This window comes from Cupressus sempervirens, chromosome 6 (genome assembly GCF_028749045.1).
Source record: "Cupressus sempervirens isolate cs-2001-9-10 chromosome 6, ASM2874904v1, whole genome shotgun sequence".
NCBI lineage: Eukaryota > Viridiplantae > Streptophyta > Pinopsida > Cupressales > Cupressaceae > Cupressus > Cupressus sempervirens.
Window position 1 is genome coordinate 48003201 of NC_143123.1, and position 72089 is coordinate 48075289.

The following is a 72089-nucleotide window of genomic DNA, read 5'->3' on the forward strand; positions in this document are numbered from 1 at the left end:
ATTTTTTAATAGTTTTTAAGTTTGATTTTAATTATTTTTTTTCATAAACATCTCAAAGTAAAAGATTTTTTACAAACTCATTTTTAAGGACATTGAATGTCTGTCAAAATACTTTTTCATTTGTATACAATGGATACAATCGTGTGTTAGATGTTTCCCAAACAACCAAACAACCCTCCTTCGGACTCCCAAGACAGGAACTCAAGCTCATACAAAGCTCTTGTTTATTGATAAATTGAATAAAACGTCTCCGTTCCATTTTGAAATGTTATTAGAATCAAAAAATCAACTTTTGTTATTTAGGTGTTTTCAATAAGTTGACAAATCGAATAAAACATCTTTAAAACTAGTTCCATGGGCTTCATTAACAAGAGTACAAGCTTAACAGCGAGTTTACAGGTCACATTGATTTGTACACGTTCACTCTTCTATTCTTACTCGGCTTTATAGGTCTCAAATACTTCACGTGTTTGAATTAGTTATAGATACATTTCATGTGTAATTTTCCTATTATTTTGTCTATAATTTCTTAAATTCAAACAGATTTTCATTTCTCAAATATTTTGAGCTCTAGATGCATTTAAGGTCTCGAGATCCCTACAATCTCGAAGGTGAAATAGCGGAAACAAAATCTAGGCGCAGCCAAGTATCGTAAATTTGCTACATGTTCTATCAGCGCGTCTGCTTCTTTTAATAGCTTGTACTTCTGTTAGTGAAGGCCATGTAACTAGTTTTAAAGATGTTTTATTAGATTTGAATAACAAAAGTTGATTTTGGATACGAAGGAAAATTCAAAACGGATTGAAAATGTTTTCATTCAATTTGTCAATTTATTCAAAATGGCTAAATAAGAAACGCAAATTTTGGACACTAAAAATCTCAGAAAGGATAAGATTAGGAAAAATTATGATTTGATAGAACTCGAACCTTGAAGTGTGGCGAGGCGGTTCCAGCTTGTACAACACTGTTTCAAATGTGGCCTGTAACTACACAGTTTTTAAAGCCCGAAAATAAAATTAGGAGAAAGCTCACATAATTTATGATGCTTAGGCCATCAATTTTCCATCTTGAAACGTTAAAAAGAAAAAAATATATATATACATACACGCAATTTATGATGCTCAGGCCATCAATTTTCCATCTTGAAATGGCAATATATATATATATATGGGGACAGCTATTACAGGGAAAGAAAAGTTGATAGTTGCTCAATTGAGGATGGGGTCACATTATCTCAGGTGTGAAATTGGGAAATGGAAGATACCCAAAGAAAAGTGGGCACAACGAACATGCAGGGAACAGTTCAAACAGAATAGCACTTCACCATGTAATGTAAAGCTTATAAGGATATTCGTCTACAAAGAGGCATTAAGATTGACAACATGCACCAGCTATTCAAGGAAGAGAAGAATATCCAAACAGCTAGATTCCTTAGACATCATTAACAGCAGGAGGTTGGATATGGAAAAGAGCATGAAGACGAATTATGGGGGTTATGTTCTGTGTCCCATAGACTGTTTGTTCTCAAGGACGTCATTAGAATCTTTCATTTCATTATCATTATTGTCTACTAAGTTATGAAAGCAAGCGGAGATCATAAGCAATAGAGAAGTGTCGATCATAAGAAATAGCGAAGTGTCTCCTCTATGGGTGATGTATTTGCTAATTCTGGCGAGCATTTCACCTCCCTGCCCCAATTCGTAATCTTGCTTTGTTGAATAACCCTGAGCAAAAAAACTTGAAATTGACGATATAAATTCACATGCAAGTGTTTTGTTCAGTCTTGATTACATAATTCATTTTCTAAATTGAAATAGAAATGTCTGTAGTTAAGTACACTATCATTTCTATCTGATCCCACTGGATAGCAATAATATTTCGCCTTCTACAAATCAATGAAAATAGCTACATTTGCAGGCACTAATACCAAATATAGACATCACGTCAACCTCTCTTGTACTGTCAACCTGTCTTAAGAGATGATTTCTCCCATTGGTTTCAAGTTTTCCCCTGTACACTTATTGAGATTACCAAGGTCAAAACTCCTTTTGGTGTTTCAGAGCCCTACTTTGCAATGCCCTTCCGGACTATTCTTAAGACATTAATGTGCACTTTTTAACTTCTAATCAACACAATAAAATAAGAATGTGAATCCATATACCTGAATTAGTTTATAGTTTTTATATTTTTCAGGCATCAGCCTTCATTAGCTTAATTAGTTTATAGTTTTTATATCTTACATGATCTAACCCTGAACCCTTATGGTTCTAAACCATCAACATAATTTGATTTATATGCAATATAAATGACTAAATATTAGTGTAGCGAAAACTTGTATGAACAAAAGGCATTGATTTTAGACATAAACACTGGCACCAATATGCATGAACCCATCAAATCAAGGATCCCAATCTTGTACGACCATCTTGTCACGACAAACAATCTGTATTTAAAAGATATATATAGCATATATAATTTCTCAAAATGTGATATTGCTATCAAGATTCAACTGTGTAGTTTTTCAGTCAAACTCATTGATCCATGTTTAATGAGTAGTGGTTTACAATAACCCATCTTTCATGCGAATGAAGAGAAACAATTAGCACTCATTGCATCTAGGTGATGCTAACAGAGGTAAGCAACAGGACTTCCCAGGAGGTCACCCATCCCAGTACTACTCCAACTCAAGCATACTTAACCACAAAGCATGAGAGACGGGTTCTTGTGAACATGGGTCGAAGAGTTTGACTCAAAAACTACATAACGCATAGGAAACTCCATGGTTGAGTAGTACTGGGATGGGTGACCTCCCAAGAAGTCCAGATGCTTCACCTTTGTGAGCATCATCTAAATGCAAAGTGTTCAATTCATTTTCCTGATAGATGGGTTATTGTGACTCAAAAATTACAGAGTTGAATCCTGATAGCAATATCACAATATTGCCAACTTATCAATTTCTCAAATTGCACATCTGAGGCCTAAAAAAAAAAATTATTGAGACTTTGAGCATTCAAAACCACCCATTTACCAACTCCCACAGAGAGCAGACTCTGAGTCCTGCCAAGCAATCAACATTAGCGTGGAGTGCTCCAACTTGCTGGAAGGTCACACCCCAACAGACTACTTAAAAACACCCTTTTAACACATGAATACAAATCTTCCAGATCTTGTAAAACACTACGTAGTTTGAAATAGGTACAGCACTTATGTATAATTAACTGGGAAAAAACAAGGACGTGTCATTACAATTGAGACACAATTTATCGAAGTGTACCAAAATAACCTAAAGCCTTCATCCATCATAGCACACCCAATTTCATGCAAGTTCCATTCATAAATACAAAGGTAAGGTCATTTAGGAATCCTGAGAACTTGCTCAGGCTAGACACAAATTCAACAGTCAGACGCCATGTGGTGCAAGCATAAGGTAGTCTAGAGCATGCAAGAACCCATGCTGTCAAGCCATGGTGAAAATTCTGCCATAAAATATGTTCTTGCCAAGGAAACCAAAAATTGATTTCTGTTTAATATGCTACGACATTAGAGGTCAGCCCTGCCTATATCCCAAGGAGATTGTTGTGTCAAAGTTGAAAAAACATACTGCTAGAAATCCTGATATCAGCTTATAATGATAAAAAGCCTTCTGAAGAAAAGTAGACTTGCAGGGCTATAACGATGGGGGCAAATAATACTACAAACTTACATGTAAAGTAATACAGTTGGTTCCAAAACAATCAAGTTTGACCTTGCCATTTGTTTCCAAATAAATTTTATTTCTGTGGGGGAATCTTTGTATTCAGCATATCTTTCATGCCTTGTAATTTTTGGGCTCCAGTCAAAACCTTCAAACTGTCATTTTTATGACTCCATAACAACAGCAAGAATGACACCAATAAACTTGTCAGCAAGAATGACACCAATAAACTTGTCCTTGTACACATAAAAATAATTAAATTTAGAATGTATAACATTCAAAAAAAGAAAACCCCGGAAAGAGCTGGAAATAAGATGATCAATCATCAATCAATTGAACTGCAGCCGAAATTCTCAAAGGCTCATCCTGGACAATATCTTTTGCCGTCAACTGCATTCCAACTGAGTTCCTTGAGTCACCTCGTAGGCCAGTTCCAGTGACTCGCCACAATCCTGTAGCTGTTTTAAGGTGTAGCCTTGCCATGAACCGTACCTTCTTCCTAGTATCAGAATAAGGGTACCCGTCAAAAACAATTTTCCTGCTCTGACAATGCACTCCAAATTGCCAGCTATTATCCAGTTCATATGTGACAGCAATTGTCCACAGTGAACCAGCATAGAAAAGACTTTTATACTTAGGATCTAAACTCCATTTTTTGTCCTTCCAAATATATTCCACCCCAAATCTGAAAGGAGGAAAATCTTTTAGCCGCATTCCTATATCTGGCTTGGCTGCCCATGTGAAGCCACTTGTTGTCTTCTTTCTCTTTGATTCCACTGACTCAGGACTATCTAACTCTAAGCATGAGAAGCAAACCAGTGAACAGCTTTCAACCCGTAATCTCTTGGGTGATTCAGTATTCACTGCATTCCTTGAACTTGAATCATCAGAATCTCGATCGCTCGATTCTTCCTCTTCATCATAATCAACCTCATCTTCATCTTCATCCTCATCATCTTCATCATCATCCTCATCATCATCGTCCTCGTCATCATCCATTTCTAGGTCATCGTCATCAGATGAATTACCACGAGTGTGACTTTCACCCAGCCTAGCCAAGTATTTATTTAACAATGCATTTTGCCATATACTGTCATTTATAGCATCGGAAGGCAGATTTGCATCTTCGAGTTCCTTCTTCACTGAAAACAGCTCATCTACCTCCATGTGTGCATATATGATTCCATTCCCACTAAATAAATCGATACACATGTCAAAATCATCCGGGGATCCATATGAAGAATCTGCAGCATTTTCTTCCCACAGCCGTTTCAGCTTTTGGAGATCAGTTTCTGAGTCAACTTCCTTCTCTTGGGGTGACAAAATCTCATTTGAGCAAACAGGAGAGCCTTTTCTCTTGGTTCCTCTACTAATCTTTGAATTAAGTTTATTACACCGCAAACTCCTACTCCTTACTGATTTATGAGCTGATGTGAACTTTAACTTGTGTCTTTTTGAGGCAGCTGAATCTGTAGGAGTATTGGCCACCTTCACTCGAGCAAGCTTCCAATCAATAAGAACCTGTTTTGCAAGTTTATGCCTTTCTAATTCATTTGGAACCCAAATCTCATCAGACTTGAGAAGCCGACAGAGAACCTGCACGAAGATAGCAATCATGAGACTTAATATAAATGGACATAAAGTATTAACATAAAGATATTCCCAGCAAAATATGTTTTTACAAAGCACACAAGAAAGTAAATGTCAAATACAAATCAGATACTACCAATCTCATCTAAAAATGTCTCGTAAACAAATTTTGTATTCAACTTTGAATAGAAATAGCAAATATCTGCATGATGCTTTTACAGAATCTAAAAGATGCAAATAAATTATCAACATGTAGTAGTAGAACCTTAAATGGGATTCATGTTTCAGAGAATGGGATATTATATTGGATTCCTAAGCCACCATCAAGTTAAAAGATGTGAGCAGTGCATAAAAAATCCAAGCAGATGAATACAAAAACGATCAAAAAGCATTCTTCAGTGAAAGTGTAATAAGAAGTTGGAAAAGGTCATAATAGGAAACAAATATGAAGAATTAAGGCTGCATATGTGCTAAGGTATGCATGTCTGTGAGGCATTTGGTGCACCCCAACCTTTTGGCACAGAACGCAGGTGTGTAAGAATTATAGTAAGTTGGCTGTGTCACACGGGGAGTTCAGGAGGGGTTAATCTTGTTGCAGAGAGATCAATCACAAAGGAAGATTGACGCAACCTTATCTGTGATCACCCATATCTACTGAGTGGAGGCCTGTGCTGCAGGAACATGGATACTGGAATGTGACCACTTCTGGAGAAGAGAAGAGAAAGGTAGTATATATGATGTTGCTCTATCCAGCTAAGTACAAGTGATCTTCAGAGTAAAGGCCGTGATCACCATTCATTAAGATAAAATTAAACCTATTTTTCTTTTACCAGAAATAAATTTCCCATTTCTTCCCAGGGCTACCACTTGATTGGGAAAACCAACAAAAGGTGCTCAAAAATATGACTTAGAGGCCACACCAAAAGGAATTGATCATGCCACACAGTATGCACTTTGAAATTAGCACCTACAGGATACATAAAACGGGTAAAATAGAAATTAAAATCAACTGGGTAAACAAAAAAGCCAACAGAGAAAACAAAAGTAAAGTTGAATCAAAGAGCCTACCTCTGCTTCACACTAGACTTGTGCAAAATATTTAGGTTTCATTTTAGGGTTTAAATTTGTATTCTTGAAAATGTTAAGCCTCGGATATGGCACAGTCAATTAAATCACTGAATCCAGGCAAATCTGGTGCAGCTCCAAGTTTGTTTAGACTTTGGTTAAAGGCAGCAATCCTAGCCATATTTACCTATTTGCATACTGGTTATGCCAGTACATGTACTAGGAAGGGGTGTGGCATATCCAGTATCTGCCATATCATGTGCATGAAAAATCTTAAATAGCAGGAATCTGCAATGTTGGTCACGAAAAAATTGAGAACCACCAACGAGATTAAAGGAACTTTACCTGAAGCCATGAATTAAGTCTAATAGGATCTTGAATTCAATTGCATTAGTTTCGTGATCTGGAAAAAACTCTACCAAGGAAATTTACTGCCAGAGAATTTGATATTCTCGCAAATGAGAGGCAAAGCAAAGGGGATCCTCATCCTAATACAGATAGGACTCCCTTTTAGATAAAAAAGGAAGTAGGATCTAATTTGTATCTGCTCCAACAAAAAAAACACAAAATAAAACATGTCTTCCAGAGAAAAAGGCACAAAATATAAAGTAAGGTGAAATTAAGAACAATCAAGAGAATTTTAAGGAACCAATTATGACCTCCAAACGCACAAAGGACAAGAGAACATGGAAGCACAATAACAATGCTTACTAACGCATAAAGCACATGGCACAGATCCAAGAGATAACTAGATAAGACATGTACAATCTCCAAGTCAAAGATGAAAGATGTTAAAAATGAGGAAATCTTAAAATTCTCAGAAAGCCCTCAGATATAAGGAGAAATAATAGAACACAGAACCGCAACCAGGATATAATTGGTATAATAATTTATCCCTATCTGCTAGCAGGACGTGTTTCTGGTATGGGTGTACTTTTGGGCCAGTTTTTAGAGGACAGCAGGGGCAGCTTTTAAAAAATAGGGAAACTTTATAACATACAGAGAAATTTTAAATATGAAAGGTTGTGACAACAAAGCAGAAACTCAGTGTTCCCCACCACCAAAGCAGTGACCCATATTTTTAGCCTCTATGACCAAACCACAATTTTATCCTTGCACCAATTTCTTGATGAATTCAACAATTTCCAAAATTTCTATCAATGATATTTTATTATACAAAGGTAGTGTTATGGCAAGCTGAAGGTGACTTCTTCGAGGCATCTTGGAATTTTCCTCTAGCGAGGGCAGTATGCCATCATCTTCTTCCCTCCCAACTTGACCACCTCTACAATGTAGTTTAATTTTTGGAGCTGAACTAAAAGGCTCAATTCCTGCTCAATTAACTTATTTCAAACCATCTAATTTGAAATAAACTCATTTATCAAGAGCTTCACGGTGAGGACAATTCCTGATTTTGGTGGTCCAGTATTTCTACAAATCACGGATTCCCACAAATGATTCAAGCAAAACTCATTTTGGGAAATCTTGAGATTTCGCTCAGGCTCATAAGTATCACTTTTGGGAACAATTTTCGGAAGTGCATAATTTTTGTATACTCATTGGTGCACACTGGTTTATCCCATTCTGTAATAAAATTGTAGTTCAACTCAATGGCCAATTTTCGGCATTTCCAAATATTACGATAATAGATATACATCTATTATTAGTTAATTGTAATCTATTGTAAATATTAGAATGTTTCTAATATTTAGTTACCTGCAGTTATCGGTTAGCTTTTTTAGCTTTCTTTTAGCTAGAATAGAATGTTTCTATTCTTTACGATCGTTTCCTAAGACAACATCACTTTATTCTTTTGTATTTATAGACCTCTCGGGCTCTGTTAATAATAAGGAAGTATTTTACCAATTACTTTGTAATATGGTATCAGAGCCGATACTTCAAATTTTTTTCAAAAAATTTATAATTTCTTTCAAAATTATTTGCTCAAATTTTTCAAATTTATTTCTAATATTTTCTCTATAACTCGTCTAGGGTTTCCATTTTTATGAGAAATTCAAAGCTAATCCAATTGCAAATTGTTTTTCTATACAACCGACTAGGGTTTTTTCAAAGAGACGTCTGCACTCCAAATCACAACTTCTAAAAATGCGTTTGCTATTGCGCGCGTTTTTTGCTTGATGGGGGGCTCAGTTTAGCTACAAATCGCGATTTTTTGCTGATCACAGCTCCTCTTCTCATGGCCAGACATCAACAAAAATCGTGTTTGTTTGAGTGACGTTTTTTTGCTGAAACATGCATTGTCTTTTGCAGACGATTTTCTGCATTCTTCTCTCCAAACGCGCGCCTGCTACACCATTCTCTGGTGTCAATTCTGCCCTCTTCAACAACGTTTGTCCATGCACATCCATTCTTGAAAAGAAAAACCGACATTCTTTTTACCAGAAAATGACATTTTTCTACAAATTTGACCTTCAATGGCTAGCAATTAGGGTTTTTTTCGAAACCCTAATTTTTGAGCTTGAAAACATTTTGATTCCAAATTCTTGATGGGCTTTTCTAGAGCTCAATTGGGTTGTCATCAAACTTTTCTAGGGGCCTCAATTTTTGTGCCTCAATTTCCGAGCCAACAGATCCAAAAATCGACAATATTTTCTTTTTGGTTTTTTGAGCTCTCTTCTCAATCATCCTTCAAATTTTTTGGGTCTTCCATTTTTTGCCTCGAAGAATGCGCCTTTACATGTTTTCATGTTTTTTCATTGAAAAAAGTGCCATGGCATCTCTCACAAACATTTTGCTCGAGCACAACTCCAAATTCAGTGGTCGAAATTATGGCACGTGGAAGCAGCGGATCATAGCAATATTTGAATATCAGAATACCAATCAAATTGTTAAAGGTGTTACGAAGCATCCAACTGCTCCTGGTACTGATCAGGATACATGGGATCTGAATAATCGAGAGGTGGTGATGCTTCTCAAATTATCCGTGGCTTATGATCGGCTCTCTCAAATTCCATCCGACAAGACAGCTGCCAAGATATGGACACATCTCAAAGGTCTTCATGAGACTTCTGACAAAAGCAGAGCTTTCTTTTTGAAGAACACTCTATTTTCTATTATCATTGATGAGCGAACCTCGCTCCAAGCACACCTAAATAGGATTCAAGAAATCTATGATCAGTTGCTTGCCATCGGTCGCAAGATGGAAGAAGAGGATATTGTGGCTATCACTCTTCGGAGTTTACCAAAGTCCTATGAGCATTTTATCGAGACTCTCAACATCATGTCTTCTAGTGTTGATTTGAAGTTCACTGATCTCTGCACACTTCTGCTTTAGGAATATCAATGGAAACAACAATTCAGTAGCAGTTCTAGCTCCACCTCCACAAAGCAAGACTTTGTTGCTAAACCCTTCCAAAAGAATAAAAGCAAGCTTCAGCAATCGTCTCAACAGAAGTCTTCTGGTCCAGCTTCACACGACTCCCAGAAGAACATTCAATGCCAACTATTGCCACCAGTTTGGTCACATGAAGGTTGAATGTCGGAAACGCTAAGCTGCACAATCTAAGCAATCAGGTTCGCAGCTCGAATTTAAGAGTGCAGAGCACACTGAGCATACGAAATCTGCCTTTTACATCTTCATAGCTAAAAGACCGGCAAATCATGTGAAGTCGTCTACCTAGTACATTGATTTAGGTGCCTCGTCACTTCACTCACCGCAGAGACTAGTTTATTGACTACTAGCCTTATTCAAATTCTGTTATTTTTGGTGGTGGAGAAGAGTACACCGTTGTTGGCAAAGGCAACATTCAGATTCAATCTACTAGGAGGAATCTCATTTTCCTTGATGTGTACTATGTTCCAAGGATGGAACTAAATCTACTCTATCATTCAGTTGCTGCGATATTCTCTACAATTGGATGTCATTCAGTTCACATCAGTGTACCATCAATGATAAGGCGACTCAAGTTGCAGGACTTACTGATTCTAGTGATTCTTGGGACTTAGTTATGGCTGCTCGGCGGTCTTCTGTTAGCACACTTTGGCATTAGCGATATGGGCACTTAAATGTGCATTATTTCTCTCAGCTTGCTCGAGATGAGCTTGTCCTTGGATTGCCAGAGACTCAAATTCAGCAGTTTGGAGTTGCGATGCATGCCAAGCTGGGAAGCAACATCGCACACCTTTTACAAGTGGTGATTCATGGCGCGCTTCTCAGGTACTTCAAGTTGTTCATGCCGATATCTGCGGCCCTATGGCCACTCCTTCTGTTCTTGGGTCCAAGTATTTTTTGTTGTTTAGTGGGTGTATTTCCTTACAAAGAAATCAGATGCATTTCTTCTATTTCAGAAGTTTAAACCTTTAGTTGAAAAAGAGTCTGGGAAATTTATTATTACTTTTAGGTCAGACAATGGGAGGGAATTTTGTTCTAATGATTTCTCTAGCTTCTTGGATACTCATGGCATCAAACACCAGTTAACCACACCCCGCACACCACAACAAAACAGTGTAGTTCAACAATGGAACAAAACAATCACTGAGATGGCTCGATCCATGCTCGAACATAGATATGTTCCGAAGAAGTTATGGGCAGAAGCAGTTAACACTGCAATTTATCTGTTGAACTGGTCACCCACAATGGTGGTCAAAGGTAAAACCCCGGAAGAGGCCTGGTCAGGTTGCAAGCCCAAAATCAGTCATTCAAAGGTTTTTGGCTCCCTTGCTTTTAATTAAATCCCTGATGCATCACGCACCAAATTGGATGCCAAGAGTCAGAAACTTATGCTTGTTGGATACAATAGTCTTCACAAAGCCTACTACTTGATCGACACTGAAACATCTCGTCTCCTGTACAGTCGTGATGTAGTCTTTGATGAAGTGAGGACCATTCATGCATGTTTCTCCTGTTCCTAATCCAATAGACCAGCCTATGAAGGCTCATGATTTGGGAGTTAGGCTTCCATTAGATTCACCTGATGGGAGGGATCCAGTAGCTCCTCGAGCTCCAGTTATATCAGTGATCCCTGTACAGACACCTCCTGCTTCTCCTGCAAGATCACCTCGATTTGTAGATTCTTCACCTGAATATGATCCAGATTCTTCTAATGAGGAATCTGATCACCAAGCATCTCCTGATACTAATGTTGGTCATTCTCCTCTCCAGCCTAAGTGGTGGGCTAAGACACTTGTTGATCTTCGTGATGATGAGTTCATTGATGGGAGAACTGCTTGAAAAAAGAGCAAACCTACAGAATTTGTTAACTTTTCTCTTATGTCCAACATTCATAGTTTGTTTGAACCTCAAACATATTTCAAGGCTAAAGGAATTCCAAAGTGGGAACAGGCCATGACATCTGAACACCAGAGCCTACTGAAGAATAACACTTGGGTCCTTTTTGATCTTCCACTAGGGAAGAAACCCACTAGCTGCGAATGGACTTACAAATTCAAATACAAATCCAATGGTACTTTGGATAAGAACAAAGTTTGTTTAGTTGCGAAGGGTTTTTCTTAGCGTTAGGGCATTGATTATGAGGAGACTTTGGCTCCTACTGCAAAGATGAGCGCAATTAGATTAGTCCTAGCCATGGCAACATAGTTTGGCTAGAAGGTCCATCAAATGGACATCAAGAGTGATTTCCTGAATGATGATCTCCATGAAGAGGTCTACTTGACGCAGCCTCCTGCTTTCGAGGTTGCTAGTAAAGACCCTCATGTTCTCAATTTGGTAAAAGCTCTCTATGGCTTGAAGCAGGCCCCTTGGGCATGGTACATAAAATTGATAAGTACCTCAATTATCAAGGCTTCAAGAGGAGTTCTTCAGACTCAAATTTGTACATCAAGACTACTGACAGTGACATCATCCCTCTAGTTATTTATGTGGATGATTTGATCATCACTAACAGTTCAACATCTTTGATTCAGGGAATCAAATAGAATTTATGCCAGTTTTTGGATATGACTGAACTTGGGCTCATACATCATTGCCTAGTTGTTGAGGTTTGGCAATAGTCTTCTGGTATATTCGTCTCTCAGTCCAAATATGTCAAGGCTCTATTAGAAAAATTACATATGCAGGATTGCAAGCCTGCATCTACACCCATGGAGAAAGGTCTCATGTTATCAACCAAGTCTGATTCTCCTCCCGTTGATGACACTACATACAAGCAACTAGTAGGTGGCCTCATCTACCTCTCTGCTACTAGGCCTGACATTAGCTTCGCAGTTAGCTACATCTCACGCTTTCAAACGACTCCTAAGGTCGATCATTGGATGGCAGCAAAGCATGTGCTTCATTATGTGAAGGGCACTTCAAAGTATGGAATTCTTTACTCTCGAAGTTCTAATCCTAAACTTAGTGGATTCACAAATTCAGAATGGGCAGGCTCTATTGATGATAAAAAGTCAACTTTTGAGTATGTGTCCAGCTTGGGATCCGGTGCTGTCACATGGACCAGTAAGAAACAGCAAGAAGTTTCTCTCTTCTCTATATAGGCCGTATACAGAGGGATTGTTAAGGAAGGATGTGAAGTTGCTTGGCTTCGTCAGATGCTTGGGGATATGCAGATGTCACCAGCAGAAGCAACTACTCTATTTGTCGATAATGAAGGCGTTATCAAGTTAGCATGAAATCCAGTCTTCCATTAACGAACCAAGCATGTGGATGTTCACTGTCACTACATATGATAGCTAGTTGAAGATGGGACAATAGACTTGTAGTATGTTCCTACCATAGATCAAACTGTAGACATTCTCACCAAGCCTCTTGGTCCTGATAAGTTTGTCAAATTCAAAGGACAACTTGGTGTTGTGGATAGATTAACCATTAAGGGAGGGTATTACTATAATAGATAAACATCTATTATTAGTTAATGGTGATCTATTGTAAATATTAGAATGTTTCTAATATTTAGTTAGTTGTAGTTATCTATTAGCTTTTTTAGCCTTCTTTTAGCGTAAATAGAATGTTTCTATTATTTACGATTGTTTCCTAAGGAAACATCGTTTTATTCTTTTGTATATATAGACCTCTCGGTCTCTGTTAATAAAAAGGAAGTATTTTACCAATTACTTCGTAATAGTAAATAACTAAATTCAAGAACACATTGCGGTTATTCAAGTGGCAACTTTAATCATACTAAGCCTAAGGTGCCATCATCATAATTTACTACAAGGTCCCCAGCTTGTGCAAATTTCAAGAGATGATCATTTGATTGTTCATTTGCTTTTGTTGGTTTCATATTTGCATAATCTTGGGGGAGATAATCATATTTCTTGCTCTCCTCTCCATTTGAGTATTTTGTAAACCTTCCGCATCATGTAAGATCAAATAAAGTTATCGTCAAAAGAAAAATCATGATAAAAATGAAAGTTTTCTGAAACAATCTGATTAACTAAAACTTCTTTAGAATAATGATAATCACATAAATTTAATTTGTCAAATTCTTCTATTCCAAAACAAATATATCAATCATTCAGACTCAGACATCTTGTGTTATCATATCATTTAGGGATAAGTAGTGTAGTTAGATGTGATGCAGGAGTATCTTGGGGAAGGCAGCAATCATGCATGGTGAAGTTGTTGGACCTTGGAGTTAGAGAACTTGGTCGTAAAAGAACTGGTGCTCAATCATTATTGGATAGTTCTTAGGTGTGTGTTGGCCGAGGAACTCAGTCGTTGTAGGTTTGCTCGACATCTACACTGTTGTTGGGCACTCACTACAGTGTTCGACGTGTGTTGGTTGTTCAACACCTATGGAACTCAGCAATGCTTGTGAAAGCTTGGCAATGTGGCTTGTGGGATGGAGTTCTTGCGGATTTGCTCGGCTGATTTAGTGCATTTAATGCATGTGATCATGATGTGGATTGATCGTAGGGATGTATGGATTTATTTGGGCCTTAGATCTTTATCTTAGGTGCATTTAATGAGTGTTGTAAGCCAGCTAAAGCATTTGGTATTTAAAATCTGTTGTAGGTCAACTTGTAGCTTAATTATGCATTTAATGTAAGGGTTTATTTAATTTGTAACTTGCTAGGCCGACTTCTGGCTTAGTTGGGCATAAGTAGAGGGTCTTGTGGAGTCTTAAATCATAATTCATTCAACATGGAGAAGAGGGAGTAGCTAAGAGGAGCAAATTTGTGGGCAGAGCTAGTAGTTGTGGCTTGCGAAACAAGGAGATTGCTTGGTAGCTTGCAAGCACGAGGTTAGATATCGTTGGAGGTTTCTACCAGAGTGTTGTTGTGTTACAAATCTAGACTAGCTAGGGTTTGGGTTGAATCTTGAAGGATCTTGCAGAACTATTACTTGCTTTGTATTTGGTCATAACCAGGAAGGCCTTACAACCCAACACATTGCATGTATCAGTTAATTTATGAATAAAGAGTTGAGTTTTGTATCAGATCTTGTATCTTGTAATGTGTTTCTACGATGTGGTTAATTGTTGGGAACTAGATCACCTCCAATGGGGGTTAATTCGGTTTTGCACTGCATCAAGTGGTATTAGAGCCAAGGTTTGATCTGGTTGGAGATTTGTTGCTTATGGCTTGCGAAAATCTTGGAAGATGCCTACGAGAAGATTAGACCCTAGGGCTATTGAAGATCTCTGTGATGTTGTGGAAGCAAGGATTTCAAAGAAGGTTAAAATAGATTTCAGATTTGAGATGAAACTAATGAAAAATGAGATCATGAGGGCTATTGTTGGTGTACCTAGGAATGTGGGTACTGAAGATGGTTATGAGGAAGTCACTAAAGATTTTGAAGTTGTTGGATCTAATGGCGAAGACAAAACTGATCGTATGGAGAGAGGAAAGATAGGATTGGTCAGTTGGGTAGATCTGGATCTCAATTGAAGCTGAAGCATAAGATGGATGTTTCCAATTTTTCAAGTAAATTGAACCCTGAAGACCTGATTGATTGGATTGGTGAGATGGAAGACTACTTTGATGTGGAGGATATTAGAGATCCACTCAGAGTGAGGTTGGCACAAACTAAGTTCAAAAGACATGTTGCTCTTTGGTGGAAAGAATTGCAAAGAGATAGAGAAGAAGAGGGTGAAATAAAGATCACTCGTTGGAGATTGATGGTGACAAAATTGAAGGCTAAGTTCATCCCTGTTGATTATGAACTTGAGTTGTTTAAGAGGTTGCAGAATCTGAAACAAAAGGATATTTCTATGAAAGATTATACTGGGGAGTTCTAAAAGCTGACTATTCAGTCTGGACATAGAGAACTGTCTAAGGAAAAGGTGGCTCGGTATATTAATGGTTTGAGATTCAATATTCAGGATGAGGTTGGTATGTTGAAGATTGGCTCGGTTGAGGATGCTTATCAGTATGCTCTGAAGGCAAAAAATAAGTTGAAGAGGAGACATCCAAGACCACTCAGCAAAGGATAAACAGATTGTTGAAGATGAACTAAAACCTGTCGAGTAGAAGAAAAGGACAGATAGAGGTGCATTTAAGGGTGCTTGCTACAGATGTGGTGAAGGTCACAGATCTTTTGACTATTCACAGAAGGCTGGTGATATGAGAGTTGCTATGGTGAAAGAAGTTGAAGACCGTGTCAATGAACCTGAGAAGGAAGGGGAGAATCTGTTGGCTCGGCAAGTACTGTTTAGTAAGAAGGCATTGGAACCTTGTCAAGGGAATAATTTGTTCAAGACTCATTGTAAGTCTGGTGGTAAAACTTGGAATGTGATTGTGGATGGTGATAGTACGGATAACCTTGTTGTTGAGGAGATGGTTCAGAAACTTGGTTTGAAGAGAGTGAGACATCCTTGTCCTTATAGAATTGGTTGGTTACAAGATGAACATGCCTTGGAAGTGAGGAAGCAATGTCTTGTTGATTTTCAGATTGGACTGTATAAGGATCAAGTGTCATGCGATATTATGGACATGAGTAGTTATCACATATTGCTTAGTAGACCTTGGCAGTATGATTGTAGGGTTATGCATGATTGTGTCAAGAATTTGATTACTGTTGAGAAAGGTGGCAGGAAGCATTCCCTGATTCCTTTGCAAAATGAACTTGATAGGAGGAACCTGAGCTTTGGTAGTCGAGTTGAGTTGAACGATTCTAAGAGGGTTAGAGATCAGCGTGGAAAACAGACCTGTGGAACACCAAAGGATGGATGTGAAGAAGTAGAGAAAACAGTTGTCTATTGATAGAAAGGATTGGCAGAAGTAGAACAAGGGAAAGAGTGTACAAGTTGATAACTTGGAGGATATGTATGTAAAGAACCAGTTTGGGATTTATATGTTGAATCCCAGAAGATGTTCTTCCAACTACTAAGAACATCTTTTCACACCTAGGGTGTCTAATGCAAGAGCATCTTGGGGAAGTTGGCAATCCTGCATAGTGAAGTGGTTGGACCTTGGAGTTGGAGAACTCGGTCGTAGGAGGACTCATGCTTAGTCATTATTGAGCAATTCTGATGCAAGAGCATCTTGGGGAAGTTGGCAATCCTACATAGTGAAGTGGTTGGACCTTGGAGTTGGAGAACTCGATCGTAGGAGGACTCATGCTCGGTCATTATTGGGCAATTCTTGGGTGTAGTATTGGCCGAGGAGCTCGGTCGCTATAGGTTTGATTGGCATCTACATTGTTACTCGATCACTATGTTCCTCGACATGTGTTGGTTGTTTGACACATGTAGAACTCGGCAATACTTATGGAAGCTCGGCAATGCTTGTGGTTTTTGCTGACGCTTGACAGCATGGCTTGCAGGATGGAGTTCTTGTGGATTTGCTCGGCTGACTTGGCGTATTAATGCGTGTGATCGTGATGTAGACCGATTGTAGGGATGTATGGATTTATTTGGGCCTTGGATTTTTATCTTAGGTGCATTTAATAGGTGTTGTAAGCCGACTAAGGCATTTGGTATTTAATAATTGTTGTAAGCCAACTTGTGGCTTAATTATGCATTTAATGTAAGGGTTTATTTAATTTGTAACTTACTTGGCCGACTTGTGGCTTAGTTGGGTATAAGTAGAGGGTCTTGTGGAGTCTTGAATCATAATTCATCCAACATGGAGAAGAGGGAGTAGCTGAGAGGAGCGAATTTGTGAGCAAAGCTAGTAGTTGTGGCTTGGGAAACAAGGAGATTGCTTAGTGGCTTGCGAGCACAAGTTTAGATCTCGTTGGAAGTTTCTACCAAAGTGTTGTTGTGTTGCAAATCTAGACTAGCTAGGGTTTGGGTTGGATCTTGCAGAACTCTTACTTGCTTCGTATTTGGTCGTAACCAGGAAGGCCTTACAACCCGGCACATTGCAAGTAATCAATTGATTTATGAATAAAGAGTTGAGTTTGGTATCAAATCTTGTATCTTGTGTTGTGTTTCCGTTGTGCGGTTAATTTTTGGGAATTGGATCACCTCCATTGGGGGTTCATTCGGTTCTGCACTGCATCAAGATGACATGCATTAAGATATCATCTCCATTGCCTATTGCTTCTTCAAGGTTTAATGTTGTTGCATCCATGGCTTGCAATGATTCTTAATTTATTCGTTTAAGGATCAAATTCAGCATCTTTTAGATATAGCTACTTTGTATGAGTACTTGATAGACAATACAAATTTGTTTTGAGTACCATCTTTCAAACATGGAGAACACAATTGAGGGCATACATCACCTCTCTAATGACCGCTCCTATGGAGTTGCATATTCATCTTCTTTGGACATCATGAGGGCACATTCAGCCCCTCTTGTTTCTTCTTTGCTCTGCTCTCATCTACTTCAATATTGACACTTTCTGCAAGAGTGCCATATTTTTTTCTGTCTAGTTGTCTTACATATGGTGAGCACAAAATATCAATGGTTACCAAACTTGAACCTTGCATGGTACATGGTACCTTATTCATCTTATCAACATATGACACAGTTTGGTAGTTGCTTGGAGATCCTTAGGCATTTAGAGGATGTGTTCATATTTAAATATTGTTCTAGATCCATTTTCACAAGTTTCATTTTCGCACATATTTTGTTTGGCCTAAGCCACTTGATTTGATTGTGACAATTCTCAGCACCAATGTGACAACACATATGTAGCTTCTAGAGAAATGCTCTATTCTGAGTTTTATTCTCTAATTCCTTCAGGATTAGGATAATATCCTACATTCCTCATGGGTCTTATTTCTTTCCAAGGAGAGGAATATTGTTCGACAATCATGGACTATATGCTTGAAAAGGAAGTGTGTGGACTCTCTCTCACCTCTCTTGCGAGACTTCAGTCTTATGTGTTTTCTCCTGCCTATCTTCCAAGGGCTATCATCATTGTACATGGGTACATAATTAAGACTGGTAGTCAGGACTTATTTTATATTTCACCTTTCCCCTTGCACTGAAGGGGGGTGTTGACACAATTATTACTCAGTAGAGTAGGATAACTGAGTACATGTCAATTCCTTCTCTCATGGGATCATATTTTTCGTCTTACCTTCTCAGATTTGGAAACTTTATAAACACAATCTTTTTGTTGTTTGGTTTTTTGCCTTTCTCATCCTTGTTGAAATTGAGATCTTGGAGCTATAATTGTAGCTCCTTTCTTCCATTCAATAAGCAGTTCTAAGATCAGTCTCGTATGTTTATTATTCAAATTACAGTTTTGTGATTACCTACTAAATATTTGATCTTGGGTAGAATTCTTGTTTATGTGAAATACTAAAAAGATTTTCATAATACCCATAATTTCAGAAAATTGTATACCATAACAAACATTTTCCTACAAGAAACATCAAAATTAGAAAAACTGTTATAATAACAAGCATATTTTCAGGGAATTGCACAACGTAAGTAAAATAGGCCTACAAGAAATGTCACTATTACATGAAAATATCTCGAGTGTGGCCTTCACCCTTGTTTTGTGACAAAAACTGAGCTCTAAAGCTTGCCACGAATCCAGTCTTCCACAAGTGTTCCGAACATAGTCATTTCATTTGACAACTTGAAGAAGATCACTGATGTTGCAGTATTATCCAAGTGAGGATCAAATAGCAGATTCTTACCAAAGGCCTTGAGTCCTAAAAAAATTGTAAAATTCTGACATGAACTTGGTATGCTTAGTAGATTGACTATATAAGGAAAGCATTAAAGTACTGCCGTAATATTTAGTTTATAATGTTCAATTAAGTCTTAAGGACAGACTGTACAGATATCATTTTACTGTTTTAGATGAGCTCTGATCCTTTGCTTTCTTCATTGTCAATCTTATCCTTTACAGATAGATCTTTTGCATCTCTTACCTAAAGAGACTTCCCATTAAATTTTCCAAATAGTTTGGTAATCATTCTGTGTCTTCTTTTTTTGTGACAATTGAACCATAAAAAAGACAGAATCCTTGAGAAATATTTCCAAAACAAAATCTAATAATAATTACATCTAAAAAGAATAACAACCTTACTTGACGGAGTGGTATCACTATTAGAATATTGTAATATTTGTTTAATGGTCATCTTTCTTAGTCTTTACTTGGTAATATTTTTGTTCCTTGTTACTCTCTTGCATCATAACGATGGATCATGTCACGTGTTCCGAAAAGTTGATGGAAAAAATACTACACAATTAAATTCAGAAACTATATATCAAATTCAAATGGATTGTGGAAATCTGATAGCTTTGTTAGATAGTTTCTATTTGTCTTTAGTTTACTATGGTTTCTTTTATTAACATCATTTTTGTAAATCTATATTAGGAGCTTTCATCTCCTTTATTTAATACAACTACAACAAAATCAATTTACCATAACATAGTATCAGAGCTGGTCAGTGGGATTTCATAAAAATTGGCGAATTTTCCTAAAAATTTTGAGCCGCTTTTGATGTGGAATTTATTCCAAAATTTTATTTTTTTACTTTTGAAATAAAAATCATTAGAGTATTTTACAAAATTTGTGATTTGTCATCAAAGATTTTTGCTGAAAATCACAAGCCTGGTTGAGGGTTTTCATTGCTCAATTTCTTGGTTTGGGCAAAAGTTTCTGATTTTTTAAGGTTGCATACATTTGCATGTAGGTTGATTGTCTTTACAAGTCGCTTGTATATGCATTTTGTTGCTTGCATGTGCTGTTTTACCATGTGTAGTCTTGTATTTTGCTTCATGAAGATTTTTCTGATGGGTTTTCATAATTTTTCCCTTTAAAAAAATCTCTTTGCGTTTATAATCTTTTCCTCAAAAATTATCTGATGAAATTTCATATATTTTTCCCTCAATAAGATTAGGATTCTATAAATTACAAAGTTGTGTGTGATTCCTTTGTGGGGTTAAAATATTTTCCTCATAAATTATATGTTGGGTTAAATTGTTTTTCTAAAAAAATGAAGCTTTGTATTTCTGATTTGTATCTTTGATTCTGTTGTTTGGTTTTGATCGATTTTCACCTCAAAAAATGTGTTTGATTGATTTTTCTCCTTAAAAAGTCATGGCTTTTTGCAAATTGTTTTGGGGCATCATGCTCATCTGCAAAGTTTAAATAGTTTGTCAATTTTTTCTCAAAATCGTTCTAGTTGTTCTCAGTGTTTGTCTCTGTCTCTAGGGAAGAGCAACTTCGTCATCCAACATTAGGTTAGATGTTTTGTGGTCATTTTTGCTCAAATGCTTTGTTGATTCCAAGAGGGTTAGTAGCAGAGTCAATGGCACACTCTTGTCTTTTTTGGCAAAGCTTTTGGAAGAAGGGGGCACCCTTCTCTATTCTTTTTCGGATGGATCTTTGCTTCTTGGTCATTAAAATTTCACAGATCCAGGGAGGGTCTCAGCAACAGAATGTTTTGCGAAATTTGTGACCAAAAGACAGCAGTTAAACAATGACAATTAAGAGAGGGTATTAAAATATTGTAATGCTTCTTTGATGGTCATCTTACTTAGTCTTAATTTTATTAGGTAGTTTAAATTTCTGTCTTTAGTTCACAACTGTTTCTTTTAGAAACATTGTCTTTGTAAATCTATATAAGGAGTTCTCATCTACTTTGTTTAATACAACTACAACTACAACAACATCAATTTACCATAAAAGTCACAATTACGAATTAAAAAACTCTTGAAAACTTACTAGTTAGACATTAACAAATAGGATGAATTCAAATGATTAACTCCGTGAAATACATATGTAATATGTGCAAAGATTTTAATATTTAAAGGAAAATTCTCACTTTAAATTTTGTTTATATGCCCAAATGTAGAAAGAACCACATTCATTTCTGGTTACATTCTTTGGTATACAATTGTTGAATGCCTAAACCGAAAAACTATAAAAACCAATTCTGTGAATAGTCTAAACCAAACAGACAAGGCCAGGTACATGTCTAGACTGGAGTCAATTCGGTAAAGAACTGCCCCAAGAAACCCAATAATTAAACTTTGTCAAATCTGATGAACTTGAATAGTAAGTCCCGATGACTCACATAGTTGCAACATGAGTTCAAATACCCACGAGACATGTTGCATGCTAAAATTTACAAATGATAATGTTTAAACAGACAATCTACCATACTCTGTATAGGACAGCTAGGCAAACTAAAACCCAAACGGGGAAACAACCACATCCAATTCTTGGTGTAGAGTATCTAAACCAGAGTAACGAGAATCGCGGTGAAATCGCGTGAATCGCCGATTCAGCGATCAGATTCATGCACCCCGATTTTTTTGGAGTCGGAAATCGTGATCGGTGATTTCATCGGGTGAATCACTTGAATCGCATGTATCGGCAATTCACTCAAAAAATCGCCTGAATCGCCATTAGAAATCGCCAAAAATCGGCTGGCAACAGCATGCATGTTTAGTTGGAAATAATAAAAAAATCACTTATGTTTTTTGCTTTCTTTTTTACCTTTCCTCTTTGTTATAACCCTAAAGGGCCTTCTAATTGTTAAGCATGACTAGAAGAGAGGAGAAGAGAAAAGAAGAACCATAGGTTATAAAAAAAAAAAAAATGACAACAAATAAAAAATGTTTAGAATGCATAACGGATGATGCCCAAGGGAAGGGAAAGACATAATCAGGTAGCAAAACATCAGCGGTTCCCAGAAAGAGTGTGGGATCAGAAGAAAATCACAAAAACACTGTGTTCCATATAGTTTTGTGTGGATTTCAGAGTGCAAATTTGGTTTTGGCGACGGGGGCGCTGCCCCTCGACCCCACCCTGTATCGCGACAGGGAGCGCGCCCGGGGCGCTGCCCCTCGACCCCGCTGGGGGCGTTGCCCCCTAGACCCCCAGTCGCTGCGGTTATCAGTCGTGGGAAGTCTCACCAATTGATGAGACCTGAAGCTGTTGCAGGCATTGAGTGTCTGTGGTGGAGAGAACAATAGAGCAAGCCTTTCGAGAGGGGTGATATGCTTTGAAGCACTTGGAGTAGGTGTTGGATGTGAAGCTGTCTTATAAAAACTCTTTACCCCATGTGGCAAACACAAACTTCCATGTTTATATATGTTAAATTTCAACTTCTATTTGATGATGTTATAGTGTGTTTAAGTTATATTCAATAAACAGTGCATGAAATAAGTCTTAAATTGTTAAAATCTCTACATTTAAAGGGTTTTTTCAAATTTGCCGATTCATCGCCGATTCACCGGCGATTCACCCCCGATTCACGATTCGATTCGGCCGTGCCGATTCCGATTCTCGTTACTTTGATCTAAACAGTCAACGTGACCTTAGATCAGCAAACTACAGCACCTTATTCTGGATGTGTATACAAGTCTAGAAGGAATTTGACACAACAGATATACACCAATAGATGGGATCAGATGCATTTATCCAGGTGTCGCATATACTCATACCCCAAAAGACAAGGCCAGATGCAAGTCCTTCAAAAAAACATAACAGAGAAGGTTCTGAATCCCAACGGAAAAGGGAAGGTGCAAGGCCTCCTACACCATGAAACCACATACAAGCCTTCAAAAAGTGATGCTCGTACATGAATGGGCGAGGACCGGCTAAAATTTATGGAAGAAAACGCAGATTAGATTCAGTTAGGGCACCTAAACTGAAGAACGCCCGGCAAGAGAAAGTTGTTAAAATAGTATAGAAAGCAATACTTTAATTTGAAATTTGAAACAAGAATTCACCCGAAAGGACACATAACAATTCGGAATTTCCCCAAAACCTGATTGACTAAACTTCAAGAAAAATAATAATAATAACCCAAGACCTGACCTGAAGAGACAGCTTGGGCAAGACATGCAGCAGCTCTCTGGCGGCATGAGAGCAAAGAAAAGACCAGCAGGCAGCCCTCACAGTCTCCGCATGCTTCCCATAACAATGTCGCTCCGACAACATCTGGTAAGTCAGAAAAGTCTCAACCCTCAAATCCCCAACAATGAAATGCACACTCATATCACAAAGATTGTCCAGACAGAGAAAACACCCCGCTGCCAAGACGGCCACGACATTCTGCTGGTTCAAGACGGGTGTGACGCCATAGAGATAAGCGAGTGCAATTTCGAGCCCCTGTGCGGTGACATTGGAATCGTCAATCTGAAGCTGTATCTTCGCCTTGCCGTGCTCTTTCCACGGCCCGGCTAGAAGGGACAAAAAATATGAGCTTTGGGACAAGACGATCTTATGCAGAGGGTAATCTTTGGACAGAAAGGAGATTGTTATGTCTGAGAATATGTGCGATTGGAAGCCCTTTTTCCGTATGTGGTCGCACAGCGCTGTGGCGGCCGCGTCTTCTGAGGATAGTACCGATGCTGATGTTGCCGCTCCGGCTGTGGTGGCGGCGACCGTCATTTCCAATCCGCCTTCTCGCATTTTGCGAAATTCTGATTCAATTCACGCCCATGGCGATTCGATACAGGAACAATTATTCTCCAATTCTCCTGGTAAGGGTATTTGGCGGGTTTTTTATTTTATTCTGATCCATGGGCCTTCGAAAGGGAACCGATTAGTTTAAGATATTCTTTGGGTTTGATGGTAGTGCAGAACAATTCTTTGTCTCCGAGAATGAAAATGAAATTTTTCAAAAGCTGCGATTCGTTTAGGGGAGAGGAACCAGTAGTCTGGGGGCTAACTTCATCAAAATGTAGCCGCTATATGGGATGTCGAAATGGACATTGAACTACCTACAACTAAGGTTTGAAGGTGTGACTCATCAGGCAACTCATTAAAATAGTGCACCTACTGAAATGAATTGAATTTAAAATTATCATTTGTTGTTAATAAAATATTGTATAACTATATAAAATGTAACATATATGCAACTTAAATGGACCAAATAGTTATTATTAATTATAAATATTTGTTATATATAACTTTTATAAATAATACAAAAAGACAAATACTTTAACACAAAAAAATTATTTGTTGTTATGAAAATAACACATTATTATATAAAATACAACATATATCCAACACAAAAGGACCATTAGTTGAACACTATTTTTTTTTCGACAATCTCACACATGTCATAAGAAAATACAAGGCATTTATAGGCATTCACCTTTTATATTTGTGATGATACATTTTATATTTGTGATGATACATATTATTGATATGGTTTACTTTATGCATATACATTTGTACCCCAATAGTTGTACACATAAGAATACGATGTGTACACTAAGATATCAATGTTTATTCAAGTAAGCACATTATGTTTTGAGTGACACACACATATTAGATAGCTATGATATTTTGTTTGAGATAAAAAGTTATTTATTTCACTCATTAATGAATTCATTTATTTATTTTTCTATAACATTTATAAGTTTTCATCTGTTCAAGTATTGGTATATTTTTTATCAACATTTGAATTTTTTTATATTTACAAATAGATCAACTAATTACAATATATAGTAAAAATGTGTTGGAAGATTGGATTCTATGTTCACGATAGGGTGATCGACTATTGGGACCCGCTCAACTATTGGGTCCTCTCCCCTAATCAGGTTCAGATTTTGTTGTTTTGTTTCCTAAATTCCTAGTGGGAATGGAGAAAGGGTGGTTTAAATTTATTATTTGGGACTTGAGTGGAAGTGGAAAACAATGGAAGTTTTTTTCAAGGTTGAACTTGCATAGAAATAGTGACATTGAGAATGTTTTTGTCTGGGGATTAGAATGAAGGAATGATGGTAATGTTAAAAAGTTTGACAAATAGGAGACATTTTCAAGAGGATGGGTTTTTCTTTATAGAGGTCTAATGTTTCACTTTTTCAATATTGTTTTAGATGTGGTGAGTGTTCTATTTGTTCTCGTGAGATATGGGTTCTTGTGAACCTTTTTTCGTGAAAAATGAATGAGTGAGTTTGACTCGAAAACTATACACTTGAAAACTAAATTGTGGTATTGTTATTGGGATTCAACTATGTAGTTTTTTGAGTCAAACTCATTGACTCGTGATTCATGAGTATTGGTTCACATAAACCTATCTCTCATGAGAGTGAATGGAACACTTAAATTGGTGAGCTTAAGGGGCTTTCTAATGAATGTTGCATAAGGCACAACACTTGTTGAAGGGTTTGCAAATGGGTTGCAAGAAGAGTGGGTTTAATTGTGGAGGAATCTTCAAGCTAGAGTAGTATTGGGATGGGTGACCTACTGGGAAGTCTTGGTGTTTCACCCCCTATGTGCATCACCTAGATGCAATGAGTGGGAAGTTTTTCACTAATTCTAATGAGATGGAATCATGGGTCAATGAGTTTGACTCAAAAAACTACACTGTTGAATCTTAATAGCAATAACACAATTTCGTTTGTTTTGGAAAATATCTCCTTCTTATCAAGCAATATCATGATCAAAAGTTTGTTTTAGGATGACAATTATTTTTTTCAATATTGTAACGAAGATGAGTATGGTTTATATTGATACTAGCGATCATTTTTTTAAATTAATGGTAATGATAATGACAAATTGGTTTAATATTTGCAATAATGATGAGAAGAGAAAAGTGGTGATGGCAAATGTTAAGACTTTGTAGATTAAATTGATCTATATGGTTTGTTAGAACAATGTTTCATAATTTTATTTTTGTTCTTATACATTTTATATAAAAATTGTGACACTTTCTAATTGTATGAATGAGAGTTAAAAAAACTACAATAGTCATAAGTGTCGATATAATGAAATATAAGACAAATGGATAAATAGTATGAGTAATTTTATCAATAGCTTAAAGAGTTAGTTATCTAGAGACACAACATTTGCAAATTTAAAATTTATGTTGAGACTCCTTTTACTTTATCTACATTGTTACACCCCTCTTCCACTCGATTATCTTGCTATGTATTTTACAGTGTTATTTCACTTCGACATATGCAAAAAGGCTTTTTTGTCGGTAATGTTTAGTTTTTTTTAAGCCAAGATAAAAAATGGCCCAAACTATGGGTGGTAACAACTAGTGGTACTACCATCCCAAGGAACAAAAAAAAATGATCCATTATCCATTGACAAATATTATAAAACCCCAAGAAAATATTACACAAATTAAGCATTCAGTTTCGTAGCATCCTCTGAATAGGATTGTAGAATCATGTCAAAAGAGGCATTCTTACATTTCCTAAATTTTCTCCCCTTGTCGTATGTCACCCATGTTCTAAATTGGTTGCCTACTTTTTTCATCTAAATATTTTGACTCCCTAATATTTTTCATTGTACATGACTCCAATTACCTAGGTTAGATTATCCTCTAATATACTATGAACCCCTTCCAATCATTTCTTTTTCTTTTTCCTCCCCTTTGGGTGTTTTTTTTCTCTTTTGTTTGTGCTACCTCCCTAATGTCTTCTTTATACCAGTATTTAAATTGAGCTTTGTAGGTTGATCTTCCTAAGTAAGGCGCTCTAGAGGTTATGCAGCACTTTCTCAGTAACAACCTATGAGAAACTTCATTGCTTCTCACCCTTCTTCTCAACTGTATAGTTTTTATACAAGACATCTTTCCACCAAAGAATCCTTCTCAACTAGTTTATCTTTGTCATATTGTGCAGTGATTTGACCTAGTTGGAAGCTCCTTCTATAATGAAGGGAATGCATTTAATAATCCATAAGCTTAATCCAACAACCTTTTGACATTTTTTTTTAGATTTCAATAGGAAGCCCTGTAGATATTTTTATTTTAACTAAGATACAAGCATATGTTGAGTGAAATAGATTTGAATTGTTTTCATCCAAAAACAAACAAAAAATATATATCGTAAAGAATTTTAAAATGCCTCTAATGAAGAATCAACTGGAAATGAAGGGGGGGATTAGGGAGCATTACCTAGATCAAAATCTTGTCAAAAAACTTTTGTAAAAGGGCAGAAACCATGATGTAGTTTCAACATCGAGGGAAACTTATCTTCCGAACTTTGCAAATGCTCACACTAAACCTTGTTTTTATCATAACAAAAATAGCTAATAAGAAACCCTTCTTCGTAGATTATATTTGGACACAACGTCAATAATAGGCTCCCAATATTTAGAAGTCCACATATGTAGCTCTTTCAAGCTTGGTCACAGGCGTCTAAAACATCCTATCACACCCAAATCATAAAAGACTAGAATATTGTGATCAATCTCTTTTAAGGTCACTACATTCAAGTCAAGATCCACTACCTTAGTTGACGGAGTTAAAAGAGAACCCAAATCACCCGCTTGCTTATGATGCATCCTAGCTTGTTGCATATTTGAAAGGTGTCTATCATAGCCCTAAGTCATTTTTTTCATCGAAGGTCTATTATGCTCTCACATCCACTAGCAACATCACTAGTACTAAGGTTCACAAAACTCCATGGAATTGTAATTGTCCTCCAAGTATGGAACTAAAGCATCGTCAAGTAGAGAGGGTGACATCTAAATAAGGATCAATATGGCACCTAAAGCTCTTAATATATATCACTTATAAGGTTTAAACCTAGTTTTGCAGTTTAGGACCAAGTGTCCAAGGCATCAACTAGAGAGGGTCAATCGCATTGTTATGGATATTATTTTTCTTTACTCTAAGTCATTCAATTAGAATACCTAACTTTATTTTGAGCTTAAATAAGACATAGGGCACATATGTGCTAAGACCGCAACTTGGAATCAAGTTAATTTTCAATTTAATTATCTCAACGATGCAAAGCTCACATATTTATGTATTATGTGAAGTGAGAAATGTGTGTGCATGTTTGCATGTTTTGAAATGCATACATATGTTGTAATAAATATATGCATACATGAATATGTATATTTGTGTGTATGCATATATGAATATTGCATCATCTTAAATTTTAAGCATTTGTGTGCTCTATAATTTAATGATTGTTAAGCACCCTCCTTAGTGTATCTACGTTATACCTTTATATTATAACATTTTACAATTAAAGTTGGTTCGCATGTTATTCAATTCCATTCGATTTCCCTCTCTCATTGGTGTGAATGTTGAGGTAGAATTTTATCTTTATGCATCCAAATCTAATTTTATCTCTTTAACTTCTGCAAAACTCAAGGTAGGATCTAATTTCTATGCATCATCCTCTATTTTTCCTCCAATTACAAAATCTATTTCCCTCTTGGGTCCTATCTAGGTGATTTTAAGATTTGAATGCATTTATTATTACTTTTAATGGCCATCTTTTGATTTTTCTCCACACTACTTAACAGTTTTGAAACCCTACAATTTCACCTAAATTAACCCTTTTAGGTATAGGTCAAATCACATTCAACGTATATTAGTTAAGGTTGACCCACCTTCGACCTAATCTTTGGGCTTTAATTTTGGTGGATTTCAAGTTTGACACAAGGTGTTTTCAGTTTTCTTGCCCAATGAGATCAGCCTTCACAAATTTAGAGTTTGAGATCAATATAAAAGCAACTCATTTGCTTTATTTTTACATGAGAGTTTACGATCAAGCAAGGTGGAATTCCCAATTTGACAACATGTAATTACAAGGTGGAAGCCCTAATTTGAATTTATCTATTTGAAGCAAGGGTTGATTATTGAAACACTTTAATCAAGCATGTATAATCTAAATCGAGCATTCAAGACATAATTTCCTACACTGTGAAGTTACAAATGAATTTTGAAGATGAGTAGGTTTACTTTTTCCCTTAGGGGCTTGGTATGATTTCCTTGTTATTTTCAAATCCATACCTTGTCACTTCATATTTACATGATCACATTTTCATGCATCTAAGTACATATTAATTGCATTTTCATACGAGGGTTTTGTTGGGTGGATATTTTGCAACCTACAAATTGTACACATTTTGTTGCAACATAGGAGCACTAGCTATAGCGTGTGAGACAAAGTCTCTCCCACCTTAAAGGGAAGGCTTCACCTTCTCACTATTACTTGGATATAATCAAGGTAAGAAAAACGTTTAGAGATATTAAAAGGGGTGCTACTTGTATTCTTTCCTCTTTTTCAAGACAGAATCCACTTACTCGCAGAGTAGGTAATGAGTGAGATGGATCTCTTAACCACACTTCTATCTTAAAATTGGAACAATGATACAGATAAATTCACATCAACTCACAGGTTGATTGAAAGTGTACTGAATTAGATTTATTTCTATTGATTATACTATAAGTATGGCTATGGGGCTCATAGACTCTTATGCGATCCTTTAAAAATGTGTCTCTACTATTGGGGTGCACAAACTTCCAAAAATAGATGACTTCTAAATTCTAAACTTATATGTCATTTCAGCACACAAACATAAAAGTAACTTATTCCACTAAGATGAGTGAACTAAGAAAGCAATGCAAATTATAATCATAGCTTCTAATTTATATTACCATAATCGTTTCTAGTCATAGCTTTGAACCAAGTTATTTCTTATATTCACATTGCTCTTGATAAAAACAAGATTTGCATGAACTAAAGAGAGTAACACAAATTGTAGTCACAACTTCCAATTTGTACTACCATAATCATTCCAGACATAGCTTCGAAACAAATTGATTCTTCTATTCACTTTTCTTTAAAACTTGTACAACAAATCACAATTGTGATTGTACAAATTCTACGGATCTTTCTTGCATATAAAAAGATGATTATTTACAATGGGCACTCCTTTATATAGGAAAAGTGGTGAGAGAAAAGAGGACAATAAGGTGGGAGAAACTCAACCACCTTGACTAAGTCAAATAAGAAAAAAAGACTTATACAATTACATGACTAAAGGCACATTCAATTCTATCGCATGCAAATCAATTACACACAACATGTCTTTTGAGCAAAATCAAAATGTTTGAGGTGTCACAAGATCCTATATCATGAGTCATTGATTCACTCTGAAAATTATGGTATTGAATCTTTTAATAGCCTCATTATTCTCTTTGATAAATTACCAATTGTCATTTTAGAATTTGATGTAATCAAGACTTTTCTCATTCCACAGTTGTTGTGAATTCTCCTTTGTTAGATTTGTATGTTCTGGAATTTTTGGCACTTTGAAAACATTATCAATGATATCCAAATGTTAACTCAGAACAACTTCTCATCAACATCTTTAACTGATTTTTTATTTTATTTTATTTATACATAATCAAAATGTTTGGCCCATTCCCACACAAGCTTAGGTTATAGGGAACATGTTCAGAAAATGAAGACCACATGAATTCCTACTTCTTTTGATTTGAAGCATTTCTTCTCGACAAGATGTATCTACTCTTTGAATAAATTTTGACATATCTTGACTTGAAGATCTCACTACAACATGAGAATCCCAAAGAGTAAAAACATATTTCAATGGGATTACATCCATAAGGGTTTCAAGATTCATACGATGATGGTTGATCCTGGAGGATGTGTTCTAACTATGATTTAGATACTTTTTGAACACTTAGGTAGGCTAGAAATGATATGATTAACTTCTATTTTGGACAAAAATAACCCGAATCAAGCTTTTCCAAGTGGATTACATATGGGCAAAATGTGGCTCTATGGCTAAGAATGCAAGTAGATGTAGTTTGAAAGCATGTGGATAGGAAAATTTATGTTTTAAAATGAGAGTTTTCCCTAAATTGGGATTTAGAGATGCACTTACATGTAGTGAAAACTAATATTTTTTAGTTGTGTAAATGTGTAATTGAGGTTTTATAGTCTGATTGCATATTTGGAAAATATGAAGTTGGAAAAATTAGGAGATGGAATGAATCTGAAGGTTGGAAATGTGGATGGATACTTGCATTCTTTGGGAGAACTTTCATCATTTGCTTTACAGGCAGACCATAAACAAAATAGAACCAAGAATACAAAGCATATACAAAAACAAGAAATAAAAATATAGAAAATATGTCTTTCTTTAACTCAACTTGATTGTAACCTACCTAATTTAAACTAGCCAATAATGCAAGTTTTTATATGAAACCATTTACTGGCTCAACAAAATAGCTACTTTTTTAGCAGCTTGTAGTACCTTGCATGTTCACAAGTAACATCACGTAGATGGAACATGAACAACTAGAATAATGATGTCAATGCCATATGTAAAACCTCTTGGTAGAGATCAAAAAATTAACCTTTTTTAGATGAAGCTTGTGTATTGCTTCTCCAATATAGGTCCATGAATTCAAAGTGCTCTTGTAGAACTGAACATGCTTCTTTGACTTCCTTTTCCATTATATTTGTATGTTTAGGTACACATGGAATGGATATGTTTTTGTTAGCCTCCAATCAAGCAAGATGTCAAATAGTACATCTCCTTGAATGAACAAATTCTAGACTTTTCTTATCAACTGCAACTTTCTTGACTGGTTCATCAATTATTGATACCTCAAGCGAATCAAGAAAACCTAGCTCATGTGTTTTTGGTAATGACCTGATTGCACTACATACCTCAACATTTTGCAGATAAACTCCATATTTGGGGTAATCTTTATTGTTTATAATAAATTCATTTTCGAGCTTCGCGATATAAAAATATGCAATGTGCACCCAAGTTCATGACCTTGAGACGCAAATACATCATTTTCATCTTAATTAAAACTTGATAGTATGTCCACTTTTATAACATAATTATTTTGAACCTTAGAATAATTGTTTTCCTTCCTCATCTTTTCATCACTAACCTTTTGAGACTACATAAACCAGTTATTAGAGTTGCCAATAATGTGTTCTTCCTTTTCCTGGAAGATGACAACAACATCACTAAATTTGAATATGGGATGCTTTACTATTGTCTTTGATAATGGTTCCTTAATCGCTTCTTTGATGGTGAAGTTAACGTTTGTTGATTGCCAATAATAAAACTACTAGGAATAGTTGGAAGAGGCCTCCTTTGTACATCTTCGTTAGGAACAAAGAACATTGCCTTGAGCTATTTTCTTTTTTAGGGCAAGTGACTCATTTTATAACTACTATACTACATGATATGTCCTTGTGTTGGAAGAAGATGAACTAGAAGAAAGATAACTTTCTTCAAACCCACTTGCTTTGATTCTTATCTTTCCTAGCAAGAATGAGATCATCTTCAATTTCAACGTTGATGTTTGTAAAGATACATGAGTAGTTGGGGCTACTCTTCTTAATAGAAAAATGACTTCACAATTTTGAGCATTGACAAAGAAACACTTCAAATTTGTAGGTGTAGGTTGAGAAACAACTAGAATTATTCATGATAATTTGTCAAAATGATATACAAATTCACGCATAGGCATGAGAGATGACTTCTTCAACTGAGTAAGTTGGGCCAATAATGCAAAAGCATCTTCAGGAGGCTTGAAACTTTCCTCAAACTTGGTTATGAGAGTAGTTCAGTTTGTGATAGTTTTTAGAGTAATTAGGTATTTTCTAATTAACTCTACTTTACTTAAGCTAAACTTTAGACATATAATAATTAATTTTATTGTTAAATATTATTATGTAACCTAGGTTAGAACTTTTTTTTGGTCTCAATCTCCTTTATAAGGACAATCTCTTTTTGTAATTATTCATTGAGGATTTTCATTGTTGATAATAACAATCTACATTTTTGCTCATCAAGAATGTCTCGTCTATGGATCTAGCAATTTTTGCCTACATAACTTTTTGCTTATCTATTTTCTAACAAGTTTTTGCATGCAAGTGATTCTTGGGATATGTGGGGTTGAGCTTTCACCAACTTCAACATGGTATTAGAGCTCTAGATCTTCATTCCCCTATTCTATTTTTGAGAGATTTGGCATCAATTTTTAGATATGAGCTTTTAGCAAATTTTTATTGGATCTAGGGGTCACTATTTTTCAAGGCACTTTGAGCAAAAATAGACATCGCCATTGAGCTCAGAGCACTCAAAAACCCCCATTTCTGTATAAAATATGTCCAGTTTGGACATTGTTGAAATCTAAAGCAAAAATTTATTGCACCCAGGTTGTTTTGACCTAGGCACAAAAATCGAAGCAACAATTTTTTGTTTTTATTTATCAAATAATTTAATTGTAATTTTTTTGTTAAAAAGTGCATGTGATCTTCAAAGGTGGAGGTGTCAGAATTTGATAGATCTTTGTCACCATCCATCTCTGCCAACTTTATGTCTCATCATTGATTGCACCCGGATCTTTATGTTTGGTGTGATTGTTATGAAGTTTAATGCCCATGTAGATAGTCTTGGGCCCCATGATTGGTCATAGTTTTTGCACCTTCAATTCAGAGTTTGCACATTGTGGGTATGGGTTTGGAGTTCGTGCATGCTTTCTGTGGTGGTCTTAACATGAATGGTGGTGAGAATTGGTGAATAGGCAGCTTGTTGTCATAAATTGGTGGCATTTTTATCTCTTGCACCACCTTTTTTGGGTGCTAATTGGGCTTCCTTTTGGCCTTATTGCCTCATTCTTGGCATCCACTCATTCTTTTCCCTCTTTTAATTTTTTGGGGAATGGACATGGATTAGTTTTCTTTATGCAGAAAGCAAGTAAAGAATGATACTAATTAAACTTTGAAACAATTGAGATTGGCAGAGATAATGCAGCAACCCAGCAAGAAAGTTTAGTTCTCTATTGGTAGTATGGTGCTTGGCAGAATGGGTTTTTATGGGATTCAAATTCGTAATCCATGGGCATTTAGGTCAGTTAATTTGGGGCAGAGGAGGGGGCAAACTTTGTGTTTGGGACCCATGCATATGCTTTGATATCTACTCTTCCCTAGTGGCAAACTTGGTATGGGCTACGAGTTTGGTCTTGGTACCATGTAATTGACCTCCAACCTCCATGTTCAGTGCCTCCATGTGTGCTCCATATGGACAGGTGTCAGGAATTCTCCATGTCCGGTATGGTGTTATTTATTGCCGATGGAATTCTCAATGTGCTTTTCTTGTTCATTTGAATGCTCACTTGTGGGTCCCTGTCCATCTCAACACCTTTGCACATGGATTGTGCTCCACCTCTGATTTGGAGCCTTTTTTGACCACGCATGTAAGTGTTGTCCCCGCACCATCACAAAATTGTGGAAAGATTCATTTTTACTACCTGGATAATACTGGTCAAGAGAAGTTTGGTGGGCTATGTGATGGCAACTACATTCATGGACGGTGTGCAATTTTGGGCATCTCACTCAGCTCCATCATGGACAAGCAACCTTTAGTGTTGAATTTACCAATTTTGGGCCCCTACACATGCCCATGAATGTCTATTTTTTTGGTTGATTGGGACCTTTTCCTTGTTTATTGGTGTGATTCTTTTTGTGGGGCATATTTGATTGGGGGCACCACCAACCACCTTCATACTTGGTCCTTGCTCTTCACAAAATTCATGTGGAAGAGTGTGATTTTATTTGTGATTGGAAGCACCATGTCACACTCTTGAAATGCACATGGGCTTGAAATGTGCTTGTCAAAACTTAGCCAACATTTTTTGTTGGGTTGAATTTATGGTTTTTGGCCCTACATCAACACCTTCAAATCATGTTCACCATTCATATACATGGAAGAAACCCCTCATGCCTATGTGGAATTCACATCATCAAAATGGAAGCTTTTTTTAAAGGTGTAGGCCCCAATTTTTTTCCCCATCAATACCTCTATCATGCAATGTTGGAGTTGGGTTTAATTTTTTTGCCACTTCCTATTTGTGTCAAATCAGACGACATTGAAAAATGATAGCACACTTTTTTTTGGCAAGTGAAAATCTTATGGCCACCGGGTTTTTTTTCTTAGATTTGGCTCTTATTTTCGTTGGTTTGCATTTTTTTTTTTTGACACATGTTCTTGGCCACCAAATTTATTTTTTGGCACCGACCCTTTGCTCAACAAGTGTTTCCAATGGTTGGATTAATTTTTTTTGGTAGGGGTCATTTTTTAGGCATTTTTTGCCTTGATGACTATTTGACTATCAAATTTGGGCTCGTCATTTGCTGATGTTAGTGCCATGTTAGCATTGCATCTGCACTTTTGTCACCTCTTCAGGCTATGTTTGGACCTACCTTTTTTTTTTTACTCATATTTTAGGCATACAAGCTGCATTTTCTAAAAATGAGATATCACCGAAAAGTTGGTTCTGAGCTCATCATAGTGGTACAATTAGTTTTTAGTTTTGATACTTTTTAATTGGAATTTTCTACTATCAATGTCAGGGGTATAGTTTTGCACTCTGGGAAGTAATCTTGAGCATCTGATCTTTGATTTGGGAAATATTTATATCATTGGAAAGGTCTTTCTAAGCTCTTTTCAGTGATGCTAGTTGTTTTTCCAAATTCTACTCCAGGCACATACTATTCAGTCTTTTGCATTTTTGCATTCTAGTGCATATTGTTGTTGTTTCAGGTTCAAGGATCAATTTTTTTGCTTCAAATGTTTCGTCATGACTTGTATTATCTATTGTATTAGTCTTATGTCTCTTCTAGCCTATTTATACATCATTTTATGCATTCTTGCAAACACACTGAAATAAAGTGCCATATTGCATCTATATTTTTGTTTTAGTAGTTTTGCCTTGTTTTGCCTTCTGATAAGAGTAGTGTCATCTGAGGACACTCATACAGGTTATTAGGATTCACCATATCTTGTGCCCTATTATTTATGCACTACTCTAATTAAAATGCAATGGGGGGTTGATTTTTCGCCTTTGTTTTCCATCTTCCTTTGTCTAGTAAGTGTCCCTTTCACAACATTAGCCTCATGGCGTGTCTGAGATTGATCACCTCAGTACACACGTATGTATTATTTTGTGCATCTTGATTGCAGTTCCTTGACATGCAGCTATTTTGGCCCACTTTTCCAATTGCTTGTCACCACACCCTTGTCTACATTAAGGGGAGTTTTTATATTGTTTCATGCTTCCTTGGTTTGATTGATCAACTCTTTAGGCTTTGGTGTTTCATGCCATATATATATATATATATATATATATATATATATATATATATATATATATATATATATATATATATATATATATATATATATATATATATATATATATATATATATATATATATATATATATATATATATATATATATATATATATATATATATATATATATATATATATATATATATATCTCTTTGAATTCAGTTATTTTCCTTTCTGTGCATCCTAATTTGATGCAGATTATAGTCTTCTCTACCTAGTTGGGTTCTATTTCAATGGAGGTTCTTCAGATGAATAGTTCCTTTTGACAAAGCTTTGTAACTTCTACGTGCTTTAGTGGTGTTCTACATGAATATATTTTGTTCTTATCTTCTATGACATTCCCTAGTTTGGAGGCTTCTTCAGTACTTCACTAGTTTCTTTCAACATGTTTTCCATCTCTTTTTGGAGTAGGGTTTTTCCCATGTGGTTTTCTCTATTTCTCCTCTTTTCAAAGATTTGGTTGTGCTTGGGTACCTCATCAAGCCTTGTTTTTGGGCCCAAATCTACTTTCATTAGCAGTTTCTAGGTTTTTAGCTACTCCCTAAGTTTATCTTAAGGGGGGGTGTTAGAGTAATTAGATATTTTTTAATTAACTCCAATTTACTTAAGCTAAATTTTAGGCATATAATAATTAATTATTATTATGCAACCTAGGTTAGAGCTTTTTTTTGGTTTCAATCTCTTTTATAAGGATGATCGCTCTTTATAAGTATTCACTGAGACAATTAATTGTTGATAATAGCAATCTACTTTTTTGCTCATCAAGATTGTCTCATCTATGGATCTAGAAATCTCAGCCTCCATAGCTTTTTGCTTCTCTCTTCTGTAAAAGGTGTTTGCATGTAGGTGATTCTTGGGAGCTATGGGGTTGAGCTTTCATCAAATTCAACAATAGTATATGGTGGTAAATGATAAAAACCAATCAATAGTAATGCCTTGGAGAGTTTCCAAAAATAATCTTATAGACACGTCCTCTTATATATATATATATATATATATATATATATATATATATATATATATATATATATATATATATATATATATATATATATATATATATATATATATATATCACCATGACTACCGCATGCAATGTAAAAAGCAACAACATGTTCATCAAGATGTTATTGTTCATCACCAAAGAACTTGATAAAACTATTTCACGAGCCATTAGGAAGAGAATGTAGAGGCGAAGCTAGATTTCATGATCCAAAAGTATACCCAAGGACCTTGCTCCATTTACATGTCCCTAGTAAATGTTAGAAACAACTACAAGAAATAAAATTACAATGAATATTTATAGTGAAAAAAGGACATGGGTATGCTTCATGTGAAAGTGTGAGGCTCTCAAATTCACATTGTATCCCTGATGGACTTGGCAAAAACTATTGGGTGGATATTTTGCAACTGATTATTTGTATACCTTCTATCACAAAATAAGAGTACCAGCCACAACGTATGAGACAAAGTTTCTCCTACCTTAAAGGGAAGGCTTCCTCTTCTCACTATTACTTGGATCAACTCAAGATTAGAGTTATTAAAAGGGGTGTTACTTATATTCTTTCCTTTTCCAAGAAAGAATCCACTTACTCACGGAATGGGTAATGAGCAAGATGGATATCTTAATTACACTTCTATCTTAAAATTGGAACAATAATACTGATAAACTCACAAAAATTTATAGGCTAATTGAAAGTGTATCGACTTAGATCTGTATTTATTTTTTATACTAGAAGGATGACTACGGAGCTCACAGATTCCTATGCAATCCTACAAAAATGTGTCTCTACTATCGGAGCACATAGACTTCCAAAAGTAGATGAATTATAAATTCTAAACCTATAAGTTATTTCAGCACATAGACATAAAAGTAATTTATTCTAATAAGATGCATGAACTAAGAAAGTAATACAAATTATTGTCACAACTTCCAATTTCTACCACCACAATCATTTCTAGTTATAACTTCAAAACAAATTATTTCTTATATTCACTTAGCTCCATATACAAATAAAATTTTCCTGAACTAAAGAGAATAATAAATTTGTAGTCACAACTTCTAATTTGTACTACCACAATCATTTCTAGATACAACTTTGAAACTGATCGCTTCTTCTATTCACTTTTCTTTCAAACTTGTACAACAAAACACAATTATGATTCAAAAAATTCTCTAGAGCTTTCTTGCATATAAAAAGGTAATTATTTACAATGAAGGAAACTCCTTTATATAGGCAAAGGAGTTAGAGAAAAGAGAAGAAAAAGGTGTGAGAAATTCAAAAGAGGACTTATTCAATTACATGATTGAAGGCATGTGTAATTTGATTGCATGAAAATTAATTGCACACAATATGTCTTCGGAGCAAAATGATGCAAATTTTGGAGTTATCAAGAGTTCCTATCTTCTGAGTCACTACAATCACTCTGACAACCATGGCGTTGAATCTATTGATAGCCTCCTAATTCTCTTGGATGAATTTCTAGCTGATATTTGAAAACTTATTGTAATCAATTGTTTTCTCATTCCATAGTTGTTATGAATTCTCCTTTATTAGATTTGTATTATCTGGAATTTTCAGCACTTTGAAAACCTTTTCAATGATGTTTGGATCTTAACTCAAAAAAACTCTCCCATTAGCATCTTTAACATTTATAAATAAATAAAAAATTATTTATTTTAAATCAAAATGCTTGGTTCGTTCGCACATAAACTCAAGTTCTAGGGAAGTCATTTGAAAAGTGGAGGCCAAATGAATTATTGCTTCTTTTGATTCAAAACATTTCTTCTCAACAAGATGTCCCTGCTCTTTGAATAAATTTTGATATATCTTGACTTGAAGAGTTCGCTCCAACATGACAAATCCAAAGAGTGAAAACATATTCCATTAGATTGAATCCATGAGCATCTTAAGGTTTAGACAATGATGGTAGATCCATCGAGGATAAGTGTTTTGAATGTGATTTAGATACTTTTTAAACACTTAGGTGTTGGACTAACCACCAACGTCCCCCTTTCGGATTCATGACATGGCTTAACTACCTCCTATGTTCTATAACTCTAGTGGTTGTATCAAGCATTGAAAGGTCAATATTTTGGTGCATCGACAACACTAGCTTGTAACAAGTGGTATCAGAGCTTGGTCATAGGTTTGAATCTCCTTAGGTAATGCTAAGGGGGGGATTGTTGGACTAACCACCAATGTTCTCCTTCAAGATTCATGACATAGATTAACTGCCTCTTGTGAACTCTATAAGTCTAGTGGTTGTATCGAGCATTGAAAGGTCAATCTTTTGGTGTAATGACAATGCTAGCTTATAACATTAGGTAGGCAAGAAGTGGTACAAAAAACTTCTATATTGGGTAAAAATGACCAAAATCAGGTTTTTCTAGCTGGATTGCATATACGAAAATTTGGCTCTTTGGTTAAGAATGCAAGTAGATGTAGTTTGAAAGGATGTGGATAGGAAACTTCATGTTTGAAAATTACATTTTTTTCCCAAAATAAGGATTTATAAATACATTTAAATATGGTGAAAACTCATCATTATTAACTTGTGTAAATGTGTAATCAGGATTTTAAAGTTGAATTACATATTTGGAAATTATGGAGTTGGTAAAATTTGGGGATGGAATGAATATGAAGGCTAGAAATGTGAATGGATATTTATGTTCTTTGGGAGAACTCTCGTTATTTTCTTACAAACAAAAAAAAACAAAATAAAAACAAGCACACAAAATATATACAAAAGCAAGAAATGAAATTGATGAACATTCCTCTTACTTTGACTCAACTTGATAAGTTTTAGCACTTCCCTCTTGTATGAATTTTTTTTTAGAAGGAAGAACCTTTGTATTTATGGAGAATGGTAGTTTTGGACTTATTTAATAACTTGGAACAAAATCTAGGGCTGCAACTAAATAAATAGAAAGAAAATAACAAAATAATGCATCAAATAAGCAAAATGATCAAGAAATACAAACCAAACCCAAATGTTACACTTACTTTGAGAGTAAAGAGAAAAAAAATTAGAGCAAGGAGAAGTTGGAATGAAACTCTCTTGTCCAAAATTAGGTTTTAGAAATGTGTTTGCATGTGTAAATCATACTTTTCATGTGAAAATGCATGTGTTAAATAATGCAAATGTTAGTGTAAATGCCTTAAAAATGCAAATTTTGGTTTGTAGAAGCAAATACATATGTTGAAAATTTAAAAAATGTAAACAACATGAGCATTTAACTCCACACATCCAAGAAAGATGCACTTTTCCAAGTGATTTGCATGTTGAAAATGGAAGTTCAAGTGTGGATCAGGCTTTTCTAGCCTCTATACATATGATGTGTTTCCTTTAAATACCCAAAATTAGAGTTCTTGTAAGCAAATGCATATTTTAAATTGCAAGGAAAGAGCTTTAAATTTGAATTGCAAAAAAAAGGTTGGTGGGGGGGAGGGGGGAGCATTGCATATTTTAAATATGATGCATATGTAATAAGGAGACACTTATAAACTCAAATGCCCAAATGGAGGGAAAACAATCATGTTAAAATGCAAGCATTTGGCAAATATTGGGTTTTTCTAGCCATTTACATATTTAAAATGACTTCTCCAATGCAAATCGAGATTTGCAAAATACATTGCATACTGCATATTGGCCTTACAATGCAAATTGCACCTTTGGACTCATTTATGTGTTTTAAAAACACACATAAAAGATAAAATCAATGTTTAAAAAATGTAATGCATGTAAAACCACCTAGCTAAGTTGTTTTGATGAGAAATAAGTATTTTTGCAAGGAAAAGTGTGGTTTCTAGAAGAAAATACATATTGCATATTCAAAAATATGTAATATGCAATATGCAATTGGCTCAAAAAGGTGTTATTTTCTTCTTGGTTCTAAAACCTGATTACACATGCACTTAAACCTTTATACCTTTTGATTAACAACTCTAGTAAAGTCCCGATATAGCTTTAAACAAGGGCATTATAGAAAGCAAAAGATTGAGGGAAACAAAAAGACAAAAGAAGTCCAAACAAACACTCAAAAATGCAAAAAGGACTTTGAAGGCCTCAAAAATCAACTATAGATTATCAAACTAAAAAAATAAAAGGGACTCGATGAGAAATTTTAGTAAGAAAACTCACTATGTGAATTGGGGAAGATTAATTGATCAACTTTTGCCAATTGTATAGTGGGTTACCTTAGATAAATATGAAACTTAATTGGAATAGTTTTGTATTGTTGCCTCCATTTTGTGATGACAAAATGAAGGACAATACGTTTCACTCTTTAGGGTTAAATCTTAGCCTTTATTAGATTCTTTACATTTTATATATTCATTCTAGGTACAAGAGCACTTCACACTTTCTACATTTCATAATGACTATCTATCAAGGAGGGAACTAACCAAAAAGGGGGCTCGACTAAGGCAAACCCCTATATAGTCACCCATAAACATACTTTTCCAAATTTGTAGGTTTTGAGATGCAGATTTAGGTTTAGATATGGGAACCTAATCTGAAGACTTTCTTATATCTAGTTTTATCTTTTGCATTCTGACAGTATGAGGTATATCAAATTTTCATCCTATACCTAGGTACTTAGGGTGCAGATTCTGTTGCAAAGCTGAAAAGAAATTTAGGAGAATTTTCTAGATCTGCTTTCTTTTTTACTTTGTTAGTTTTAGATATAGGTTGAGTTTTGACTTGTATCAATATGGGTTGGTCCATTTTCAAACTATTTCCAAAGCATAATGGAGAGTTGTAAATGTCAAGTTAGTAGTGTGTGCAAGAAAACTTAACCTGTTGGGAACAAGAGTAAACAAGCGCACATTAGTTGCAATAGATTCATCAAGTATTCAAAATAAAACCAACACAACTAATGCTATGCTTGATTTTTGTAACTCAAAGCAACCCAAAAGCAAAGTCCTCATGCAACCTCAAATAGCTCAACAATGGCACCCATGAGAGGCCCTGTTGGTGTGTTTTAGATTGGAAGGATGTTAGTGTGCTCTCCCAAAACACAACTATTTGAATCCCAAGGTTGTAAAATGCAAATGATAATGATCCTACACTAAGATGAATGGAGAATGCTTCAAACAATGGCTATGGAAGCAACCATGCTTAAGAGCATTCAAATGGATATGAGTGTGGAATGCAAGAAAGAAACTATGCTAACAATGCAAGTGAAATGAAAATCTATCAACTACTAAAGGTTAGTAACGATGCAACTATGAAAATCACTAAAAAGCTCTAATACCAAACTAGCATGATAACAATGCATATGAGGGAGATGAAAAATGCTTGAGACAAGGGCTCTATTTATAGGCTTGAGAGAGGCCTTGGTGAGGTGGCATCTATGTGGCATCCACATAGGTGCCACAAGGGAGACATGTAGGCAAGTCATGCAAGTGGTCAACATTCAAAGTTTGCTCACACATGTGTGAGCAAAATTGAAAAAAGGAGTGGGGGACAAAGGTGTAAGAGGTGTGAGAAGTGTGAGGGGTGTAGGAAGTGTGAGGATTCCTCACACATGTGTGAGCACACACTTACGAACTAAAAGGGGTTTAGCAAGGTGTTTAGGATAAATAAGTCGGATTAAGTAGTGGGTAGGCTTAGAAGGATGAAAGTGATGGGTGTAGAGTAAGTTTTAGGGTAGGTTTAAGACTAAATCAAATAGGATTTAATTTAATAATAGGCTTAGAGAATTTAATGAGATGAAGGAAATTAAATAAAAAAGATTTATTTAAAAGGGGATTTATGGAGGGTCATTCATTAAATAAATTTAACACATAGGGATGAAAGCATTTAAATTAAATTTAAATACATTAGGAAAGTGAACCTATTTAATTAAATAAATTTAATTGAATAAGTAGAAGAATATGACAAATATAATTTAATTAATAAATAATCAATTATAATATTAAGGGAAATATTAAATAAATTAATATAGTGTTTAGGACAATTTTAAGCATCTACATTTTGCCCCTCTTTGATTTGATGTCAGAACGATATTATATCAAAGAATATAAAATATAGGTTGCCCAGAGAGGATAGGAGTCCTAGGAGTGGTGTCGAAGTGACGACAGGGGAGGAGGGTGCCCTCTCACAAAAATAGTGCAAAAAGAAAATTTTGGGCAATTTTCACAAAAAGGTCTTTGGAAGAAAGGAATTACAAAAAAAAAGGGAATAAATGAAGACTGTACATGACTTGTGGGTAAACAGGGGATTGACACGGCTTGGAAAAGACACAGGCTCGAAAGGGGGCCTTGTACCTATATAAGCCTCCAAGGGGCTCAAGGAAGAGTCATTTGCACACTTAGAGAGCAAAGAACCAGAGTGAGTATGGACCTCATCGATAGATTACAACTTGGCAAGTGCATCCGAGAGCACTAGAGACGGGGCAGTCTCCGCCCTGTCATCTGTGCAGATGACAAAACAGAGATCGGGTGGTTTGCGGAGACAATAGGATCTATCTTGTCATCTACGATGACAAAAGGGGGATGGGAGGTCTGCGAAGACGACAGGATACATTTTGACATCTATACAGATGACAAAGGGGGTAAATTGGATCGGGGGCGGAGATGACAATCTCCATGTCATCATCTCCACAAATGACAAAATAGCAGTCACCAATGGTAAATTGACATCTACAAAGTTGCTAGAGATGCCAAAAAGGCGTCTCTATAGACTGTCATCTACATTGATCAACGTCTGCACAGATTAGCATCTTTGTGAATTGGCGTCTGCATCGATCAACATCTATGCGAATCAGTGTCTACATCGATTCACGTTTGCGTCGATTGGGACAAATCGATGGAGGGTAGGGGAGGATGCCCCATACAGGGGGCAGTCATAAGATAAAGGAATTGACCATCTACATGTCTATGCTACAGGAGGAGATAGTGATATTCTGGTCGAGGGAGCATTATCTGTCGATTATGGTGCTGGAGGAGAGACTGACGGAGGTTGAGTGGGGACACGTGAGGCTATGCAGACTAGAGCATGTGCATGAGTGGCCTGATCTACAAGCACATTCAACAAACTGTCAGTGTTGATCGAGCAATGACATACACTTACATCTAGTTTCCATCTAACTATAGGAGAGGCGATCGTCACTCTGCTCGATGTGTGGTAGATACTACGAGTGCCCATCTGCAGGATGTATCTTGAGTGCATGCTAGAGGGTACAGACCCCTTTCTACGGGAGTGCTTTGTTAGGAAACGACAGAGACTATCGATTCAAAGATCATGGTTTACATGGAGGAAGGAACTAGAGCAACAATTACCACAATTGGTCATGTATCTTGCATCACTTATCTGGAGGATGGTGCCAGACCATGTTGGGCATGGATTTCCCATTGGATGGACATGGGTGCTTAGCACCCTAATACAAGATGATGGTGCAGTGTATTGCTGGGGCCATTCTGGCAGAGCTATATCATGATTTTACACATGTGCGCCTATAGAGCACAAAGGACCATGGGTTTGGCGTTGACACTGCTGATGGTATGGTCATGGGAACACATTGGTGTCTCACGACCTATTATGAGACAAGAGACTCAGCAACCTGGTGAGCCGTTTGCATGCAGAAATAGGCCACCCATCTAGTATACCTCCACAAAGTCTATGGGATTTTGGTGCTGTTGTATCTGATGAGATCATCATGTTTGACTGGATGCCATATGATGGTGTGGAGCGATGGCAGTAGGAGGAGAGGATGACATAGAGGATCAGAGGTATCTCCCTTACACTTAGATAGACTACTAGCTCATCGGGAGGTCCATGCATGTTATTATGCGATATATGCTCTTTAGGGTGTGGAGACAGTTCAATAGGGTACAGGATGTAGTTCTCGACGGGTTCTTATACCCTATAGTATCCCGAGAGTATGGCAGGTTATGGGGTCATGGGACCAACTTGTAGTTGGCAAGGATCTCCTGGTGATATATGAAACCAGTGCCCTAGGTACATGGATAGGATACAGAGGATGCAGGGATGACATTGGCGTATGCACAATGGTGGACAACACATCAGCCAATCAGATTGATAGTGCCCGAAGCACCACTACCAGCAGAGTAGACATAGGGAGAGGGTGATGGTATAGGGGATGGAGGACAGGCAACAATGATGCCACTGCCAGCATAGGGGGCTCAACAGGGGTCGTAGGGGCGTAGAGCTTGTGTAAGGAGAACACTAGTACAGGGGCCACCACAAGGGTCACAGATACAGGTGTCGTCAGAGGCACAAGTACAAGTGTCGCTAGGGCCACATGTATAGGGACTAGCAGAGGATGTTGATATGGTTAGGTAGAGTAGGATAGTTTATGTACAGAGGCTACCTGACTCCAGGGTGAGGCACAGGTAGAGTGAGCACAAGTAAACAGTTCTAGTAGGCCTTGATGGCCCTATAGGTAGAGGTGCAGGTGCAAAGAGCTAGAGTGGATAGTGCATAGGAGGCCTTGGCAACCTTATAGGTGCGGATTGATGCTGGCGAGTTCGCTAATTTTAGGATGGAGGAGGATGTCGAGGAGCTCATAGATATAGAGGCCCTCCGGCAAGAGGTGGCTACATTACGGGCAGAGCGAGACACCCACCAGGCCCAACTAGATGAGTATCATAGGCAACAGGACATAGCTAGACAAGTAGTGTAGCCTGGGGTGGCTATGGCAGTGATGTAGGAGGCAATGGCAGCTCACCAAGTAGAGACACGGGCAGTATAAGAGGTGGCCTATTACAGGTCATTCTATCATGATGTCGTGCCTGTCGATCAACGACAGCTAGATTTTCAAGCAGCCTTGAGCTCATGGACCACAGGAGGCAGGGACAGGTCAGAGCAATCTATGGGACAACACCGACCTCCACAAGGTGGGGATATAGAGGGGGTTGGGCCCTCATAGCTAGCTTTCTGATTTTGTACAGTGAGTAATTTTTTGATAGAGGGATGCAAATGCAGTGAGTTTTTGATGATGCATTTGTACATGATGACACTACATGATTCTTTTGTATACGGACTATACAAACATTTATTCTTTTGATATATATCCATGTACACATAGGCCCATCAAATCATGTCATATATATATATATATATATATATATATATATATATATATATATATATATATATATATATATATATATATATATATATATATATATATATATATATATATATATATATATATATGACATGATTTGATGGGCCTATGTGTACATGGATGATTATTGTTTATGCATATGATACCTATGATGTGGATACTAACATTTGTGATGTAGGATGTGTATGATGTGATATTGCCTATGATTTATATATGATGCCTAACGTGTGTATGATTTAGGTTTGATGGTGAATATGAGATGTATGCATTGTGTTATTTTACATGTATGGATGTACTATGTGTATTGTGAGATGTTTTTATGATGTATATGTCACTAGATATGATGATTAGAATGGATGCATTTAATGAAGTAATGTAAATGAACTAATGATGCAATCTAATAATGAATAAAATGCCTATTGAAATATGAAAATGAATATATCCTAAAATATCAGCAACTAATAAATGCAAAGTGAAATGATCGAATGTAAATATGAACCTAATGAATGGACGTGTCAAAACTCCTCACTTGTAAGAACCAAGTAGCATAGCATAGGAGACGGGAAATAAACAGAACCTTTGTCTCAAACAGGGCTCAATGAAACCCTATGCTACATGAACCCTAACTACATGATACCAAGGGATTCAATTGTGTTTATATGAAAGAGCACACCTTAGCTTGATTTTGCAAAAGAGTTTATGCATTATATGCTATAGAAGCATAAATGACAAGGTTCCTTTGCGTGGACTTAGAGACTTTAGAACAATAGGTGTAGTTTGCATAGTCATGATAGAACAAATGTCGTATACACCCTGAAGAGGTTTGGGTACACCCAAAGTCTTTTTAGAGATCTTTGGTAGAAAGTGTACTAACCCATTGCCCCCATTGTGCAACGCATAAACATAACCTGAAAATGACACATATGTATTAAAGCCTCAAAAATAGATCATACCACAAACAACACATGTAGTCAATGATAGCGATTCAAGTATGACCAAAATATGGAAGATCAAGGCATACCATACACTAGTACATTTGAGGTCATTTTTGACCATTATTCATTGAAATTTCGACCCAATTTTTGACCAAATTTCGACCAATACATTGGTCAAAAACTTTCAAAATTGTTGGCAAAAGTTTTGCCAAGCATTGGTCAAAATTTCAACCAATGCTGGTAGAAAACTGCATAGAATTGGTCAAAATTTTGACCAATGCTTGGTTGAAAACTACTAGGCATTGGTCAAAATTTTGACCAATGCATGGTAGAAAACTGCCAAGCATTGGTCAAATTTTCGACCAGTACTTGGTAGAAAACTACCAAGCATTGGTCAAAATTTCGACCAATGCTTGGTCAAATTTTTTTTGAGGCTCACACTTGTTGAGGTCCATTTCAAAAATGGCCCTTCCTATGAAATTGTTGTCTAAAACCTTTCTAATGAGATAATGTGTTATGAGTTCTTCATCAGTGGGATGGAACGTAAATCCAGGAGGTAGTTGTGTATCACCCATATCATGACTGTAACTAAAGTTAAGAGCCTCTATTATTGAATTATCTTCCCTATCACCCATATTCATTTCCTTTGCTATGGGAAATAGGAAAGAGAATTCAATAATAGAAGCTCTTAACTTTAGTTATAGTCATGATATGGGTGATGCACAACTGCCTCTTGGATTCACATTCCATCCCACTAATGAAGAGCTCATAACACATTATCTCATTAGAAAGGTTTTAGATAGCAATTTCATAGGAAGGGCCATTTTTGAAGTGGACCTCAACAAGTGTGAGCCTAAGGGAGGGTTCAATTCCCTCCTTTATTAATCACTATGTGTATAATCCCACACACCCATTTGATCTTGAATGATGATATGTATTGAATGTTGAGTGTCTGTGTTGAGTGCTCCAAAACCATCCATTTCATGCCTTCATCTGTACACAATGTCTTTCTAGTTTCTTTCTACTCGCACGCCCATTTCATTTCATATGATCATCTAAAAATTATGTCACTCTAAGCTCTCAACTGTTTCCTCTTGATTGATCATCTCGTAACTACTGGATGAGAGCTTTGGGATAAGCTACAGGCATCCATCAAAGCATAAAGGATTTTGTTAGATGGTGTAGATGAAGTAGTAGCATTTGCCTTGGGAGACATGCTTGCAAAATGGAAGCATAGATAAGTCATGTGAACTGTTCGATAGGATGCCTAAACATAATGTGGTCATCAAAAGCCATGGTTGTTGGATATGCACAAAATAGATATATTGAGAGAATAAATTTGTTTAAGTTGCAACTGCCCTAGTAGACATGCATGCAAAATGTGGAATCATAGGTAAGGCGTTTCAACTATTTTATTGACTGCCTCCATGAAATGTCATCTAATGGCAAGCCAATATTGCAGGCCCTGATCAAAGAGTTGCAAATATCAAAGTACATAAAGGAACTGACAATGGAACCATGAATAATCATGATATATATCAAGTAGCATCGTAAGCCCAAAAAAATTAGACTTTCTACAAGAACCTCCGGGTACCCAAGGCATAAATCACTTATAAGTAAACCATTGAATTCTTTCTTGAAAGTGTAAAAGCCAGGGTAGGTACAAAGCTATACCACATTACTTAGATCAAAATTCACAAAACATAGGTACCACGTTAAAAAAATTAAAGGTTCAAAACCACCAGGTTTGATCAATTCAATGTTCAAAAACCAAAATTACCTGGTCCAAAAAATTGATTTGTTCAGGAGATCCATAAAAATTGGAAATCCAGAACCCAAGAAAGAATTATCTAAAATTTGTATAGGAATTGAAAAGCCAAGGATGAATTAGACAAATTTTCTTGGTATAAAAAATCTGGATCAAGTTGAATTTGATTTAAAACTAACCAAATTTGGTAACTACGTAAGAAAATCCACCATCTGACACTTTAGCATGAAAAGTTAATCAAAATCAAAGACAACATGAATAAAACACACTTTGCACTAGGACATATACCATAATTCAATTACCTATTAAACAAGCATTTCAATCTGAAGAAAGTGGGGATAACAAAATAGAGCAATCATGCAAAAGATTGGAAACCTATCATGCAACTGCCTATAGAATTTCCAATTTCACTGCCATAAACATTAGATGCCTACAACCAAAGAATATTTCCCTTGATATTGATGTCCACATCCCATAATATGCTTTAATTTCCCATTCTATAGGCTTTGACTCTATCCTTGATTAGGCAACTACCATAACACATTAATACAAACTTTAGTCAAATGTTCAAAAATCATTTCCCATAGCTTTCTACAACTATTAGTATTTCCTACCTATCAAACAAAAGCCAACAAATATACATGATTACATGAGTCAATAAGCTAGTTTGAGACAGTGGACCTCCAACTAAAGTTTGGCTTGCTGGATTTTCAAGACTAGCAAAGTTAAAATCAGATCCCATACCTCCAATTGGTTGACATGAACCTTGATGTGGTAAATGCCCCCCAATGGGACCACCAACACTTCCACATCCTGCACCAAATCATATGTTACACTTCACTCTTGCATTCTTGTCTCCTGATGATGGATCTTGTAGTGTGATTTGAAACATTGATCCTAAAAATACCATACACAACCAAATTGAAAAACAAAAAAATTACTTTTCAAATAGATTAATGTTGATGTAGCTACAAGATTATGCTTACAACAAATTCATTTGATCCAAAATGATGATGCTAAAAATGTTTACACAATTGAATTTAAAAATCAAATTACAATGTCATTCGAACTTACCATATCTGAAGGGATAAGCAACAACATCCACCACAATGTCATAGATGTCTAAGTAAACAATAGTTGATCCTGGCAGTGAGCTCTCCAAGTTGGAGAGAGCAGGTGCCCAGTTTCTATTGAAATAGGGTGATACATCATTTATTCTTACATTGCATGGCCTCCCTGCCACAACAAGAAATGTTCTTTCTGAAGGTGAACATCCCAAGATGGATAGCCCTGCTACTATGAACTTTCTAGCTCCAGCATTGTACAGATCCTAGCACAATTACTGTTAACATTTCCTATATTGAAGAAATAACTAACAACCCAATCAATATTCCCTATAGCCAAGTAGTAAAGTGCATTGCTTACAATACTTGAAGCACGCTCTGCCCCAACAATGATTTTTATTCGAGATGTATATTCCCTGAAATACTGCACTTGCTTCCACAATGCTATTAGGAAAAAACCACAAACATAAATAAAAACTACATGCAAATATAACCAATAATAGAAAATAATAGATCACACAAAAATGAACACAAGGCACCAAGATTTAACGTGGTTCACCCAATCCCTGGGCTACGTCCACCAAACTGCAAGTCCAATATTATTACAATCTAGTGATTACAACCTGATTACAATCTGTAATCCCTTACAACTCAATACCGCCGCAAGAAGCAATTTCACATCACAACATAATGAAAATACCTAACCCTAAACCCTTTTATACAAGTATTTTATGCCATTTTAGGGTTACAACGTGTCGGCCATATGTCAGCTACAACGTTGGCTATGGCCCCAAAATTTTTTTTAGGGCAATGCCCCAAACCCCAAAGAATTTATGAAGTATGTACAGTACTTTCCTGATCAGTCACCACAATCTAACAAATGCTATCACATTCTACACAACCCCCATAAAATATAAAAGCTCTCAACCCAAACAACAAATTACCCACATTACATGCACTGGTAATGTAACCATTTTAATGCTTAAATGGAAATGCTTTAAAAAGACTTATTTATGCCTACCCTGCTCTTTGTAGTAAAATTATCATAGGTAGAGCCAGTTGAAGCGAAGCTTACTCCTATAAGCAAATCATCTAAGGTGAGACTATCATCCAGATATGTTGGAATTGCTTCTTTGATGCCCAGTGTAGATGCTATATAAAAAACTCCACATGATCAATACTAAAAGGGAAGTAAATATATCATTTCAAGTAGGAATACAAACTTGTTTGATGACATGAAAAAGGAAAATATTTCAGCCACTATAGCTAGTTTTTGAATTTAAATACAAGGATTAGATTTTTAAAATAGACCATCTAAAAAAAAACTAAAGGTGGTGGTTTTTCTATGGATCTGAACACTGGATATTGACATCTATACTGGTGACAAGTTAAATCATTTCAAGCAGACTATTTTCTCTTATATGACATCATTTTCTTTCCATCAGTTCTCTTTTTTACCATCCACAAAAAAATCTAATAACAAAAACTCAAACGTGACTATTCGAACCAATTAACAACAAAGTAATTATAGTAATAACAATCCAAGCTTTAACTAATACTTGGTTTATGATAAACCACTGAAACTAAAAACAATAACCATATGTAATTATTGCTTCATATCTTAACAAAATCACAAGTTGCAAAATAGAGATAGTTCTACGCACTAAAGGCATAATTATCATCAAAGAAAAACTTCCAGACTTAAGAACAATAATCTCAAAAATGACTTTTCAAATTAAAATCAGTGATAAGGGCACCATCAAAATGACAAGCCAGTCCTCAATTGGGAAGTGGTTTTATAATAAATAATTGGAAATATAAAAACCTTACTATTTTCAATAATTGTCTTATATTAGGCCAAAACCACAAAATGTTGAAAAGCAGAATTGTCTGAACTCAAAAATTTAAAGGTGTATTTATTATTGAAGTAATATGTTAAAACTTAAGACACATAAATCATTGATAAGTAGGAGATATTTTCCACATCAAGTCAAATTCTGATATTGCTATCAAGATTCAACAGTGCAGTTTTTGAGTCAAACTCATTGAACCATGACTCATACATAGTAGTTCACACAAAATCAGTTCTCATGAGAATGAATGGAACACTTAGCACTCATTTCATATAGGTAGTGCTCACAAAGGTGAAGCACAACGACTTCCTCAAAGGCTCACCCGTTCTAGTACTACTCCAACTCAAGGAAGCTTAACTATGGAGTTTCCTCCATGGTTTAAACCACTCTACTTGCAATACCATTTGCAAAACCTACAACAAGTGGTGTACCTTATGAACCATTCATTAGAAAGCCCCTTGAGCTCATCAATAGATAAGCCTAAGATATTTTCCACAGCAAGTCAAATTGTGATATTGCTATCAGGATTCAATTGTACATTTTTTGAGTCAAACTCATTGACCCATGAATATATAATATATGACCCAAGAAAGAGGGTGAAATTTTAAATGTAATGGATTATACATCCTTTCCTCCTACCGGCTCTATCTGACACTTGCTTCAGAGTATGAAGCTGGGGAACTTGCATATAACTTGGAAGAGATTAAGGTTTTAGAAATCAGATATGGCTATGCATGTTCAATTATTAAAAGTTCATTCCATAACATGATTGCACATGAAAATCTATTTCTTAGGAATCTTTCTTTTTCCAAAGAACAAATTCAAGGGTTTTGATGCTCAAATGGAATTGAGACTTTTTTTGCTGACGTCTAAATAATGAGACCTAGAAGTATTGATTTCAAAATACTATTCGATATTCATGTCATGCATAGATTCCTAAAACTGAAGTAGATGTTAGAGAAGAACTATTTTTATGTTATTACCATTGGATTATCTTCTTGTAAAACAAATTCTGGGAAGACATATTGGACACTATTTGATTTTCCTATTAATTGTGTCAATTTGTGTTAAGTTTGGGTTAAATTTTGATAAGGGATATTTCAAAGAAAACAAAAACCACTAAGATGGTGCATTCTTTATAGACTTGTAAACTAACATGCATGGTAAATAACCCTATTGTCAACCAAAATAACATTGCAGTAGCTATGTTTTTCTAACTGCAATGACCAATTTATCTTGGTGAGCTTCCTAAAAATTTGCAAGCAACTAGTTGCCTGTCATATTATGATAGATATTGGTATTCATTCAATTTCAATATTATACAGTATAATCCCTACCTACATACAATACACATCATAATTCATAAAGGGTAGAGGGCCTAAGACAATTAGCATCACATCCAACTTAGGCTTGCATTTTCCTTCTTTCTTTAGAACAAGGGCACTATGCAAATACACAGTCAGTGAACATCCTGATAAAGCTATTTGCAAGGACTTAAATGACACTAATTTGCATTCATTTCACCAATTAGGAAATTTAAAAAATAAAATAAAATTACATCAAATGAATATACCATCTTACCTTAGTTGTATCAATAATTCCTGCAGCCATCAAATCTTCATAACCACCTGTAGCAACATTGTATCCATAATTGGGATTATCATTGGAAAGGACCTATAAAAAGACGGGAATAGGGCTGTCATTTTACTACCATGAAGGCGAGAAACAGCTATTCACATCTAGTATGACATCCAGTGAAATTGAATAAGATTAAACACCCAGGCACAATGTCAATTTACTTAAATTCAACAGGCTTCATAAGGACTAGAAAGAGATGTATGCATTTATGCTGATGTCCAATGAAATTTAATAGGACATACCTAGGAAAAAGAGCTTAAATCAATGAGATTCTATTGAATAGTTGTGAAAGAATTGAGTTTAAATATACTTGATTCTATTCAACAATTTCTCAGGAGTTGTAATAACCTTTTCAACCACAACACTTCCATTTACTCCTGCATTCTTTGCAATTAGTTTCACCAGGAAACTCAAAGCTCATTTAACAATACCTGCACCAATCAACAGACACCAAAGAACTAGCAAATTTCAGAGCCAAATGTTACAAACACATTGCAAAGCTAAGTCTTATATGACAAAGCATTATCTACATATCCATTAAGGATTATAAAGCCACTTCCATGCCAACCATACTTGCTTGTGTAGCAAACACAAAATTAAGCTACCTTTTGTTCCTCATTTTCAAGTGTATCTCTAATGGCATCAACCTTTGCAACAAGCCTCAAAAGAGCACACCCTCTGCCAACAACAATGCCCTCTTCAACAGCTGCCTATTTATAGAAATTAATTAGTGAATTGCTCCAATACAATTAATATAACTTCAATTAATTTTTCATTCTATCAGGGAGGATCAAAGGATAGTAGAAAAAAGAATTAGTCCTCTTTACACCATTTGAGAATAATATACAAAAGACTTTGTCATTCCATACACAAATGGCTTAATAGTTAATTTTTGCTAGCATAGGAATTGGCATGGGAGTTTTACGCATTTGTATCAAATGACAAAGTTATTTACAGAGAAGACTGCCATACCTTTGTAGCATTGAAAGCATCCTCCACTCTTAACTTCTTTTCCTTCAACTTTGTCTCTGTTTGTGCTCCTACCTATCAATCATACTTCTTATCATCCATCACCTAACTTGGCTCATGCTTATTTATTATCAAAATGATATAGGCACAATAAAGCCTATCTTAATGAATGATATACATTGACAAAATTTATCTATTGCTCAAAGAAGTATTTAACAATGAAACACTACAGAAGACTAGACACATTTCAATAACTTCACCTGTATAACTGCAACTCCCCCAAATAGTTTAGCAATCCTTTCATTAAATTTTTCTTTCTCATAATCTTGTTCAAAAACTTGGAAATAAAGAAAATATTCAATTGGCAAATACATTCTACAAGCTAGGTTGGCAATAACACAGTTCTCTAATGAGTTATTATTCGCCAATATATTGATATGCTCAAAAAAAGACAGTGTTAACCATGATGAGATACTAGGTGTAGATAAAGGAGAAATAACATAAAGAATAAAACTAAAGTGTTCTAATTACAAAGCATAAGACTGATAGTCCATGTTAAGACCTGAAGAACACACACGCACACACATAGACAAGAAGGCATACCTCAATCATGCTCCTAATTTGATTAACTCTTCTCTCAATAGCCTCTTGAGTTTTTCCATCACTAACTATTGTTGTTGAATCTTTTGTCAGCACTATCTTGGTAGCAGTTCCTAGAACCTCATTCCCAACAGTTTCAATGGCCAACCCCACTTCATTTCTAATGACAGTGCCTACATTAGAACACATGGTTCATATGTTTATAGTTGTCTATATTACTAAATAACATATTAGGAGAATGAACTATGAAATGCCATAATCCTAAGCTGACAACTTAGTTTTTGCACTCAATTTAAACTTATGTTTAAAATATTAAAAAGGCCACTTCATTATGGCCCCCTATGACAAACTGACCAACATAATTAACATTGGATAGAAATTTGCCATGATAAATGATTAAGAGACAAAAATCTAGGGTTCACTTCATAATCATACTACTAAATAATACCTCCAGTCAACATGACAATGTCATCCAAATACTGACTTTTCCTTTCTCCAAATCCAGGAGCTTTTAAAGCAGCACTCTTTAGTGTGCCTCGAAGCCTGTTGATGACAAGGGTAGACAAGGCTTCTTGCTCAATGTATTCAACAATTATTAAGATAGGATAACCACCACAAATTGCATCTTCCAATATGCTAATCATATCTCTTGCGTTTGTTATTTTCTTATCAACCAACAATAGTTGCAGGTTGTAAAGCAAAATAAATTCATTTCTACATAAAGTTGCATGATTCCTAATACATGTCCAACCACTCTCTTACAATAGCTAAATGATAAGTGCTCATTTTCAAAATAGGCTAAAAATGGAAAAAATGATTTCGATCCATATATTAGTTACCTTACAATTCTCATACTCTACTGTCATCTTCGCACTGTCTGTCACAAAATATGGGGAAATATATCCACGATCGAATTGCATTCCCTCTATAACATATAAATTATTTTCTGCACTTTTTCCTTCTTTAAGGGTTACTATACCCTTCCTACCAACTTTACTCAAGGCCTCTGCAATCATATTTCCAACTTCATAATTGTTCCCAACACTTACTGCGAAAATACAATTAAGGAAAGATCATTACTGACTAGGCATGCAATGGTAAAAAAAAAAACCATTAAAAATGGGAAAAGCATTTTACTGTGGCAAGTTTCAAGAATGGCAAAAAATACAACTATATCCAAGAATATATCTCAAACATGGAAAGACATATCTCACATACAACCATTGCAACCATTGATAAGCAACAAGATCAAAATTATATCTAAGCTGAATCAAAAGGAATAACTAAGTAATATTTTCTTCTAGAAATGTATAAGATAAAACATATTGGAGCACTCAAACAACTTACTCTAATTTTGATGAAATTTATAACATAATTCAATAAAATTTACAAGAAAATAAACAGAGGCTTTAAATTCTAACCTTGTTCATAATATGAAGAATCTCTTCAAAAATCAACATAGATGTAAATGATCACAGGTAAAGGAAGGCATGTTCTTTTACCTTTATGTCTTTCTTGGCCTTTGGCTCTTTGTCGCTTTCTTCTGAGCTCTCATCCTCCCTAGAGCTGCTCCCCTCAAATTTTTTTATCGGTTGCTGCATTTTAGTGACCTAAAAATATGAAACACCATAGTAATTATCATAATTATGAAACATACAAGAATATATATAGAGAAAAAAACACAAGCTTTACCTTTCAAATATTATCCATGTGAGATTATAGGCTATAAATCCAATGATCATAAATGTGACATATGTAGTGAGGCAATTACATGTAAGATAAACTACATAGTAATTAACAAAATAACAGAAGTCCAAATACACGAGAATTTATATACATAGAATAAAAAGCTTTACCTTTCAAATTTAATCCTTATGAACTTATTGTTTGGAGAAGCCAGAGCAATTATAACTATGTGCGGTTCAAAACAGACAACTAATATTATAAATTTCAAATCAAATTTGAAGGTGATGCATGTGTCTCATATGATATAAATTTACATTTTTATGATTTGAGTATGTGAGATGAAAATTTGAGAAATATCAGTTCAGTGTTCAAAAAGACTAAAAATTGCAGCCACATGAATGTAGATTTCTGAGTGAACTTGTTACACAGTGTTGTGTGTGAAATATAGAAGATCAAAATTCTAAAGAGTGTTTGTGAAATACAATGCATATGTGTCAGGTGTAAGATCGAAAAAAAAAAGAAGTTTCAAAAGAAAAATACACCAATGTTATTATGTCACTGGAATGATTGAATTGAAGTAGGAAATGATCATAGGTTTTCACAGCCTTTAGCACAGTTAACAACAATATACAGGTCCAATGACATCGGTGGTATCAGTCACAGTAATTCTTTCTCTGTTATGTTTTATGAAACAATTTGATAATTCTACAATCAAGTTTATGGAATATACAGTTCTTTAAATCTTCCAATTTCTCTGAAGATTTGTTGCATGACTAATCAACATTATAAAAGATAGTGATTTGATAGTGATGTTATGAAAAGATTGAGTTTGGTTTACAAGGATTAAAATATAAGTTTAAAGTAAGTTATATTTGCTAATGATTCAAAGGCAGATTTAATGATGAGGCAGAAGACTTATATGAGATGGAAGTTGAGTAGTCATACCATTATATGAGATAGGTGGAATATCACTTGGTTCTAGCATTGCACTTAAAAGAGAATACATGGTATTAGCTTGGATTGATGACTTAGGCCACAGGTTGAAACATGATTGCAAACTTGAGGGTGATACCATTTCACATCATGGGATGATTAGTTACTCTCCAAGGACACCACTACTTGTGATATATGCAAATGAAGAGGTAGACTAAGAGTGCATTGCAATTGTTATGGCGCTTGGGAATGTAGTTTCTTCATGTGATGCATTGGTCTTGGGTCGATCAATCTCGGTTGGGTGTCAATGTTGGGATTTCTCAACAAGAAGTAATGGAACTGGTTGGGATTCATTGGAGTAACCTTAGAAGATATAAGGATGAAAGTTTCAGATGTTTAGGTGTTATTCACCATTTTACTAGTCACTTTGTGTCCCCGTTTCATCTAGAGATAAATTGGGACAAGATTATCAATAAGGATTGGAGCATTGATCAAATTGGTACACTTGAGATTGTTGCTTGGAAATCCTTGGTGAAGGAAGGCTCATTCCTTTAATTGTGAACTTATTGGTTGGTTATAGACCAGCCACACCACTTTGTGGTTTGCCCTAATACTAGAGAGTTGGCAAGTTCTTCTTGGCCAAGGTAGGGGAGAGTTCATAGTCTTAGACTTGTGCAGGCTTCTTCCAGCCACTTCTAAGGCAATCTGGATTGAGACATTACTCAAAATTCATGCTAAGACTATAGGCCACTTCTATGCTTCGAATAGAGTGTTGAAATTGGTGATATCAAAATGTATTTCACAAATTCATGTTATGAGCAGCACTAGTCCTGGATCATTTTAGACCTACCACAAGCTGTTGGAGTTTTTTTTTGTAAAGAACATATCAGGTGGATTTAAACCTAATACAAGGAAACAAAGATAGGGACAAACCTAAGGATGAGCTAAATCCCATATTCAACAAGGCTAAATCTTGGTTCTAGGCCAATTAACAGTCATCAAGACTCACTTCAATTTAGGCTCTGCTAAGCCAAGGTGAGCAAACCTAAGGGATTTATCTTATTAACTTGATACTTTTTTCTATAAAACTATCCCCTATAGCAAAAATGGTCAATATCTTCTATGATTTGCTGACAAACTTTCTAACTACAGTAGACAATTACAACTAAAGAAAGCAACAAAAAATAAGCCATGACCGACACTTCTAGTTCTTCAATAAATGTTTATTTTAAGTTTTGATATCTCAGTATAACCTGGGTATGCAATAGTAGAGGACATGCACTTTCCAAGCTAACCAGTCCCTTATCCATTGGGCATCAACCAAACCTTAACACACAAATGGACATCCTAATATACTCATATATCTAGATATTTGATCTATCTATCTGACTTGCAAATAGACATCTATCTTCATAAAACTCTCATACTTATTATGAAATCCTCCTGGTGTAACCTGTAACCCTGTCAATGTAAACAAGCATTTACTTGGCTTCTTTTGTAATGCCTCACCAAAGGGATCCAAAAGAAATAACCTAAAGTTTTACTAAGTTTGCTAAACTTTTTTTTTTTGAAGTAAGAAAGTATAACATACACATCAATCACATAGTAGTGGAAGCAATAACATGTAATCGTCAACAAAATACATAGCAAGTTACATTCATTAAGGATCCCAAGATGTTGAGTCACATTTAAATTTAATTAATTCTAAGTCTATCAACTACCATATCCACATGAAAGAATAATTAGAAAGTCTAATGTCCATTCAATATACATTTGTTTCGAATGCCTCTTGGAAAATTAATTCAGAATGCTCACTCATCCACTGTAAATGTCACAGGGTACGAAAGGCTTAAAAGAATATACATATGTAGAAATAAAGATACATCATCGTCAAATCCATAATACAAAGTATAGTAAAATAAATGAAATCACTCACCATACATGATACATCCATACATTCATAATGATAAAACATCCATCATAAAACCTAACCATCCATCATAATAATCCATGAATAGAATGAAGGTAAATGCCAACCAAGAAAGCTCTAGCTATGGTGACCATGGACAGATCTCAATGGTAAGAGTAAAAAGCACTACCACCCGACTGCGTGGAACCTAAATGGTCCACTCCCACCGCACTAAGGAGATAGTCTCAAGTCCCAAACAAGATATCAAAAAACAAAACACAAGTACTCTCTAAGTCTGGGAAATCCTAAAAGTACACTAACTCAAAGGTTCCAACATAGATAGACATCTAGACCCAGAGGCACATAAAGACACGTAGGAAACCTACTATGTAAGTGAAAAAGTGTCATCACAAAAGTCACGCTGGAAGTTACCTAAGCAATCCCTTAGAAATCTTGGGTCCCCTGTGATCCTGCGGCTACTTGTATCCCCTTGTACTAATGAGGCATACTACGAAATGCAAGGTCACAACCAAGCATTCTCTCTACCCCATCATAGTCTATACTAGCACTCAAGGCATGGGAGAGAACATACAGTTATCTTATTAGGTTCATTTAAGTTAGTATTTAGATGAGATGTTTTCACTTATTAAAACAACTTACAATGGGTTTCTCCAGGTAGCCTCTTAGGGCCCTGACCCCCATTGCAAGCCACTTCCCGACATTACACATAGATAACCTACCCTAGGCTTATTAAATCACAAATCAAAGAATCATAATAAAATCACCTCAGTCCTATACAAGCGATTGAAATCATCATAAATATAATCCACAATAATCACATCCGTTCTCCATGAGCAATTGAAAAGCATCCAATGATAATCATATTGATCACGACAGTTCTCTATAAGCAACTGAAGGCATCAGTGATAAATCACAATATCCAATGGTTCTCCAACGAGCAACCAACAAGTATCCCAATAATAGATCACAGTACTGATCGAAGACTCCAAAATGGTTAAGTCAAACATGTCATAACACAACATCATCAAGAGCAAACCATCCAAAACATCTCAGTCCTCTCAAAGTGACTGGAAGGAAAATCGTATATATAACTGATTGATGACTCAAAAATGGTTAAGTCAGGTATCCCATAACATACACCTCAGCTCCACACAAGGAAACTGGAAAGCAATAATAAACAGTAAAAGCATCCATCATAGAGCATATCAACACATCACCATGGTTGGGTTTAGAAAGATCGAGATCAAAACATCATATTACCACAATCACACAACCCTCGAGCTTCTGGTAACAACCTAAACTAGTCAACATCTAAACAACCCCAAAACACAGATAACATATAGAAACGAGGTGTAAGTTTCACATTCTGGTTTGATTTTGAAAACACATGATTGAGTTAAATGTAGGGTTTCAGTCTCCATTTCAGTGTATGTTTTAAGTTAAAAAGATTCTTCGATTACCCTATAGTTTAACTCATTCTTTTAATCATTTTAAATATAGAATTACCCCATTTTATTTTAAGTCAATTACCTAAAATATTCTAAGGATAGTTATATTTTCCTTTAAAGAATCAATTAAAATATTTCTCATCGAATTTTCAATATTTGCCATGAATTAAAATACATCCCTAACCTTATAAATTTTTTATTTTTTAAATTAAATAATCAAATCTAATTTAATTTAATTAAACTAAAATATCATTTAATTAATTATTAAAAAAACTTAATTGGTTAATAATTCTATTAATAAATTATAATATTAAAAAAAATTATTAAAAAATAATAATTAAACTTTTAAATAAATTAACTTTAATCATTTAAAAATTAATATTACAAAAAAATAAAAATTGAAATGTTTAAAGCCCATCGGCTATAGTAAAGGCTGCAGCCTCTGCGTTGCAATACCTGCGGTGGCCAGGTACAAAGTACCCTGCCGTCGTAGTACTTGCGATGCAGAGTACTGGTCGCAAAGCAGCAACAAGGTGGGTTACGGGGTAATTCTCTCCCCCTCCTTTTTAGAATTAATTTTTAAAACTTTCCTTTTTTAACAGCAAACATGATCGCACCCCACCCCCTTAATAATATTTTATTATTATTATTTTTAAATTTATTTTATTACAATTTTGTAACCAACCAAAAATTTAATAAAATAGATTTAGGTAAGCACGTAATATATCTATATATATATATATATATATATATATATATATATATATATATATATATATAATCTGATGGATAAATTCAACATGCCCTTCTTGAAATTTCAAACCCTTCCCGATAAATTTTCTCAATCTAAAATCTACTCGAGAGAGAATTTATATTGAACCATTAAAACATTCCATGTACAAAATAATTTCTCAATATCCAGAAATCGCAACATGATATATATATATATATATATATATATATATATATATATATTCTTCACCAAAATTATCAAGACAATCATCTAACAAACACGAAGAAGACAGGAATTAAAAGAACGTATTTAAGTTATGCAAATTTTCACAAGCGTCTACTTGGACACTGATGCTAATTTGCTACGCTCTAGAAATCTATAGAGAACAATACTCCTTTCAAAACTTTCTCCTTCTTCGAAAACTTCTTCCTTCTCCAAAATTTCCCAGCCCTTTGAAAAATGAACCCCCAAATTAGGATAAGGAGTTCTCTCCCTAAAATCGGAGCACTAATTGTGCATTCACCTCAGAGAACTCTTTGCTCACCCCTTTTTAACTCTTTATTAACTTTTATTAATCTTTGCTTTATCTTTTCATGCACATTATATGAATTATTAAATAACTTAATTTAGTTTTCCTCTTGACTTCTATTTTTAATCTTTATCACTTTTAATCCCATGCGCACTTTATGAAATTAAAATAACATTATTATTTTCACTTATTTTATCTTTTTAATTATTTTATTTTATTTTAATCTCATGCATAAATCATGCAAACTTACAACTTTTTTAATAATTAATATCTTCTCCACTTTTAATTTATTTTAGAAAGTTAATTGATAAAATCTTTATTAACTTAAATAACAATAATATTTAGCATTTATTTAAAAATGAACTCTAAATATATTATTATTAAATTAAATAAATAATATCACGTTCTAAATTTATCCTTAAACTTTTATCTCCAAATTTAATTCTTTTTATTTAATTAATTACTCAAATAATTAAATATAATTAAATATTAAAATGTCATAATAATTTTTCATTAAATTAAATCATTAATTAATCTTTTAATTAGACTTAATTAATAGAAAATACACCAAGGACTCATAAACAACGTACAAAAACCCATCATAGAAGAACACATACAAAATCAAACTAAAAGGTTATAATCACGAATTAACGTCATTTGATGCATTTGGAGGGTACTTGACTTAGATACTTGTCCTAATTACCAATTAGGACAAATGGCTTAAGGGTTTAGGATTTGGACTTAAGAATTTATCTCCCCTCTCTTACCATTGAGATAATGCAATAGGGTATGCTCATCCTGGCAATTTAGGGAAGTCGATACCCAGTACTTGCAACCTGCATAAAATTCACACATGTACAGACACAATATTCTAAGCTAAACAAGAAATGGCAGGAAGTGGTGCATCGTGTAGATCCCGACTAGCAGGTGACTACGACTCCCTTCCTTAACCACATCAGAAACACCATACATAAAGAAAAAAAACACACACACCATACACATGCAGTATGGGGTAAGTATCCATAAGAAAACACATGTGATAATAAACCATCTAACTAATCATCATCGATAACTGAAAACACTGAATAATCATCATACATACGTGAAATACAAAGTACCAAGTAATCTCAATATATAATAAATTGAATGTAAAACAATATCTGATAATCTTAAAACAATACTACTAATCATCAAACATAAAACTGGCCTAAAAGAGTTTAGCAATGATAACTGAAATGCAACTTAGGGGTAGGCACTACATATTTGTTCCAACAACAAGTTTATCTTGACATACAACCTTAAGGGATTGTAATTGAGTTCAAACTCTTCATTCTCAAATACAAAAGATTGTAAATAACAAAAGAAGGAGACAAGAATCATAATGAAACTAAAAGAGATGAAGCTCTTGCATTAATTTCCTTGAAAACTAATACATCATCTGTATGCCAAAATTCAAAAAAGAACACCAAGAAATGATTATATATCTAACATGCCTCAAAAGAAATACAATACTATTGTTCATAACAGAAGAACACTAAGAAAATGGTATCACAGTAATGGGAAAGGATTTCAACTAGACTGGAACCACAAAGTAGTTACACTGTAATGAAAAAAATCCAAAAACTAGAACCCTTACAATGAGCAGAGAGGAAGAATATATAGGAGAAAATATATTTTAGGAATTGCCATCTGAAATTGACATGTGTCCCAGTAAAATGTCTTCAATCTGAAGTTGCTCAAACTAAACTTCTTCAACTACCTGCAATCAAAAATCATAAAATGATGCCAAAATATCTTATATATCCCATTTTAATAATCTGCAAAATATCCTATGGAGAAAATATCAAGAATTCATCACAAATTATACTAAAGCTTCAAAAATCTGATCTTTTCTTATCACATCTGCTTTTGTCGGGCAATTCAATTGCACTGTTGCCAAAAACACAATTACTTTCAACCACCCTCAAAAATATTCAATTCATCCTTTAATTTGCTAGAGAAGTCAAATATGACGAAATCATGGCCAAATCTGATTGCAATTTCATTTGCAACTTTAAATCTACACTTTTCACTGAGAAGCCCCCTAAATTAGAAAACCCCCCTAGTCGCTTTCAATAAACACCTGCAAAAAAATTGAGAGCAAAAATATAAAATTCGCTTCTTCCCAGTTTTGACAGTATATTACACTGCCTATTTCGGACAAAACTGGTGCCCCTAAGACTGAGTTGAAAAAATGGCTCCCATGTCATGAACTAAGCATCAAAAATTGAAAAAATTAAAAGTTATATAGTTAAAACTATATAAAATCTAAAAAATAATTCAAATCCTTGAAATTCTAAATTTCATGCATCGAACCATCTCTCTGAATTTTGTTTTTATAATCATTTTATCCTCTCCTTGCCACTTGTCCATTTTTTATTTGTTGAAATGCCTAGGCAGGCCCCACATGCATCTTCATCATTTGAAATATTTGAAATATATTGTTATATCTTACATTTCTTATTTGAACTCCTCAATGATATGATGAGCATATAATATATATTTAATAGATTCCTCAAACCAACCTCTCGTAGCATCGCATGGCATGAAAACTTACGTCCCGATCTCCCGACGAGGCAATTTTCATAACATCTCAAAGCTAAATTTTTTTGTTTTGCAACCCTACAACATGGGCCCCGTCATAGCATCACACATGAATGAAAATCTCTCCACGATCCTATGAAATTCGTAGGATCGTAAGCCTCCAAATCCCAAGTCTCGACCTCATGACTTAGCGTAACATCAGAATGCTTTGCCTTTTCCTCTCCGATTTCTCGACGGTTGAAAGTCAAAATTTTGTTGACCTCGCGACAGGCAGTGAGTGAGCCCCTCCACACATTGAGCAGCTTCCACAAGCCCTACGTGTCTTTGAAGACACTATGCCCTTGAGTTGCTAGGCTTATAAAAACAACAAAATACCCAATGTGGGATAAAGGATAAAAATAAATGCCTATCCTCTATCAAGCGGTAGCCTTCACCCAATTTGCACATGACAGTGGCCCTATTAATCGTGGATACCCTTAGCCACGCCCAACTCTACTCCCTCTCTACCGTGAAATGCAGATCCAACGTGGATAGCTCACTTTGGGTGTTTTTACTATGAGATACTTTGCATGTGTGGTCTGTGGATCAAACATCTACCCTGTATGTAGTGGCCTTCATTTGCTATGTCATGAAGAATTTTAAAACGTAGGCAGCTACAAAATATGGGTGTCGGATGTTGCAACAATATGGGCAATTTTTTTATTATGGATTTCTCTTGCTGTATCGTGCCCTGCCTCCTCACGTGGATGGCTTCTTGCAGGCTGTGGACTCTCCTTCTACCTATTGTGCACGTGGAGTTCCCTATGGTGCCCTTCTATGCAATGGAAATTTTTCTTTACATGGAGTCGTAGACAACATGAACTGCATTCTCTTCTTTCTTATGGCGTGAATACTAGTTAAATAGATGTACGTTCAACCCCTCCACTTGTTGGATTTCCATGCCCTATCCATACATGGTGGACTTTCTTTATTGCCCATGTTGTAATTCAAGCTCCTCCTTTAATTGCGGCCTCTTCTCTTCATCAACATGAACCATTGCCTCTCCATTGTAGGGGAAAAACACTAAGTCTTTCCTACGGATTCAAGCATCTACCGCCTCTTGTCATTGTTGTGAATGTTATATGCAAGTGGATGTTCTATTTCCTTGCTGTGGTGTTCCTCCTCTTCTTTGCAATAGATTGCCCTGTCAACTTATCCCTTTGCATGGGCTATGGGTGTCCTCCTTCGATGGCTTTTTAGATCTCTACTACCCTCTTGCACACTAAAAATGTGAGGCTTTAGATGTAGATGCGCCTTTCTAGTGAAGAATAGAAGTTACTTCTGGCGTCTAAGGCCTCCCCATAAGCAACGACTTATTTATGAGGTGATGGAATTTCTTTAGCAAGTTTCATTCTTTAAAACATAACAATTATAATTACCAATAAAAGAGCACAATTATGTACATCAACTACCCATTCTGCATCAACTAGCTGGAAGATTCCAGGAGCAAATATTCATCTAAACTGAAAACACACTCACCTAGGTATTATAATCAACAACCTAGTTTCCTACTAGCAGTTAGATGAGTCCCTCTACCCAATTCCATCATTATGACCTCAAAATCAATTACTGACACTTGTACATGAAGATTTCCCATTGGTACAATTTGCCTTGCTCTTTTAGATCAAGTGTATAGTTTTGCACTACTTATTTTCCCTCAAGTGAAAATACTAACCCCATGATTGGGCCCCCATATCTCTTTTTTACAAAACAAGATCACTTTAAAACCTCAAACCACCTTCACAATTCTATGGAACTTATACCCACGTGATGGACTCAGTCAGGCCCCAAAGTAGGTCCGGCTAAATTTTTTTTTGCTTTTGAACAACTAGCAATGTAAACTAATCCATTGACCTTCTTGAACTATATGAAATTAAATCAAGCACTAAATCATCACTTAAAACTCATTTTAAATCATTTTCATACCACTGTGAAACTTGTGTTAGGAGGTCTGTTACCTGGCTTTAAAAACTGACATAAACAATTGGTTAGGCTCCGAAACTCTGGATATCTGCTCTTTCTGACATACTTAATAGGCTTTCCAAATCTTGTCACATGACAACATCAGTGTCAAAAGATATCAACCTCCAAACATGCCTACTTCAAATTATCTACAAATAAACATGTCAGAAAATTGGAAAATGTGTTTGGTTTGAGCTTCGAAAATTGGGCAAACGAGCACTTGAGGATCTGGAAACTGGGCCAACAGTTCATTGTCATGAGGAGAATGTAATTATGTGACTTGGACTCATGATGAATGACTGGGAAAATTTGGTGAAGGTCTAAAGTTAGCTATTTGGATTTGCAAGACTGGAAACATCAGTAGAAAAGTTTTTTTTTTGCAAATGGAATGGCCCTAGGAAAGTGTGTAGACGGATTTGTCAAAGTTTATAAACTAGCACACTTAAATTGTTTTTGGGGTAGAAGGTAGGGGAGCAAACCATTCAATCCAAACAATCATAGATTCAAAGATATGACATCCTGAACAGGGCTCTCGATCAATCTGCATTTTTTATTACTGGTAAAACTCTCTAAATTGCAAACGGAATCACATTTGAAAACAAATCAAACGGATTTGTCATAGGCTCAAATCAGGAACATAGCAAATCTTTGACCCCTAGAATATGATGTAAAAGGAATTTTATTATTTGGGTCAATTGGTCAAAAGTTATAATTTGTCAAACAGGGCTACCCAGAATTATGAACAACTACACAAATGTATGAAACAGTAAATGACCAACTTTGAGACATTCAAAACCTAGTCAAAACATCTTCGAAATAATTTGAAACTTGGAATATAGGTTCTTTGACATGCATACTAAACATCCTCAAAGTGGCGAATCATGAATCTTAACCGGGTAAAAGATATTCAAAGGCAAACTGGGCCCTCTGTCACTGTTTAACACTTGGCAAAAAATGCAGAACTGAAGACTACTCAAAATGGGACTTCGTAGAATGACTAATAATGTTAGTTTATCAATACGAAACACATGCATAGGCTGAATGAAGGGTGTTAGAAACATAAAACACCACTAGAACTTAATACGACAACTGGGTACACAAGCAAGAAAATGCATTCATAGGGGGCTAAAATGACTCAAAATTTAGAATGGACACTCAAAACAGAAAAACAATTTTGAGTGCATCAGTGGCTTTATCTGGGGATGCATGCCCCTTGTGGGCATGGAAAGAAATTAGATCTCTGGCTGAAGAAGGCCACTCAAAAATTTTCTCCGAACAAATACTAAAATCAAATAAACTATTTTAACTGTACAAGATGGTGACTTCGAGCCACCAAACTTCTCCAAACTTCTTACCCCTGTCAAACACTTGATTCTCATTTATGTTTCCATGAGGTAAACTAAAACTTTGATTATCCTTTGTTTCACCCAACACATAAAAATTCTCAATTGGCTCAGTTGGCAAAACAAAATAACTTTCCTGACTTTCATAGTGCATACTAGGGACATCCTTAACATAATGCTCACTATGAAAAAAGGGGTCAGCATGCTCAAATATACCAGGATCAAACTGATAACTATCTTCAATAGATGAATTATGCATGCAATCAAATTTGGGAAAAAGACTATACACATCTTGGAAATGTGTATCTCTATGTATAGACGGTTGACATTTAAATGAGTATCCAAATTTATACTCACCAATGTTATCCATGTCAATGACTAAAACCAATCCAGGGCTCTCCATTGGTTCTTCACAATCAAAAAATGGATTAGTCACATTAAAACACTCGTCATAAAATTCCTTGCAAGGTGCAGATAGATGTTCAATAACCATTTCATCTAATACCTCGCCATCATAACCACAATTGAAATGTTGATTAGCTCTTACCTCATATGAATCATCATAAAAATTACTATGAAGTGCTAGCTTATTTTCAAAGACAACCCCATCAAGCACCTCATGTTCAAACTCACAAAATGCAACATCATTAGAATATTCAGTATCACAAATGGAAGAACAACATTTTGATTTGTTATAGCAGTATGACAGTGTGTCACCATTAAACTCATCCTCTACTAAATCTGAAACCTCCATGTCCCCTTCAAACAATGGACTGAGAACTCCATGCAAGGATCCTCTTTGAACATTTTGACAAAAGATGGGATGATCATCATCAAGATCTCCATCATATAAAGCATTAGTATAAACCTTGAAACCATTTCCACCATAATTGTCATAAGAACTTTCAACATGTGAAGAAAAATTAGAACCATATGAAGACTCACTTTCTATTGCTTCTACCATGCATATAGTATCCAAAATTACATTATCTTCATTATCATATTTAGGATAATCATTACTGATAGACCATGATTCATTCCTAAACCCTTCACTACATGCAACAACTTTATTGTCTGATATAGAAACACTTGACAACCCTTCCTTGAGATCTTCATATTCAAATTCATTATCATTAGTTGGACTCACCATTTCTTTATCTTCATACCTGGAGGACAAATCACTCTCAAATCCTTCATCAAGAAACTGATTTGTATAATGCAAAGACTGAGATGCATTTTCACTTTCAAATTCAGAAAAATAAATCATATCTTCACTTTCATATGAATGTTCACTTCCACCATTGCTTTCTTTTTCTCCTATTACATCTGACTCATATGAAGACATCTCATCATCACTTCCTTCCTAATTCTCATTTATATGATCACTTTCAACATTCTATTCTTCTGACTGTGACTAAGATAAATGTGATTCATATTCGACATCTTGTACTACCTCTCCATGGAGTGTCAAATCAAAAACATTGAACTCATCATCGGAGACACAACTCTCGGCCTCCTTATTTGGACAAGACTGAGATCTAGATGTAGCAACTTCCTATCTAGAAACATTAGTAACATCATCATGTACATAATCAGTACTACAAGAACTTGTTGTTGTAGCTAATCCTTGATCTATAATATCATCACATTGCTCATTTCTATCAAAGTTTGAAATAGATCTTACTGTTGTAACATCACAAACATATGTGTCTTCATTTTCAATAGACTCATTCTTCTCTACACACATATTCTGATTTGAAATTTCAATCTAATTATACATTACAACAGGGGTGTTGATATTTTGATTTGAAATTAAAGTGTCAACACTATGTTCAACTTTTCTTTCATAATCATTATACTGGCAATCATTCATAGAAAAATGACCTCTGGTTAATCCATATCTCAAATTGTTTTCAATATCCATAGTGGTCATAAAAGCCTGATATAAAGTTTTGGGTTCTTTATCCCTTAACCGATAACTCATTTTCTTATCAAATACACCATGATAAATTATTAGGCATACTTAATCCTCTGGTCTACATTTCTTAGGAATCTCATTCAAGGTTCTTGCAAATCTAATATTAAATTGAGGAACAAGCTCACCATCCTCAATATGAATCCTAAAAAATTTATCATATGAATCAAATATGCTTACCCTCTCACCAAATTGCTCCATGAAGACTGAATGCAACTCACTCCAAGATGGAATAGAACATGCTGGTAAAAATGAAAACCAGTCTCTAGCATCACCTTCTAAAGTTTGAACAAATAATTCATGTGCGCATCCTCATGAGCAATCTCATAGTCACCCATCAAATCAATGAACATCTGAATATGATGACTAGCTGAAACAATATGGTTCCCACTAAAATTACGCAAATTTTTTCTAATGTCATTAGGAATTGTATTTGGGAAACCATAGATACCATCAAAACATAATGGCACATATCTCTTGGTAGAAAAAAGATCTATGATTTTGGTCAATGGACTGCATACTAGGTAAAAGGAAATCTGCCATGTTTTGCAAACTTACAACTCACCAAAATAACTTTCAGAATTTATAACTTGCTATAGATATGAAAACTCATCTACCAACCTAATCTCTAACATATTCTAGGATGTAAATACCTTTTCTAAAACTACCTTTCATAGAATATGTTGAGATGCATTAAACACTTTTCTTACTTAGTGCCAAAATCACTTAATGGAGAAAACTTTTCATATAACTTACTTTCCTAAAAAGAAATCTCAAGAAAGAGGAAAATACCTTAAATGTGATGCTTGCAAACCTCTTCAATGCTGTGAACAACAATAGATTCAAATCTTCTCTTGATTTAGTAACTCTTGCGTAGCATCACCCATTTTCTTTACAACTATTACCAAGGGCCCAATATGACTTCTTCAAATCTGCATTCCAATTGTTGCAATCTTCACAGTACCCTCAACTTCACAATTGCACTGGTGCAGAGATATAACTTTGAGTCGCCACTCACTAAGTGAGAAAAGATTTTCCAACTTGCAGAAAACAACAAGCTAGTCTAGAATTTATAACAAGGTATTTGAAAACTCACACACAACCTTGGAATTTCACACCCTTAACAAAGTGAAAGAAAACTTATTCTTGACCCTTAAAATGCACAACAACACTTATCTATTATTAATCTTCAAAGTTACTGCTATCAAGAATAAGGCACAACTGAGAGACACAAATCCAACAGGGAGATGAGAAACAACTTACAATTTCTTACTATTGTAGTATTTTCATTGTGTCTTTCCCCAGCAGAGTTGCCATTTTTTTGGAGTTCTTTCTTGTAAAGAACATATTAGGTGGATTTAAACCTAATGCCGGGAAACAAAGACAGGGACAAGCCTAAGGATGAGCTAAATCTTATATTCAGCAAGGCTAAATCTTGGTTCTGAGCCAAGTAACAGAGTCATCAAGACTC

At 35.4% G+C, this 72089-nt stretch overlaps 1 protein-coding gene and 2 pseudogenes across 1 annotated transcript; all 3 read right to left on the reverse strand.

Annotated features, from left to right (window-relative positions):
- Positions 1 to 3752: 3752 nt before the first annotated feature.
- LOC149551062 (uncharacterized) lies at positions 3753 to 24336 on the reverse strand. The gene is made up of 2 exons (XM_089786635.1): positions 23451 to 24336; positions 3753 to 5290 (listed from the first exon to the last, which is right to left on the reverse strand). Exons 1-2 carry the CDS (start codon positions 24045 to 24047, stop codon positions 4013 to 4015), a joined length of 1875 nt encoding a protein of 624 aa, XP_089642761.1. The 5' UTR covers positions 24048 to 24336; the 3' UTR covers positions 3753 to 4012.
- A 26057-nt stretch (positions 24337 to 50393) lies between these two features.
- On the reverse strand, positions 50394 to 52938 carry LOC149551063 (GDSL esterase/lipase EXL3-like; annotated as a pseudogene).
- Positions 52939 to 53551: 613 nt separating this feature from the next.
- Positions 53552 to 58149, reverse strand: LOC149551064 (ruBisCO large subunit-binding protein subunit beta, chloroplastic-like; annotated as a pseudogene).
- Positions 58150 to 72089: the final 13940 nt, after the last annotated feature.

What these genes read in the sequence shown, in the direction of transcription:
- LOC149551062 (XM_089786635.1), bottom strand. Translation starts at nt 24,047, where the DNA reads ATGCGAGAAGGCGGATTGGAAATGACGGTCGCCGCCACCACAGCCGGA. An exon ending in TGCCCAAGCTGTCTCTTCAG is followed by an intron (nt 5,291 to 23,450) that starts GTCAGGTCTTGG and finishes ATCTTCGTGCAG; the next exon opens with GTTCTCTGTCGGCTTCTCAA.